General features: G+C 39.4%; 1 protein-coding gene across 1 annotated transcript; it reads left to right on the forward strand.

Moving 5' to 3' along the window:
• Positions 1-26,652: 26,652 nt before the first annotated feature.
• DAZL (deleted in azoospermia like) lies at positions 26,653-41,858 on the forward strand (the record flags this gene model as incomplete). Its single annotated transcript, XM_082654638.1, has 12 exons — positions 26,653-26,770; positions 30,579-30,643; positions 32,451-32,597; positions 32,852-32,943; positions 33,508-33,559; positions 34,004-34,067; positions 34,154-34,293; positions 35,907-35,978; positions 36,697-36,747; positions 37,583-37,696; positions 38,806-38,904; positions 41,805-41,858. The coding sequence occupies 12 exons, from the start codon at positions 26,653-26,655 to the stop codon at positions 41,856-41,858; spliced, it is 1,068 nt and encodes a 355-aa protein (XP_082510764.1).
• Positions 41,859-72,089: the final 30,231 nt, after the last annotated feature.

Genomic DNA, 72,089 nt, shown 5'->3' on the forward strand with positions numbered 1-72,089 from the left:
TGAACTGTTGGGCAAGTTAACCTAACTGAGCCTCAGTTTCTTTATCTGTAAAATGGGGATAATAACAATACCTACTTCATAGGGTTGCTGTTAAGAATTAGATGAGTTGATCCATGTAAAGTGCTTAGGGCAGCTTCTGACACAAAATAAGTGTTCAATTTATGTGGCCTCATGAATAAGTTGCCAGTGGCAAGAAGAAGATGGATGATAAGAACAGAAATGAGGATTCACAGCCCTTTCCTGCCTTCTAGGGAGACAGAAGCCTGCATCCCTTCGCAGGCTACCAGCGCTTGGTTTGCTGGCTGGGGCCATGGGTAAAGGGATCACGTAATTTATAGTTTTTGAGTGCAAAAGAATTCATATTAGGTAATTTTGTGAAATATCTTAAAGCGACCATTTGATTTCATTATATTAATAGATCTATAAAAGAGTTTTATTCAAAAACTATTTTCAAAAATAATTTCTCCCAAATAAATGCATCATATATTTTGTTCATTAAAGCAAAATTTTAAACTTCTTTATAGTGATTATTTGAGTTTTAAAATATAACCAAGTAGAACAGTTATTCTTGATATATGCTCATCTACTTTAATGAGTTTCTTAGCTGACTCTAATACTACCGTTGATATTTTCCAAGGTAGTCTCACTCTTTTCATAAAATAACCTGTAATCTTATTTAAAGATGCATCTTGTAGTTAATAATTTTGAAACTGTTGACACCTTCAATGCTCCTTTGCTGTAAATCACACTAATTTTAATTGAGAAAATATTCTCCCAATAGATACTGAGGTACCCGGTAAACTCACAGTAAATTCTGCTACATAGAAGATACTCTCGTTCTAATGTTTTAATGTAAGTATTTACATATTTCAGCCCAAATATTTTTATACATATTGTCTCCATTCAGAATACCTTTCTTCGACACAGAGTATTATAAAACTTGTCAATTAAATTATCTGTTATCAATCACCACAGATACTGCAAAATACTGCCTTCTCAATCTCATTGCCTTCTAATAATATAAATTTATCCAATTAAAACTGGGAGCTCAAAAGAAAAGGAGGGGGGCTCCATCCAAAGAGTTAAACCCCCTTTTGGAAAATTCTTACTGCCCCTCAGGTCTCAGCATAACCATCTCCCCCTGACCTGGCCACCACACTTTCCTCCTCCCAGGCTAGTACAACCACTTGTTATGTGCTTCTACTCCATTCTGGCAATATTCCGCTTAATGTTTCCTCCCACCAAGTTCCACAAGGCAGGGACTGTGTCTGTCATGTTCACGGTGGGATCCAGCATGGTGTCCGACACACAGTAGGTCCTCAGTAAATAAAAACTGAATTAATGAACAAACAGCCCATTGTTAAAAAGAACACATAATTAGGTTCAACGTGTAAGAACCCAGTAAGATCCCATGAACTATGATTTAAAACATTTTCTTTTCCTAATAATAACTTTACAGTGGAGAAGCTTGGCAGATCAACCTTGGCCATGTGACCAAAATTAACATCACCAGTAATAAGACATATCAACATCATGTACCTGATGACAGGATGCCCTGAGAAAAGCACATCATCACTTCCGTGGTTTTCTGGTTTTCTTGCCAAAAAGCCATAACCTCACTTGGAACCATGAGAAAACACCAGACAAGCCCAAATTGAGGGCTGTCCCACCAAATAACTGACAACGGCGCTGGGCTCTTCCAAAGTGTCAAGGTTATGAAAGACAAAGATGGAGCAACTGTCACAGATTTGGAGGAGACCATGGAGACACAACTACTGTATGCAAAAAAAGTGAGGTCCTGGAACAGTTTAAAGGACATTAGTAGGGAAACTGGAAAAATCTGAATAATGCCTATAGATTATTTAATCATATTTTTTCAGTGCTAACTTGGTGTTAATAATAGTACTGTGTCTGTGTTAACATGTTAACATTAGGGGTAATCAATGAAAGTTAAAGTTTCCCCAGTTATTTGTTCAAAGACCAAAAACCTTAAGCACCATATTTACAGTGTTTCCTCTTGCCTGAGTATCTTGCATTGATCCATTAGTGCTGACTTATGAAGCCCATCCACTCTGCCCGCTTGTCAAGGCCCCTTCCAGCCTGACTGCCCGTGGAGCAGACTGAGGCAGGCTCTGGGGTCCTCAGCACTCTCCTTGTCTTTGCACTCACCCAGTCTCCCAGGGACCAATGTCTTCCCTCTACTGCTTCTGCCAAAGACATGGTCCCTCTCTACCTTTAACGTGGCTCAGAGGTCACCTCCTGAAGGCCTTCCAGAATCTGCCCTTCCCAGGGCTGATGATTCCTTCCCCTCTCACGGCCTGGCCCTTGGATGAATATGTGCTCCAAGGCACGGCTTTATCATGTGCTGTTAAGTCATACCTTGCTTGTATGCTGTGACCCCAGATAAATTGTCAGGGAACCCTCTGATGGCCATGCCCCTCAAGGGTCTCTTCAGGCCCTGTCATTGTCAGAGGCATTCTAGTCTATAATGAGGAGTTGATGAATGAGAAGCATGAGAGCCCAGAGAGGCTAAGGGACTTGCCCAGGATGCTACAGTATGTGAATGGCGGGGCCTACACCACCCGGCTCTCTCGAGTGGCTGTGCAGTGCTGAGCACATGTCTCAGGAGGCACTGGGGGAGATGAGACAGGGGCAGGCCAAGTCGTGGCAAGTCTGGATGAGGAGTTTGGCTTTCAGCCCTGTAACAGCAAGCCACCATTAAGGATTATAAGCCTGGCTCAGCTCTGATAATGTCACTGTTACTCAGAAACTTTCAGTGGCTCCTATATAATAAATTCTACACAATAAACTCCAAAATCCTTATGGTGGCACCCAAACATCCCATCCGACCTGCTTTGGATTTACTTTTCCATCCTCATCTCTCTTGCTTCCCTTTCACGTTATCCAAATCCAAGTCAAACAGTATGCTCATCACATACTCACATGGTCTCTCCAGCACCTAGCAAAGTATCTGACACACTGAACGAAAGAACCCCAGTTTTCCTCCCAAGTCTTGGGCAATGATGCTCCTCCAATTGGAAACCAGTGATGACTTTCCTTCATCTCCTCATATACGTTTCCAGCTCCTTTATTAAGGCCTAGCTCAAATGCTTCCTTCTCCATGGAATCTGTTTTCACAAAATCCCTCCAGCTAGAAATGGAGGAAGGACCCCTTCTCTAACGACTCATGCGTCTCATCTCCCTTAGAGTATGCTATCGTTTGTAGGGAGGGATCCGTGTCTGTTTAGGCTCTGTGGTAGGAAATGCTATGCCCTCCCCCGCCAGATGCCCACTGCCAGGCCCATGCACCCATGTCCCAGCTTCTCTGAGGGTTGACTGCAAATGGCTCACAGACGCCTCCCCTGTGCTGAGAATAGACCTCAGCTGGCAGGATCCCCCTTGTCCCTGGAAGTGACTCCCCCAGTCCTACAGGGGCAGCCGACAGCCAACAACTGACTAATATGAGGTGCAAAGGGCCAGCCCCCTTGTCTCAGTGGGGAACAACACTGTGAGGATGTGGATACTCCAGAGCCCCCATGAGTCAGGCCAAGGCTGCTGAATCCACGTCTTCCAGTGGCTTCTTCCGCTGTCTTATCTTGCTGCACACCCTCCCTTCTAGGTTTGTCCTGAAGTACATTCCCTCAATAAGTCGTTTTCCTGAGAATTCCCATTTCAGGCTCACTTCCCGGAACCTGACCTAAAACATACGTGAAACCACCAACACCTAGCTAAAGGCGGGTACAGACAGTTACATCGTGTCTGCAATGTGTCATGCACGGCAAATATTTTACAGGCACTGTCTCATTTAATCTTCTCAACAATCTTATGCATAGGAACTGTTACCCCTCTTCTGCAGAAAGGGTAACTGAGGCTTAAAGTTAAAATCAGATTCATGATTTCGACTCGTATCTGTTCTTTCCACCACACCCGGTCGCGCACTAGCATAACCTCAACCCTCAGAGGAACTCAATACGTGTTCCTGAGAAAATGAACGAGCCGTAGTTAGGCTTTCTCAACTCTATGTAGTTTAGAGTTGGTTGTTGTTTTGTCCAACTTAAAAAAAAAGAAATTAGAGCCAGTATTGTGCTAAGTTGTAAACTGAGGGAAACTTAGTAAGACCTGTTCTTTCAGATTCCTCTTGGAGTCCCTGTGTCTTGGAGATAAGGATTCTCCCTTCTTCCAGGTATAGGGAGGACACCTCTCACATGCGGGGCTTATGACCTCCTTCAGGGGAAGGTCAAAGAGTTCTTGCATTTGCCATTTCTCAGAGTCCTTCAGCTTTAAATATTTGATACACCAAGTTGCCATATTTGGGGGTAGCGTGTCCTGAACGCCCCCCAGCACCCGCTCCCTCATCAAAACCAGGTGATAAATGCTATACTAGGGAGAGAAAGATGCTGAGTCTGCTCTGAAAACACAGGAGAGGTGACAGTTACCTCTGGTAGGGATGGGAGGTAGGGGATTTTAGAAGAACTTCACAAAGGGAGAGAAACTCACGTGGGGTCTTGAGGGACAAGGAGAGAGTCATCTAGCAAGCAAGCGAAGACGGAGTGGAAGATGATCTCAGTGAGAGAGGACATCAAGAGTGACGGCGTGGGCGTGAGAAAGTGCACAGCGTGTTCGGGACAGCCGCAGGTGTGAGAGGCGGCAGGCAGCCGAAACCAGGGGTGCGACAGACAGGAAAGGCAGGAGGGGGTCAGGAGCCCACGACGGTCTGGGTAGGCACTCGAATCAAGAGGGGCCAGGCCTGCAGAAGACTGGAAGTCACCCTCAATGATTTCAACCCTGCTTCCATTGAAGGAGGCCCTGACGTATCCCCCTCATAAGGTTGTCCACGGGGGATGGAACGAGAATGAGAACAGGTCAACTCACAGATGCTCAGCCCAGCACCAGCCCACTCAACAGTACTGCTTGGCAGAGAGAGCCGGAAATAAATATCCAGCTGTAACAGCACCAAAACACGGGTATTTTTTTCAAGTAAACAGCCTCACTTCACCTCACCTGAACTCACATGAACTCTCATTTTGTCCTGCCCGCTGGAAATGGATCCAGGAATGCAGGAATTTACTGATAAGATGTCTCAGTTGGAAGGAAAGCTAAGCGGCAGGCTCTTTTGTCCTTTATCATATTTTTTAAGACATGAGGGCCGTTTCTTAAGGGGAAACACAAAGGGGTAAGAAAAATGTTGAAGGTTAGCTTCTGCATAAAGCGTCAGAAATCAATATCTTGGCCCAAATTTTGGAGTCTAAATATTCCTATTTAAGCAGGCAGTTTTCAGTTCCTAATTTCTTACCTCCTTGAGCGGAAGGGGGCCCAACAGTTTAAATCGGAGATTCTCATAAAAACAATGTATATTTTTACATGGACTTGAAGAAACTAGAAAAGACCGTATGTATTCAATTACATATGATAAAGAACCATTATTAATATTTCTAAATAAATGATTTTTCCTGGCACGCTAGTAATGAATTGTACTCACTAGTCACCTGGTTCTAAATTCTTTATTCCCAAGTGCACGTGTGACAGTAAGTGAATTCTGCTAATTAATCCCGGTGCCTTGTCTGAGATGAGATTTCGAATACAGGAACTAAAATTTGCTTTGTGAGTGAATTCAGAGCAGACCACAGGAAGACGCTTTTGTTTCCGTTGCTGCTCTCAAAATTTGTAGGGGTAAAGGCAAGGGGCTGAAGACCACCTTGGGCGGCAACGGGAGGATGTGCAAAGTCTGTGCCCAAGGCCTTTCCCAGCATTATCTCCCTGCACTGAGATCTGTCCACAGTGTACCTGAAGCCAGCATAGGCAAGAGCCCCTGGGAAGTACAGGCCCCTTTGTCCTCAGTCAGACTAGTTCACTGCCCGCAGGCAAAGCAGGAAGGTTTCACTCTCCTCCCCTTTACTGTTCAAATAAGTACTCGGGCCTGCAAACACCCTATGGATCATTAATCAGTTATGGACACTGAACTTTTTCCCTGTCTTGAGTTGAAATGCCCAGTGGGACTCCAGTGGCAATGCCGGAAGAGGGAATTCTTTATGGGTACCCACTGCCAAAAAGGTCTTGATTTCAAATCCCTAAACCTAAAGCAACTCTCAGAAGCCGCCTGTGCCACACAGCCTGGGGGACTGCAGGACCCCCTTCGGCCAAGGGCCGCTCAATAATGATAAAGTTTAGACGGCTAACCAGTGGGGGTAGAACACAGCCATTTCCTCCTTGGAAAAAGTGGCCCCAGGATAAACAAGAAGGTCCTACTGTATGGCACAGGGAACTATATTCAGTATCCTGTAATAAACCATAATGGAGAAGAATATGAAAAAGAATGTGTATATATATGTATAGCTGAATCTCTTTCCTGTACAGCAGAAATAAACACATTGTCAATCAACTACGCATCAATAAAATAATTTTTTAAGTGGCCTCAAACAGGTTACTCTACAAGCACTACAAAAGGCTGATTTCTCTTTAAAAAAAAATCCAGCCCTTGTCATGATAACCCATGTTATCCTAACTAGAATCTTAGACGTTGAGATTTTAAAAAGTGCTTTCGAGATGATCTCACCTAAGCATACCAGCTTACAGATGAAGAAACTGAGCTCGGTCGGTCCACATGACTTACTCAAGGCCCTCCAACGAATTAGTATTCCCTAAAACTGGAACAGAAATCTCCAGGTCCTGGTCTGGTCCTTCTGGGGTTGAAGCTGACATGCTGGCAAGAAGCAGAGCAATGGGCTTAACACGGCCCATCCTGCCGGAGCAATTTTCATGCAATAATAATTCATTAACACGTGATTTTTATACTAAAAGGTGCATGTTAATTTTTTAAAAATTAAAGCAAGTCTCTTCAAGGAAATTCCACGCTTGTGGTGGTGTTTAAGGCTATGTTCCCAAGCCATAAACACTACAGATACTCTGTCGATATGGTAGCCACTAGCCACGTGTGGCTATTGAACACTTGGAATAGGGCTGGTACAAGTTGAGAAAGGCTATAAGTGTAAAATACACACCTGACTTCAAAGACGTAGGTCCAAAAAGGAATAAAATGTCTCAATAATTTCTTATGGTTACATGTTGAAATGATAATATTTTAGATGAATTGGTTTAAATAAAATACATTATTAAAAGTAATTTCACCTGCTTTTTTCCCTTTTTTTAATGTTGTTTAGTAAACAGGAAATTACATTTGGGGCGTACCTTATCCTTCTATTGGACTGTGGCTGGTAGAGGGTGGATATTAGGGTTGCTCGATAGTCAAGTTCTCTTCCTTCCAGGCACACACTAGGATTGCAGGTCCCTGCCCCCTATGAAATGAGGTGTGGTCATGTAGTTGGCTTTGGTCAATGAAATGCGAGTGGACGACACGCGTTTTTCTGGGCAGCGCCTTTAACTGCCCATGCAGGACACTGTAACGCCTTCCAAGGAAATCGTGGACGTGAATGTGGAGACTAATCGCAGTCAAACTGTGGTGAGCTGAGGCTCCCACTGACTCGCCTTAGCTATGGAACGTGAGCTCAAAATCAACTTTTTAAAATCAGCATTGAGATTTGGGGATCGTTCATTCCTGTAGCATCAGCTAACATATTCTTAAAGCTAACTTTCTAGTGTAAAGGTGTACAGAGAACTATGCCACGGCAGCGTTCTCCCAAACTTGCTTAACCACAGAGCACTTTGAAGGTGTGATTTATTGACAGGATAGTAATTAGAGTTCATGAGATAGAATGCATACTCAGATCTGTGAAGACAGCAAAAATAGACCACACAGATCAATTAATTGAGCCAATGATCAAAATCCGACTTGCATGTCTTACTAGTCTTAGAATAAAACCAAAAATTAATCATTTTTATGTTAAGAATGAACAAATCAAAATCATTTATTTTACTTTTAAAAATACATTACATTTCATCAAAACTTTTTTATAAGAATAATATTTTGTGACTTTTTAAAAATTGTGAGCCTGGTCAATATCAGAAACACGATTGCTGATTAAGGATAGCACCTAGTCTGTTTCCTGAATTTTGTCTTTACTACATTATGATCTGAAAAAATAACATTTTTCCAGAAAATGAAGAACAATATGATCAGTGTGCTCTGCTATATTTGGGGACTACTGAAACGGGCTTCTCCAAAATTCAATTATTTCATCCCGAATAGCTCACTTCCTTCTTTTTTTAGAAAACAAAGTCTGTGATTTTTCATTTTTACTTTGAAGGATTCACTTTTTGCTTTTTTTAGATTGATACAATTTGCTAACTCTCAAGACTGCTCTTTGTTTAAAACTTTCTTCTTTCAATCTCAGATCCACAGGGAGCAAATTTATGTAGTATAAATATTTTTACATGAAATCAGTACTAAATATTATTACAAATTAATTTTTATTGAGATATAATGTATCACAATCTCTTAAAGTGGTTTTTAGTATATTCACAAGTCATGCCACCATCACGACGAATTTCAGAATATTTTTATCACCCCAAAAAGCAACCCCATTCCCATGAGCAGTCACTCAGTGCTTCCCCTCTCCCCCCAGCTCCTGGCCACCACTAATCTACTTTTTGTCTCTATGGATTTGCCTTTCCTGGACATTTCTGACAAATGAAATTATACAAGATGTGGTCTTCTGTCTGGCTCCTTCACTTAGCATAATGTTTTCAAGGTTCATCCATGCTGTAGCATGAATCAGTACTTCATTCCTTTTCATGGATGAATTATATTCCATTGTATGGAGAATTATCACATTTTGTTTATCCATTCATTAGTTGATGGACATTTGGGTTGCCGCCACTTTGGACTTACGAATAATACTGTTAGGAACATCCATATACAGGCTTTTATGTGAAAATATGTTTTTAATTATCTTGGGTCAAATTAAAATTTTGGGACAAAAAATAATTTTTAAGACAAAATGCATAACATAGATTTGGGTGTCCTTATAGCAAAGTGCGGATTAAATGTCCTGCATCCGTGCACCAGGCCAGGTGACTTCCTGGGGAATAGAGGCATGCTGGGAGACGGCCGGCTGGCCTGTTTTGGACCCAGCTGGTACAGGCAGGAGCTTTGTCTTCAAGCCCCCATTACCACCACCACCCTCTACTAGGTACCCACACCCCACTCTGTATTCCAGGGGGCTCCTGAGCATCCTGGCTGCCATCCACTTGTGATGAGTTGGGGAGGGGGTCCCCGAACAAAATCTCAGAGCACAGATGGCATCACTCATGTCGGATGATTGACGAGCATTGTGCACTCCTCTCTGGACCTCAACAGGAGGCACGGATGGGCCCGTGCTCGGCTTTGAGAGGGCCTCCTGGCGTGGGAAACACACCGCGCCGATTCTGGTGGGAGCTCATGTTCCTTCACTTGCATGCTGCACCCCTTTCAGGTGCTTCCTCCCAATCCTTCCCAGTATATTTCTTCCCACCCGCTGTGGGTTGTTTTTTTTTGTTTTTGTTTTTGTTTTTTGCAGTACACGGGCTTCTCACTGCTGTGGCCTCTCGCGTTGCGGAGCACAGGCTCCGGACGTGCAGGCTCAGCGGCCATGGCTCACGGGCCCAGCCGCTCCGCGGCATGTGCGATCTTCCCTGACCAGGGCACGAACCCGCATCCCCTGCATCTGCAGGCGAACTCTCAACCACTGTGCCACCAGGGAAGCCCCGCTGGGTTCTTTTAAACTATCCTGCCTTTCACCACCTCTGCAACTGTCTACCTTTCACCAACATATGTTGAATTCAAGACTCAAATATGCCACCTGTATTTTCCTGTCTTCGGGGCCTCTCTCTACACAGAGGAGAGGGTAACCATGTCTGGCTACCTGGGTTGCGGGAAGGAGGAGGTGAAAAGCCCAAGTAAAGGAAACTCATTTTTATATACAACTTCAGAGTAGAAGGAGGAAGAAGAACTGATCATTTTCAACATTATCCCACATAGCAGTGTGCTCAGTAATGCCGTACCGTTTCTTAACGATAAATTATCCCAGGAGACTAAGAATAACCATAGATTTGATATTTTTCTTAGACATTTAAGAAGAAAGACATTCACTAGTATCCCTGTGAATTTCCCCCACCTGGCACAACCTTAGCCCTTTATGGAACCCAGTTTTGGAAATGAAGCACCCCAGAGCGTGCGGCCATACAAAGGATCTATTTTGAGCCTAGATGTCCTCAACTAGTCCCAACTGAGGAGTTAGGATAGCTAGGTATATTGCAGAAACAAAAGACCCCAAACTTGAACTGGCTTACAATAACAAAGGTTTATTTCTCGCATAGTTATATGCCCACGTGGGTCTTCTGTGGCTCTGTTCTGTGTCATCCCCACTCCAGGATCCCCACGGAAAGCAGCCACTCTCTTGGAACACTGCCAGCAAGAGGAAAGAGAGAGCAGGCTGAACCAGACCCTGGCTCTCTGCCTTGCCCAGAAGTGACACACATCACTTCCTCCTACATTTCATTGGCCAGAGCAAATCAAGTCCCACAGCCATGACCAAATTCATGGGGTGAGGATGTACAACCCTCTCATGGGGAGGGGCACTACAGTGAGGGGCCCTGAATTTCAGTGAACAGTAAATAAGTCAACTATGGGACCAGAACCAGAAAGCCCCACAAAATCTGGACCCTCGTGTAGGGCCTAAGTCACCAAGCCACACCTTCCATTCCCCTCAGTGAGTTCTTTGAGATCATTTGGGTCCTTCTGTACTGGGATCACACCTCCTGGTCAAAGCCATCTCATTCTACCTCATCTCTATATCTGCCTCTAACTTCGAATCTCAGAAAGTAGGGGTTGGGGTCTCAGACTCTCCCCACTGAGCAGGCCCTTGACTCCTTCCTCCTTGGCAATGGGCACAGCATTCTGCTGACTGCCTGTTCTACTCCCTGCTCAGAGGCAATGTCAGGGGCAGGGGAGCCATCTCAGGAATGGGCTACCTAGCGAGCTCCAATCCCAGGCCAAGTTGTGGAGGGCTCTAGAAGTTTGAGCCACCGATTTTCCCTGTTCGTGATTTCCTTCATACAGTCACATCGACTCATTATAGAATAAGTACCACATCTTGGATGTAAAACCATACAGTGAATTAACTGAAGTCAGCAGGAGACGTAACAAGTCGAAAGCACTCAACAAGTTCTCTCAAACGTGCACGTTTTTGCTATCCTAAATCTAAAACTCTCCCTTTCTCTGATCGCTGTATCAATTAAGATTGCATTCACTGCAAATAATAGATCCCCCCTCCCCCCTCCCCCCGCACGCACTGGTGACTTAAATAACTCCCTTAAGGGAGTATGTTTTTTTTTCATTTAACATGGCCTTCTAAGTTAAGCAGAGGTGGTACTGAAGTTCCATGATGCTATCAGAGACCCAGCCATTTTCTTTCTCTACTCCTTCATCTTTAATATAATGATTTTCATGTCATGTTTGTCAATTCATGGTCCTCTGATGGTTGCAGCCCCTCCAAGCCACGCAACCATGTCCAAGAGGGAAAAGAGCAAGAATGATGGGCCAGGGTCTTTCTTTTCTCTTCAGGAGGCTGTGCCTTTTTATGCAGGAAGTGACACAATAGGGGTTCCCTCTCAAGAGCTTCTGCCTGTATCTCACTGACCTGAAGTGTGTCATTTGCTCCACTGGCCATAATAGAGGCTAGAAAAGAAAAATTTCACCTTTTACAGCCTCTGTAGTTGAGACAGGTAAGGGAGAAAGGGGTTGGAGGATGAGTTTGAGTCAGCCAGTCTGCAACGTCTGCTGCGTCCGGGCTGCACAATTTCCACAATGCCACTTACTTCTGTGCCCAAATTAGGCATTTGATTAGATTATATTTATCTCCTGAGAAACCACATGATTATACTCCTGGGAGTGGCTGGTGTCCCCAACTTCCTTGTTTGATGCCTCTGCAGTCCTTCCTTGGTAAATACCCTAATGCCAGTTGGTTTCCATCCAAGTGTGTATAACCATATTAATCTTGGGTGATCAAAATTATACAAAGAAATAGAAGCTTGCTTCTGTTATACATTAGAGATGTTAGTTGGTATTAATATGACCTGATTTTCACTGTCCTTATTTTTTTTAATAGATCTTTATTGGACTATAATTGCCTCACAATACTGTGTTAGTTTCTGTTGCACAACAAAGCGAATCAGCCACATGCATATATATGTCTCCATATCCCCTCCCTCTTAGGCCTCCCTCCCATCCTTCCTATCCCACCCCTCTAGGTCATCGCAAATCACTGAGCTGATCTCCCTGTGCTATGCTGATGCTTCCCAACAGCCAGCTATTTTGCACTCAGTAGTGTATATATGTCAATGCTACTCTCACTTCGCCCCAGCTTCCCCCTCCCACCCCGTGTCCTTAAGTCCATTGTCTATGTCTACATCTTTATTCCTGCCCTGCAACTAGGTTCATCAGTACCATTTTTTTTTTTAGATTCCATATATATGTGTTAGCATACAGTATTTGTTTTTCTCCTTCTGACTTACCTCACTCAGTATGACAGACTCTAGGTCCATCCACCTCACTACAAATAACTCAATTTCATTTCTTTTTATGGCTGAGTAATAGTCCATTGTATATATGTGCCACATCTTCTTTATCCATTCATCTGTTGATGGACATTTAGGTTGGTTCCATGTCTTGTACTGTAAATAGTGCTGGAATGAACATTGTGGTACATGTCTCTTTTTGAATTATGGTTTTCTCCGGGTATATGCCCAGTAGTGGGATTGCTGGGTCGTATGGTAGTTCTATTTTTAGTTTTTTAAGGAACCTCCATACTGTTCTGCATAGTGGCTGTATCAGTTTACATTCCTACCAACAGGGCAGGAGGGTTCCCTTTCACCACACCCTCTCCAGCATTTATTGTTGGTAGATTTTTTGATGATGGCCATTCTGACTGGTGTGAGGTGAGACCTCATTGTGGTTTTGATTTGCATTTCTCTACTGATTAGTGATGTTGAGCATCCTTTCATGTGTTTGTTGGCTATCTGTATATTTTCTTTGGAGAAATGTCTGTTTAGGTCTTCTGCCCATTTTTGGATTGGGGTGTTTGGTTTTTTTTGATATTGAGCTACATGGGCTGCTTGTAAATTTTGGAGATTAATCCTTTGTCGGTTCCTTCATTTGCAAATATTTTGTCCCATTCTGAGGGCTCTACCGAAGAAAGTTAAAGAAGCTGCCTTTTCTCTGCACCTCTGAATGTAGCCTGGGTGAACACTGGACCCTGGTGACTCTTGTAACATCAACAGCAGTGGATTTTTAAAGATGAGGAGCCTGTGTATCTGTTGCCAGCCCTGTGACAGGAAAGTGTGGTCCTCATATAACATCACGTCTTGAAGCACTTTGCTAAAACAATAGCGTTTATTTACTGGGTAAAAGAGTACTTTTTTTGTGGCCCTAATGTGAATTCATAAGTGGAGATTGTTTCTGCCTGGAATCAAAACCAAAAAAATGTATTACCCTTACTGTTATTGTGGATACATCTGTGGTCCAGTTGCGACATCTGGAACGTGTTGAATCCAGCTCTTTTTACAAACAAAAAGAAGTCTAATATTAATTTTGTTTTTTAAAAACATGGATATTTACTTACACGGGGTCTGTATGATATAAAATGTTCAGAGTGTTAGGAGAAAAACAGATTTGTCTAATTTGTGGCTTGAAACAAAAGCTCTTGTGATACTGGATTCTGGAGAAATTTTGTTTTTACTTGTCAGACTTTTGCACAAATGCCCATTAAACATTTGGATGCTCTGATAACAAAGTAGCATTCCTTTTAAACAATGAGCAGAGATGTCAAGAAAACTCAAATGATTTTAGACTGAAAACATAGCCAAGCAGACTTTTGTTCATTTTTAAAATTGCTTTCAATTAAATAGGAATTTTTTTAAGTACTTTAAGGGAAAACTTATGATTTGGTATCGTGTGCTTTAAATTGTGTTAAACTTTTCTATGAGATTAATGTTATTCTGAGTTAAAAGGAAGTCAAAATCCAAATTTTACACTATTCAATGAAGGTCAAAGTGTCTCTAATGTTACAGTTTATTTGCAGCATACCCTTAGACAAAAGAAGGAAATTAGAAAACACGTACTAAGTGGCCAAATATATTTTTTCCTGATTGCCTCTTTTGAAATTAACTTATTTCTTTTCAGATTCTGAAAGTAATTCATGGCCGGTGTGGAAAATCTGAAAGATTTAGATTGGTATGATGATGACACATCCATAATACTACCTCTCAGAGATAACAACTACTGTTTGTATTGGTTTACGTCTCTTTGTTCTTTTGTCAATTTGCTATATTTTAAAAGATTTTAGATTCATCAAACCAGCAATCTGGAACTGCATTTTGCTAATCTGATGGATTATACATCATCATGTTTTTCTTTTTATCTACTTCTGGAACAGTTAAAAATATTAACTAAGAAAGAGTAGAAACCAACCAAACAATTATTCAACAAGTGTTAAGGGAGCTCATCTCCCCTTGTGGTTAATACTACGGGAACTAAAATATACAATTGATTTCTGCCTTGAGGGATTTATAGGCTATGTGCAAGATGAGACTAACATGCATGAAACCATTAAAAAACAAAATAGGGAGTAAATGTTATAATAATTATCTTAGTGATTATTAATTGAGACCATTAAATTGAGTCTCTGGCTTAATCAGGCTCTCTGATTTCAAGAAACAGAAACCCACTAAAAGGAGACTTATTGGAAAGATGCCGAGCTCTATCATAGAATGTAAGGCGCTGGAATCAGGAAATACTGTTTCTTGAGTTCTTAATTCAAATGCTAATGGGAGAGAATCTGATTGATCCAGGTTAGGTCAATGTTCATTTCCATACAATCAGTCGTGGCCGGAAGAACTCAGGTGGCATCTTGAGTTGCCCAAAGGACAGTCATGGTTGACACCTAAAATACAGCCATCCCCTCTTCTTCCTTGACAACAGAACCCACTTCTGGTATCAAGCAGGAATGTGCCCAAGCCCAGAGGATGAATCATGACTAGTTCAGGTCAATTATTATAAATGCATTTCCCTTTGGTCAGATATGCACTTACCCAGACTCCCTTTGAGCTGGAAGTACATACATCACACAGTTCTGGCCAATAAGGTACAAAAGGAAGTCTATTAGGAAAGATTTTCCTCCCAGATAAAAGAGAGATGTAAGAAAGAAACATCTCTCTATAGCAGAAAACTATAAGACACTGATGAAAGAAATTAAAGATGACACAAACAGATGGAGAGATATACCATGTTCTTGGATTGGAAGTGAAAAATGTGAAAATGACTGTGAAAATGACTCTACTACACAAAGCAATCTACAGATTCAATGCAATCCCTATCAAACTACCAATGGCATTTTTCACAGAACTAGAACAAAAAATTTCACAATTTGTATGGAAACACAAAAGACCCCGAAGAGCCAAAGCAATCTTGAGAAAGAAAAATGGAGCTGGAGGAATCAGGCTCCCTGACTTTAGACTATACTACAAAGCTACAGTAATCAAGACAGTATGGTACTGGCACAAAAACTGAAGTATAGATCAACAGGACAGGATAGAAAGCCCAGAGATAAACCCATGCACATATGGTCACCTTATTTTTGATAAAGGAGGCAAGAATATACAATGGAGAAAAAAGAGCCTCTTCAATAAGTGGTGCTGGGAAAACTGGATAGCTACATGTAAAAGAATGAAATTAGATCACTCCCTAACACCATACACAAAAATATACTCAAAATGGATTAAAGTCCTAAATGTAAGGCCAGACACTATAAAACTCTTAGAGAAAAACACAGGCAGAACACTCTATGACATAAATCACAGCAAGATCCTTTTTGACCCGCCTCCTAGAGAAATGGAAATAAAAACAAAAATAAACAAATGGGACCCAATGAAACTTAAAAGCTTTTCCACAGCAAAGGAAACCATAAACAACATGAAAAGACAACCCTCAGAATGGGAGAAAATATTTGCAAATGAAGCAAGTGACAAAGGATTAATCTCCAAAATATATAAGCAGCTCATGCAGCTCAATATCAAAAAAACAAACAACCCAATCCAAAAATGAACAGAAGACCTAAATTGACATTTCTCTAAAGAAGATATACAGATTGCCAGCAAACACATGAAAGGATGCTCAACATCACTAATCAGTAGAGAAATGCAAATCAAAACTACAATGAGGTATCACCTTACATCAGTCAGAATGGCCATCATCAAAAAATCTAGAAACAATAAATGCTGGAGAGGGTGTGGAGAAAAGGGAACACTCTTGCACTGCTGGTGGGAATGTGAATTGCTACAGCCACTATGGAGAACAGTATGGAGGTTCCTTAGAAAACTAAAAATAGAACTACCATAGGACCCAGCAATCCCACTACTGGGCATATACCCTGAGAAAATCATAATTCAAAAAGAGTCATGTGCCAAAATGTTCACTGCAGCACTAGTTACAATAGCCAGGACATGGAAGGAACCTAAGTGTCCATCAACAGATGAATGGATAAAGAAGATGTGGCACATATATACAATGGAATATTACTCAGCCATGAAAAGAAATGAAATTGAGTTACTTGTAGTGAGGTGGATGGACCTAGAGCCTGTCATACAGAGTGAAATAAGTCAGAAAGAGAAAAACAAATACCATATGCTAACACATATATATGGAATCTAAAAAAAAAAAGGTTCTGAAGAACCTAGAGGCAGGACAGGAATAAAGATGCAGATGTAGACAATGGACTTGAGGACATGGGGAGGGGGAAGGGTAAGCTGGGACAAAGTGAGAGCGGCACTGACATATATACACTACCAAATGTACAATAGATAGCTAGTGGGAAGCAGCCGCATAGCACAGGGAGATCAGCTCGGTGCTTTGTGACCACCTAGATGGGTGGGAGAGGGAGGGTGGGAGGGAGACGGCAAGTGGGATGGAATATGGGGATATATGTATATGTATAGCTGATTCACTTTGTTATAAAGTAGAAACTAACACACCATTGTAAAGCAATTATACTCCAATGAAGATATTTAAAAAAGAAAACTGCAAGATGAACAACGGATTTTAAATGAACAGAATAAAAATTTCAGTGAGCTTTTGCATACAAGGTGATATTTAGAAATGACCAAAAATGGATATTTTTGCCAGTGATGTATGTAAACACATGTACAAATTAAATAATAGAAATCATATAGATTTTGTGATTCTAAAGTGTCTCCTATATCAGGTAGTGCAGAGTATAAGTTCTCATTTCACCCTAGCTTCACTAATCTAGTAATAACATAAGCCCAGGCAAGTCATTTATGCTCTGCATCCGCACTTTATTCATGCATAAAATGAGAGAAAGTACTTACTTACAGAGTATTATCAGTACTGAAATAGATAATACATGTAATAAGCTAGGTAGAGTGTCTGACCCTCAATAAATTTTTTTTTTTTTTTTTGGTTTAAAAAAAAAAAAAGAATCCGCCTGTCAATGCAGTGGTCACGGGTTCAAGCCCTGGTCCGGGAAGATCCCACATGCTGCGGAGCAACTAAGCCCGTTAGCTACAACTACTAGCCTGTGCTCTAGAGCCCACAAGCCACGACAATGGAAGCCCACGTGCCTAGAGCCTGTGCTGTGCAACAAGAGAAGAAGCCCACTGCAATGAAAAGCCCGCGCACAGCAACGAAGACACCATGCGGTCAAAAATAAATAAATAAAGTAAATAAATTTATTAAAAAAATAAAAGGAAGGAATACAGAAGGCAGAATGAGAAGGGAGTCGGTGAGACAGTCTGATTAGGGCTATATAGGGCGAGGTCCTATAGTAAAGAGATCTAAGAGCCAGGCTGAAAAGGTAAAATTTAATATAATAAAGCTAGCACTAGGGAATGCTGGAAGGTTTGTGAGCAGAGCAAGAGAGCAATACACTGACGGTAGCGTCTGATGGAGATTTAGGTGGCATGGATTCCAGTCACAGAGCTATTGGAATCATCCAGGCACAAAAAGAAGAGAACATGACCTGATTTTTTTTTTTTAACCAAGAGTATGTCCCATGGTCTAAAAGAAAGTGGTAGGAACAGAAAGGAAGCTCTGTTAGAGAATCAGTTTGAAGGAAAACTGACAGAACTTGTTGACTGGCCAGATATGGAAAATGACAAAAGAATGTTTCCCTTAACTATTTCCATTCTTTTTTTAAGTATGTGCATTTTCTCCTTTTCTATGTCTTGTCTTTCTTTACTCTCTGATTTTCTTTCAGTTTGGGTTCTATTCTGCCCTTTCACTTCCGTTTCTTTGTCTAGGTTGGCTGAAATGCTAGCTACAGCTACAAAACACAAAATGTTTGCCAAAAGGGAGCTCTAAAATTAAAGACAGATTTTTTTTTCAGTCAATTCCACATAGGACACAGGAAAAATCCTTAGTAGGGAAAAGGAAACAGCTTCTCCTTTTTAGGGTGATCAGAGATTAATTTATGTTTGTGTTAATCAAGTTGCTTTCTGAGCCTTTCCTGCTAGGCTCTAAATGCTGGTCCTGTGAACGATGTATTTATTCATCTGAAGTCTCGCCTCTTTTCTCTACAGGTACTCTCACTCTAAACAGAGGGGACCAGGGGCAAGAACAGAACTTCCAAAGTTGTTTGATCTTAGTACATTGTTGCCCTGAGCAGAGTTCTCTGGGGGGGTTCTTTTTTTTTTTTTTTTTTTTTTTTTACGGTACACGGGCCTCTCACTGTTGTGGCCTCTCCCGTTGAGGAGCACAGGCTCCGGACGCGCAGGCGCAGCGGCCATGGCTCACGGGCCCAGCCACTCCGCAGCATGTGGGATCTTCCCGGACCGGGGCCCACCCGTGTCCCCTGCATCGGCAGGGGGACTCTCAACCACTGCGCCACCAGGGAAGCCCTCTCTGGGGTTTTTTAGGCACTTTCTTTGAAAGTGAGGGACTAACTGATTTAAATAAGAGCTCTTATCGGGTTTTTAGGAGGATGTCCAGGAACGGGTTGATGTTCAAAGGCACTGAAAGCTTCAACAGTTGATGTTTACACCACAGATTTCCTTTCCTCTCTTGTTTGTGGCTTACATCTCTTTGATTTAGGGAAAGAAACTCTTGGAAATGAAGGTAACTCTAATGCATTACACTGGACTAGAATTTCAAGGAAGCACCAATACCACTGCAACCTTTGCCCAAGGGGCTGAGGAGGAAAAGAAAGAAGCCAGACTCCCACGAAACAGTATACAAAAGACAAGCAACCCAAAAGAAAAATGGCCAATGGCTAAGAACAGGCCAGAAGAAGAAACTGAACGGTCAACAGACAGCAAAATAGAGGCTCAATTAATTCCATGAACAATCAGAGAAATGCAAAGCAAAATGAAAATTAGATGCTGTTTCTGTGCCATTGGGCTGACAAATTCAAGTGTAATGGTATCAATATTGGCAAATGAATTGACTCACACTCACAGCTGTAAGCTGGTATATACTGGCACAGCACCTTAAAGGGCACTTTCCTGCTACCTATTAAAATTGGAAACGTGCATATCCCATGACCCAGCAGTTACACTTTTTGGTGTTCACTGCAGAAAAATACTCATGTGGCTCCAATTAGACAGGCTCATTGTGTATATTTGTAGCAATGAAAAAATGAAAACAACCTAAAGGTCCATTGACCAGGGAATGGCTAAGTAACTATGGTATACCCATATTATGTAAGATTATGCCACAGTTAAAAGGTATTAGGTAGATCTATATACTGACATTAGAAGTCTCTTAGTCATACTGTTAAAGGAAAAAAATCAAGTTGCAAGATCTATACAGTATGATACCATTTGTGTTAACAACATACAATAAAGTACTACATATTATAAATATACATATATAGTCTATAAGTATATACTACAGCATATAGTACCTGTCCTATATAAACTATATATAGTATATACAGCATAAGTAGTGTATATTTTCTACAAGTATACTAAAAGAAGTACATATTTTCCATTAGCATAAGTACTTTCTATAAATACAAACAGAAAATATTGCATATAGGTATACAAAAGGGAAAGCCTAGAAAAAGGTGTGCAAGTATTCACACCAAACTACCAACAGTGGTTATTACCTCTGGGGAAGGATCTGGGATAGAGAGTTGGTGGTCAAAGGGAGTTTAAACCTTACCTTTAATGGTTTTCATTTCTTTAGAAAGGGAAACGTATTCTTGTATTCTCAAAAAAATGGATAAGGAAAAGAAAACATTTAAATACAGAAAAACTATGGAAATGAAGGTGAAGTTGACTAGGCCTGAGGAAAATGAGACGAGTGAGTTCTACCAGCCTTTTCTCCCTGCTCCTTCACGGTGTAAAACAGCCTCTGCTTCTCTGATTTGCAAATGTCTGCTCAGTGATGCCTCTTGACTCAGAAAAAAGAGTTTCAAAGCGTTTGCGAGGAGTATAAGCATGAGTAGGGAGCCAGCAGTGTGAGCCAGGGCTGGAGATGAGGTTGTCAAACAGTATAGTTGTGACCCCAACACTTGGAAAAAGGAATAGAAGATTTTCTGACCGGCAAAGTTCAGAGGGAAATTTCTGTTAATCGGGTAGCCTCCTCAAGGGCCAATTGTGTTGGAGCAATTCAATGGTGTAGGTTGGTTTGAACGTAGATTTGGGGGGTTTCCCTCATTTTGATGGAACCACTGAAGTCCTGGTCCTGGCCCTACTTATTAATGTGAATATATCAGAAATGACTAAAAAACCTTTTTTAAAGTGAGAAAAGACTCCCAACCTTCCTCTTTACTTGGCTACTCTCATGGAAGTCAGGGATTTAATTTGTCCCACTACATCAGCCCTTTCATCTTCCACAAAGCTTGCTAATACAGCATGATGGTGAAGAATTCAGACTCAGAAGCCAGACTGGGTCAAAACTGCCACTCTGATATTTACCAGCTGTGTGATCTTGGGCAAGTTATTTGACCTCTCTGTGCCTCTGCTTCCTTCTGTATAAAATGGCGATGATAATAATAGTACCTATTACTATTATAAAGATTGGATGAATTAACAGAAGTAAGACGGTTAGAATAATGCTTGGTACGTAGTAAGCACCATATCAGCGTCAGTGATTTTTGTCATTATTGCTGCTTTTAATAAGTCAATCACTTTCACGGTCATCTGTTTAGGCAGGTCTTTTGAAGCCACTGTGAAGATTAGGTCAGTGTGGCTCAGGCCAACCCCCAAATTCAGGCAACCTGCTTATGAGATTAAGTGTTAAATGAACAAACTATTATGCAGGTACTAGGGTTAAAGGTGAATAAATGGGGCTTAAGCAACATTGCTCAATGGACACACATCTCTGCAAATACACATAAGTGCCCTTGAGATGTGTGTTGCTATGCTGGGCCATGTGAACATAGGCCCAATAGAAGCTAAGGTACCATACCTTGAGATTTAAATGGCATTGGCTCAGACTTCAGTGTGCAGTTGGTATAGCACACATCTCTTTCTATATCTCTGGGAATTCTGAAAGTATGATTTATGGTTTCCAGGTCACTTCTGGCTCCAAGCTTCTGTTCCTGATGAATTAGTTCATCTGTGGATCATCCTGCTGCAGACTGTGCAGTCCCTGTCTATACTATGTTGCTCCGGAGAGGGAAAAGAGACACTTTCTTGACAGCCCTCACAAAACGCCACCGGCACAAGGCCTTTGTGTATGTAGTAGAACCTTACTAAAGGTTGGAAGCAATAGAGGGGTATTGTGTTATGGAGTTAGAGCAAAGAGCCATAAATCTTTTGGCTGTTAACCATCCACTTAAAAGTACTTTGGCTGACCTCACTCTCCACCTATTTCAGTCAAGGTTTTTTGTTGCAAGCAATAGCCACAGTACTTTTGGCTGATTTAAATAGAAAAGGAATCTCGTAAAGGACTGAAGAACCAGGTTGGAAGTCTGTGTCTCCAGGAACAACACGTGGAATCATGCTGCAGAACTTGTCCAGTGAAGGAGCTTCAGCTGCTACTGCTGGGTGCTGAATGGCATCACAGCTTGCACAACTGACCTCAGTGGATATCGCTGCTCTGACTGATGCCTGGGCTGCTGCTGCTGTCACTGCTTTGTGGCATAATTAGTCTCCTATTCAAAATTTAGAGTAGGTGCATCTCATTGGTGGTGTTTAGGTCACATGCCCAGGTCTAGCTGAAAGAGAGGCTGGGAAAGCAGTCTCTCCCTATAAAGTGAGGGATTCTCAAATCCAAGAATGTAAGTTGTTTATGGCAAATATTCTCTCTGTCAGTGCTTCCTGAACTTTAATGTGTTTGTGAGCCATCTGGAGATCTTATCAAACTGCAGATTCTGATTCAGTAAGTCTAGTGTGGGGCCTGAGATTCCACAGCACCCAGATGATGCAAAGCTGCTGGTCTGAGGACCACATTTTGAGTAGTAAAGCTCTATACCAAAGATTTTCAAATTTAGTTGCATATTAGATTAACTCGAGAAACATTTTTTTTTAAGAAATACTAATGTCTGGGTCTCATCCTGAATTATTTGGTCTGGGGTAAGGCCTGGGAATGTGAACTTTTAAAAGCCTCCAGATGACTCCAATGTACTCAGATAACATCTTTCATTGCAGGCTCCAACTTCTCACTTTGCAAGCTTATTCCTTTCTCCAAATTCCCAGATTTCCACTTTTCCAGCCTTGCTTGGTTTCCCTCTTCAGATCGAATTACTCTCATTTATTATGAAGAATGATATGACACTCCACCCCCTAGTTCCTGGGACCTAACTTTGCATATCCAAAGACTGGGTAAAAAGTTCTCCTAATCCAGTATTTTTTCTATTGCTCTGGGAAAGTGTGATCTGAAGTGATCCACAGACCAATATTGTTTTAAATGTTAATAATTATATATTTTAACATGCATTGCTAAAAGAAAAATGTAACTAACACAATAAATGTGATTTCATAAATATTTTTGCTTATGACAAGTCAGTTTTTTAAAAGTTAGGTAAATAATGAAATAGAGATTCAGAGCAGATACAACTTAAATTATGAAAATGGTTTGCAAATGAATGAAGTTTGAGAGTGTTTATACTGCTAATTGTAAGCCTTCTATCCAAAGTCACAGGCTTTAAGAGCACAAAAGAACTGGCAGAGGAGTTTAAAAATATCAGTCTTTTTTCTTCTCCCTTCCCTATCAGTCTTGGAGGATAAGGAAGCAATATAGAGATTTATTTCTGAATTTATGTGAATTATGCTACCAATCTTAACACATAGAAATAGTTACAGTCAATCTTCATCTTAAATCAATTCTTTTTCTCTATGTTACGTGACGATTCCATAAGGTTTTAAGAAAATACTATCAACCTTTGAAAAAGTCATGAGCTAAACAAAAATCACCGTAAGAATTGCTCATGGAATATGAAAAATAGGTTAAATTCCCTAACCAGTTAATCTTTGACAAGAAAATGGGTGAAATTTTTTAGAATTCTTGAAAGCTAATCTACAAATCCAGAGAGCCCAAAAACTCCTAAGGAGAAAAAATTTTTTAAACTGTACACCTTGTCACATTACTGTGAAATTTCAGAACACCAAAGAAAAACAGATCTTAACCAGCGATTAGATTGATAGCAGATTTCTCAGTAGCAACAGAAACCAGAAGATAACAGAATAATATGTTCAATATTCTGAGGAAAAAAGACAACTGCTAACCTAGAATTATATCCAGTAGAATTATCTTCAATGAACAAGGGCAAAATAAAAGCATTTTGGGTGAGAAAAAACCTGAGTTTACCACACATCACACTTATTAAAGGAAATTCTATAGAGCTTACTTCAGGCACAAGGAAAACAATGCAGAAGGAAGATCTGAGATATGCAAAGAAATGGTAAGCAAAATATTTTTATACATGCAGGTGGCTTTAAAAAACATGATGTCTAATTCATAGAAGAAAAACAGGATAGAACTAAAGTAGTGATTAATAATAGCTAATAAATTGGGAGGAGTGTGCCAACTTAAAACATCCTAAGGTCTTTGAATTATTCGAGAGGAGAGCAAAGATATTTACTTGTTTGAGACTTTGTTTACAAGTTATAATACAGTAGAAAAATCACCTTACAATATAGTGTATGACTCCAAATAAGAGAAAAAGACATGTGCCCAGGTGTATTCACACACACTCCAAAAGAAGTTTCTTTTGTTAAGTTTTTGACATTTTAATCTTCATCGTTTGCCATTCTTATTCATGGTAAACAGTATGTTATAACTTTTCATTCTGAGTTTAACTTTAAAGGGTTCTCTTCTCATCAGAATCCCTTTCAGCTTTTTACGGAAGCATCCCTCCAGGTTGGTTTTACATTTTTTTCTGCTAGGCATTCCAGTTGCACCCTGTCTGGGATCTTTTCTTGGGGAGGAGGCGAAGGTTAAGGGGAATAAATTTCTAGTTTTTGAAATCCCAACGTCACATAAGTGCTCCAGATTTAAACTCCAAACTCCAAACTGATGAAATGCAGTTCTAGGATTTTAAAATTTCATTGGAGTTAAATAATTTTCATTTTCACCCAGAAATGGGATAAGCTTCCTCACTTGCTTGTCCACTGGGTGTTTTACATTGTCCCTAGTCCACTCTTTTCGTGAGCTGATGTCTCTCTGGGACAATGGCTTTTTGTAGCATATTCAGTACCAGCTCCCACCCTGAGCTATTCCAGACCCTTACCTCCTGTCCCTATACTTTCAGGCCTCAAGTTACAGAAACTGACGTTTTGCCCACACCTAAGATGACCAATTCTCCTGGTTTGCCTTGGACCTGGTCTCCAAGAATTTGGGGGTTTTCAGGGCTAAAACCAGGAAGGTGCCAGGCAAACCAGTTGATTAGTCACCCTACACTCCAGCCCTGACACTCAGGGGCGGAGAAGAATCTGTTCAACAAGTCACTGATGATTTTCAGTTTATTTTGATTTCTGGCCTCTTGGGATTTCCCTTCATTTCTTGAGTTTAACTGCACATTGAACTCAAGACATGAAGTTATTATCCAATAATGCTAGCTGTTTGTGGTCAGTTTTCCGGTTACAGATGACCACCATTTTGCCAGCTCACAAAGTAACATTTTCTAACTTTTCATCAGTACCAAAGTGAAGTTGGAGGATAAAAGTCACAGTTACCGTCTGTGGATACAGGGTGCTGCAGCGGTTCCCAAAGTTATGTGACTTTCTGCCCCACCAACTGCCCCACAGCTCTCCCTTGCTCTAGGCCCTGTTTCTCCGACCTTGAGAAAGTTCTAGAATTCTCTAGGCAGGCCTAGCTTCCTGTAAGGCCTAGAAGAAAAATTCTCCCCCTCACAACTTGAACTCCCGGAGGGAAGGAACGTTTGGCTGTTTTGTTCACTCCTACACCTTGGGTGTAGGCAAATCGCTGACCTAGATAACTATTTCTTGAAAACATGAACGTCTTGAACACCCAGTTGGCCTGCCCTAACTGGTGTTCCTTCCAATCCAGCCCCATCTCCCTCAGACTTGACAGAAAGTAGTCCAAGTTTCTGGACTTCTGATGTCTCCCTCCTTGTTCTCCATATAGGTGTTTCTATTTTCTATTTCTGTTGGCATTTCAATTGATTCTGCGGCCGATGATAGGAATAATCGCCATCGATCGGGCTAATCCTGTGACTTCAGGACGCCATTTTGATCCCAGCGCCTGGACACATTAAAAGTTTGTTTTTAATTTTAACACATATTTGAGAATGCATACTTATGCCTCTAAGGCACTTTTGGGGTGATGCCTGTCTCTGTGGGTCGGTGGGCCCCTTCGTCTGGGGCCGGTGCCTGGGGCGGAGGGTGGGGGGGAGGGGCACGATGCCGGCCCGGGCGCAACCCCTGCGTGCCCCCCGGCCGGCGCAGTCGTGCCCCGCGAGTCCCCCCGCCCCCCACCATGGGGGACGGCGGCGCGGCCGCCCATTGGCTGACGCGTCTTTCCGACGAGCCCCCTCACCCTGCGCAGGAGCCACGTCCGACGCTCCGGCCACGCCTCAGTCCCCCTGCGCCCCTCGGTCTCGCCAGCAGCCTCGGCTTTTCCTCGCTTGTCCACCTCTGCTTCCTCTGCCCAGTCAAGCGGGGCGGTGGGTACGAGCAGGCCTAACAGCAGCCCCGGTGCCTGAAGCCAGCCTCAGCTCCTTCTCGAGCCCCTCTGTGGGAACACGGGCTGCCGCCATCATGGTGAGTGGACGAGGCCTGAGGGGGTCCTCAGGGTGGCCGGGGCGCTGAAGGGGGCGGGGAAACGGGAGCCGAGAGCGGGGCCACCCGGCTTTCCTGTACTTGGGCTCGGCCTGAGGGCAAGGGGGAGGCGGTCCAGCACGGCCTACAGGGCGTTGAGGGCTGGCGGAGGGGCAGGAGGCCTGGCTGTGGGAAGGGAGTGCCCGGGGCCCCGCCCAGCACGTGCAAGCCCCGCGGCCATCCCACCACCGCAGCCAGGGTGTGGAGGGGCTTCCGGCCTCCGCCGTGGACTGGGGGGCGGGGACCCCGCTCCGCCCCACCCCCACCCCACCCCAGAAGCCTCTCTTCCCGCGCTTATTCTGAGGAGCCAGGCGGTGAGGCCTCCGCGAGATGGCGGCGTGCCTGCCGAGCACCGCGTGTCGTGGCCTCAGGCGTGCCTGCGTGCAGATGCGGAAGCCGGGCCCGAGCCACCTCGGGAGGCGGGGCCCCACGGGTCCGGCTCGGGGCTGGGGTCGGGCTTCCTGGCGGGGCTTTGGGGGCATGTCGAGACCTGGAGAGCTCGAGCCCGCGGTGCTCCTGGGGCAGCCTTGTGCCTGCGCGGTGGCAGCAGCGGGGCCGCGGGGCGGAAGCTCACCCGACGCCATCATTTCCCTACAAGGTCGGCGCTGTCCACGCCCCTGAGCGGCCGCAGGTGGGGGAAGTCTAGCAGTTTTTAACCCGGGGAACACTTTTCCCGAAGAGAAACCAGAAACCTTCAACAAAATGTCCCTAGAGTATTACATGCTCTGTTGGGTGACATTTATGTGAGTTTTGTTAAGTGCATTTAGTTGATTTCACCACCTCAGGGGTACAGCTCTGAGAACACTTTTGACCAACCGTCAAGTCACAGGTGTATTATATATGTGTAGTTGTCGGTAGTGTAATAACTGTTATCTTCTGTATTTTTAGAGGCAAAGGGAGGAACTTTATATACAATTTATTAGAACATATAAATTTTAAAGTAAAAAATTGTGATTGTATGTAACTGTAATAATTATGTCATGTACGTATCCATATCAATAACTAATAATCTGAGTTACTGTAATTATTTCCAACTTTGTTCTCTCCTCTTTTTAGAGGAAAAGGGGGGAAATGCTAATAACTTCATTGATTTTTTTTCTGATACAAAACTAATACGTTGGGCTTACCTGGTGGCGCAGTGGTTGAGAGTTCGCCTGCCGATGTAGGGAACACGGGTTCGTGCCCCGGTCCGGGAAGATCCCACATGCCGCGGAGCGGCTGGGTCTGTGAGCCATGGCCGCTGAGCCTGCGCGTCCGGAGCCTGCGCTCCGCAACGGGAGAGGCCACAGCAGTGAGAGGCCCGCGTACCGCAAAAAAACAAAAAAAAACGTTAACTCATTGGAAGGTAATCAATGTAAGAAAGTAGAGGTCCATCTTAATCCCAACATTTAACCACTATTGAAGTTTTGATGTACATATGCCCTTACAGATTGTTTTCAAGCATGTATTGCATATATACAGGTACATTTTATTTTATAAAAATTTTACCGTGCTATATAATACTATCTTACAACCTGTATTCTTCACTTAGTGTAGTGGGCCTTATTCCAAAGAGAAATTTAAAATAATTTTGAATATATACTTAGTTATTTTACCAAAAATTATATATTTCTATATTACCATTACTTAATTTTACCAATTCCCTTGTAATGAATAATTTGTTTACGTTAAAACAATACCATAATGAGTATGTTTGTGCAAATGTTTTGGCATGCTTATTCTGTTAATAACTTGAAATAAATTGCCAGGAGTGGAATCACTGGGTGAAAAGGTTATGCCCATTTTATAACGATTTTGAATTATGATACATTTTTCTTAGTAACTCTTGATAAAGCACGTACCAGTATGTATTCCCACTGGTGGTGTGTAGTGTGACCCCTTCTCCACACACTTTCCAATGAAAGGTATTGCAGTTTTTAAAGTTGCCAGTCTAATAACTGGAAAATATTTCACTGTGTTGATGTACTTTTTCTTTTGTTTATCATTAGTGAAGTTGAAGTTTGTCATTAGCTTTTTCCATTTCTTTTTTTTTTTAATTCTTAATCCACCTTTCTGTTTGCATATATATCTTTCCTTGGTGATTTATAACAACTCTATATTAATACATTAGTCATATAGGAAAAAATTTATAAGTGTGATAAGGAGAGACCCTTATTTCTAATTTTAATGTAAATTACTACCATGTTTCACTTTAAGCTTGATGATAGCCTAGATTTAGATCAATAGAAAATAAGATGTTTTTATTTTACTTGGGTTTTTTAAAAATTAAGAAATGGATGCTGTATTTTATCAAATGCTTTTGCAGTGGTGAATTACAGTAACAGATTTCCTAAGAATGAACCGTCCTTGAATTTACAATGTAAACTGTTCTTAATTGTATATTTTTTTGTATGCTGCTAGAATTTTGCATCTCAGTGTTGGGGGCAGGGGTGGACCATCTTAACCAGATTTTGCTATTTAGATGGTATTGGTTTTATTAAATGCATTGAGAAATATTCTTCTTCTTTTCTCTGAAAAATTTTTTAAAACATTTGAATTTTCCTTCTCTTCCACTCTCTCTCCTGTCTACCGTTGTTTCTGTCTAGGTGCGCTGCCTCTTAGCACCCCACTTGCCCTCCACACACAAATTACCTGTTTCTTCACAGTTTGAGAAAACTAGTGAAACTGACCCAGGAATTGAGTGCTCTTTCTTTTCTTAAGATTGTCTTTAAAAGTTCATTTCTCTGGGAAGTTAGTCATATCATCAAGATTTCCAAACTTAACTCCTACAGAGCATTCTAATCTGTACTCATATCCCGTTTTTTCAGGACTAATGTGTATTTTTGTATTCTTGCCTTTTTCTTGCTTAGCTTTCCCAGGATTGTTTGTTCATTGTTTGGATTCCCCCTGCCCCCCAGAGTCCATTATTTGATTTACTTAAAGGGTTTTATTCTGATTTTCATTTACTATTTCCTTAATAGAATTTCCTTTTCTCTTTAATAACTACTTCCTTCTGTGGATATGACACTGATGACTGCAAATTATTTCAGTTTGCTTGCATGAAGATATAATAGTTGAATAAAATGTCAAAGAGCTGACATCCCAGAAGCTTTAGTAATGATAAAGGTTTTTTTTCCAGCTTTTAGTTATCTTTGTCATTTGGTCATCCAGATATAAAAGGGAATTATTACTGTGAATAGCAGTGACGAGAATTGTGTATATGATGGCCTCCAAGTTCACCCCTACTTAATATTCCAGAATTACTCATTTCAGAACCCATCAACTCACTTGAAGGTGTAATTAAGAAAAATAATTATTTCTTTCATTTAATTTACATGCAGTTTATTTTCTGCATGCTGTTGGTAGGTAAGATGAATTCTTCACCAAACTTTTTGCTTAAGAATTCATTTGTGAAGTATTTTTAGCAATAGTTTAGAAGTAACCAAAGGTTGTGTGTGGTTCTGGATTTGTATATATAAGTTATAACTGTATGTAAATACACGCACAGGCAAAGTTTTAAAATCCCTATTGTTCAGGCGTCTTAAAATGGAGTACTTTCCTTACTTTAGCTTTGAGCACCATCTGCTGGCTCAGGACTAGGACGGACATAACGATGCCTTCCTTAAGACATTATGACACTAGTGAAATGATTTGATCAGTTTTATACTTAATACCTCAATTAAGCAGACAGTCAATTTGTACAACCCAACCCGAAACCAAACTTTCTATAATATCTAATGGCTTTTTTCTTTTTCGCAAATTACTGTTTAGTTGTTTCACACATCCATTTTACTTTTGTAAATAGGATATAAGAATTAGAACTTCCGGGCTTCCCTGGTGGCGCGGTGGTTGAGAGTCTGCCTGCTGATGCAGGGGACATGGGTTCGTGTCCCGGTCCGGGAAGATCCCACGTGCCACGGAGTGGTGGGGCCCGTGAGCCATGGCCACTGAGCCTGCGCGTCGTCCGGAGCCTGTGCTCTGCAATGGGAGAGGCCACAACAGTGAGAGTCCCGTGTACCGCATAAAAAAAGGAATTAGAACTTCCCTCTTCAATTCTGGCAACACTATCACAGGTTTCTCAGCTGTGACCCTGTGCAAATTTGGGGCCAGATAATTCTTTGTTGTGGGAGGCTCTCCTTTGTGTTATAGGATGCTTACTGTATCTCTGGCCTCTGCCACCCAGATACCAGGTACACCCCTCAATTGTGACAACCAAAAATGCCCCCGGGCCACAAAATCTTCCCCGGTTGAAAATCAGTATATTATCATAACTCTTTATAATCTGGCACAGTTTTCTGGCCTAATGTTATACCTCTAATTTAAAATACATTTATCCATTGTGGTTCACAGACAGCTAATATTATAAATAGTTTGTCAGATAAAAAGGTATCCAAAGTTCATCCACAAACGAACGGGAAATTGAGAAGGAGAAAAAGTCTATAAGAATTTCAGAACCACTATTTTGTTTTATTTCTGTTTTGGGTTTTTGAATGTGAGCTAATTGAAAGAGATTGGTAAATTGTCTGTCACGAAGGGAAATCTAGTCAAATTTCTCGATAGTTCAAGGTACGTGACTTATGTAATATAGTCCCATTTAGAAAAATAATAAAATTATAAAACATTTAAAAATGGAAAAGCTTTAGAAATAGTTTTTACTTTCTCTGATTTTATTGTCTTGGAATATCACTGTACCATAGTTAAAGGAAAGAATCAGGAACTATTCAAACAAACACTGAATAGCAAGTATGAACACAAATTAATAGAGAAAAGCCCAAACACTCAAATTTGGTAATTTAACAATTTTGATTTCATAGCTAATTAGTACAGCAGCTTGTAGAATCTTAAATTTATCAGTAATTTCTAACACTTAACAAAGTAGGAACTCTACCTGCTTTTCATTATTGTAACTAATTTCTATAAAAATTATTTTGCTTATCTTTTAAAAAATATGTATCGGTCGGTTTCTTTTGTCCTTGCTTTTGTTTTCCTTTATAAGCTGAAGTGTAATAGCTGTATCTCTCTCTTGCAGCCTTTTGTATTTACTACTTATAATCAATAGACACTTCATAAATGAATTTCAAATGAGCAGATGTGCCATAAACTAGTTTCCTGAGGTTCCAACTCAAGTTAGTTGTTAATTAATAGAGTATCTACAAAATAAGTACATAAATCATAAAAGCAGGAAAGAAACCTTTCTTTAACCTATTGAAAATCAGATACCAGGATGCTAACCGTATTGGCATACCACTTTATAGTTTACAAAACGAATTCACAGATGTTATCTCACTTCATTCTCAAGTTTTCCAAGAGATAAACAACTGCCAAGTAAGTGATTTATAACTTAGTAAGGTACACAAATGTCTGACTAAATCAATTTTTAGATCTCCTGGCTAAATCAGTTTTTGTTTCCGAAATATGTATTACCAGTAAATTCTGATTCAGAAAAATCTACATTAATCTTAGTGTGGGAAGCCTAAAGACAGAGTTCTGACCAGAATTCAGAAAAATAATAAGTTTCTTGTGTGGGTTTCTGAAAATAAAGATGATATCGTTTGTATCTATCAGCCCCTTGTGAAAATTACAGTAGGACTTATTTGGTATTATTCAAGAAGAAAAACATTATTTTAAAGATGCTATGAACACCCTACCATTAGGGAAAAGGATTATAAACCCTTTTTTTTTAAGCAGGAGCTATGATACGTGAGCAAATGATGTTTTCATGATCCATTTCCAAAGTAAAGCAGGCATACTAACACAAGGAGTGTTAAAATTATAAAGTCCATGTTAGTTTTGGTGAATAGAAAGATGAGGCAAAACAAATTGGTTTAAAACTTTCTTGTTTCCTTTTTGACGCAACTTTTAAAAAAAATTGGTTATCTTTAAAACCATACTTTTGAATAAGGTACTCAGAAAAATGAGAATTTGCTTATTGACATACAACAGGATGATTTTAGTAACTTTACTTTTTACAAAGCTGAACTTTCTAATTACTTAACCGGTTCACGTAGTATTTCACAAACTCAATATAAAATCAGTATTCTGCCACAGCACTGGACCGGGGTAGTGGTGAGTGACACTGGCTTTGAGAAAGTACTATATACCCTTCTGTTAAAATTTCATGCTGATCTACTCTGATTACCCTAGACCTTGAGCCTGAACTAAGCTATATTGATGACTAATTTACAATGAAAGTAATTTATATGAAAATATTTTGTATTTTAAAAACATAAATTATATTTCATATCATACGTCATTTTAGCCTGTATGCCTAGTGGTGATATCTGCTTTCCAAATTACAGTCTGCTGCAGATCCTGACACTCCAAACTCAACCATCTCCAGAGAGGCCAGCACCCAGTCTTCATCAGCTGCCACCAGCCAAGGCTATGTTTTACCAGAAGGCAGAATCATGCCGAACACTGTTTTCGTTGGTGGAATTGATGTTAGGGTATTGTATTCATGTTTCATTTATTTTTAAAAGTATTTTGTGAATAGTGGGATTTGGGCCCTGTTATAAGGCTTTTTTGGGGGATTGTTTTTATGTTTAACCTAATAGGGACTAAAAATATCTTTGACAAAGAACTACAGGTAGTTTGGGGGTACATGGAGGAGATACTTCCACATCATCAAATCTTCTTTATAGTATAATTGAAAATTTTGAATGTTGAATTTTTAATCTTGAAGTCAAATTTTTCTTCATAGATGGATGAAACCGAAATTAAAAACTTCTTTGCTAAATATGGTTCAGTAAAAGAAGTGAAGATAATCACGGATCGAAGTGGTGTGTCCAAAGGGTAAGTGAAACATATGTTCAATATAAATTATAATAAATATCTGAACTATAGTATCTATAGAGTTTCAGAAAATAAAATTTCAAATCTGGTATTATAACATTTGTATAAATGTAATTTGTTACTTTGTAATTCCTTTCATGTAGAAGATAAAAGTTTGCTACCAGCTCTTTTATTTAATCATTTGCCTAGTGTTTGTATTTAAATGTTTCCCATCTTCATTTGTTTCACTTAAGTGGATTAATCAGTTATATTGAAGAATTGTTTTCTTCACACATTTCACAGTATCTTAAATTTTAACTATCTTACCATAGATAGTAAGTTAAATTCAGGTTCATAGGTATGAATTTTCTGTTCATCTTTGTGCATTCTAATACAGATGACCGTAGGAAAATAAAACAGTAGTATTTATAGAGGATCTATCATGTACGTCTTACAGTTATTTATCTCAGTATATTCTTCATCCTTTATCATTATTACTTCTGTCAGTTATTTCATGGAATAATGAAGTTTCAAACCGTGTACTGTTACGGTAGTGATTTTATACTCATTTATTTGCCTTTCTAGCTATGGATTTGTTTCATTTTATAATGACGTGGATGTGCAGAAGATAGTAGAAGTAAGTAATCTTCTTTTGGGAAAAAATCTCTTAATTACCTTATGGATGCAGTGTTCAGTATTGTTTTGAGTTCTGAATATTTACTTAGTCTTGTATAATGTATAGAAATAAATATACTTTCTGTTTGAAATCCAGACTTAGAATAATCTTACATAACTTGTGAGAACCTGTTTATTTTTGATTGGGCATCCAGCCTCATGATCCAGAGACAGGAAAGATAAGAGAGAGTAAAGGTTTTTGATCAAATTCCACAACACCTCTCAACATTTGATTAGAGTAGTGAAGGTAAGTAAGGTAGCTTCAGGCTGATAAATTTTGATTTGGTATGTCTTTAGCACTGATCTTCTCCGATAGTAGTAATTTTAGAGAACTTGCATGTTTACCAAAGTCTTGGAAGTAAAGATTTAGACATTGATTCTAGTTTTGTTACTGTTTTATTTTCAGTCACAGATAAATTTCCATGGTAAAAAGCTGAAACTGGGCCCTGCAATCAGGAAACAAACTTTATGTGAGTAAAGAAAGGAATTGTTCTCATTGACATGTGTAGCTTTTCAGAGAACTAAAAATAGGCTTTGTTTTCTTTTCTTTAAAAAGGTGCTTATCATGTGCAGCCACGTCCTTTGGTTTTTAATCCTCCTCCTCCACCACAGTTTCAGAGTGTCTGGAGTAATCCACACACGGAAGCTTACATGCAGCCTCCAACCATGATGAGTCCTATTACTCAGTATGTTCAGGTAAGAATTACCTACATTCCTGTTTTTTGTGTGTATTCTGTTAGAAATCTTATACAATGAGATGGGCGCACCTTAAAAATTAAGCCAGTCTCACTTCTTACCCTCTGTGGAATTACGTCAACAATTTCCATAATAAGTGACAATATTATTCCTGTTTGAATATTTTTGAGTGACGGGACATCTGTTACTCCTGTTAGAAATCTGTCATTCTTAGTGTTACTTTTTTTTTTTTTGGCGGTACGCGGGCCTCTCCCGTTGCGGAGCACAGGCTCCGGACGCGCAGGCTCAGCGGCCACGGCCCACGGGCCCAGCCGCTCTGCGGCATGTGGGATCTTCCTGGACCAGGGCACGAGCCCGTGTCCCCCGCATCGGCAGGCGGACTCTCAACCACTGCGCCACCAGGGAAACCCAGTGTTACTTCTTATACTAAGCTAAAATCTGCTTCTATATAGTTTGTAAGCCTTTATCTTAGAACTGATGGCTGTAGCCACATAGAATATATCTTTTTTTTCCCCCAGATAACTCCTAGAATATTTGAAGGCAGCTTTCCTCATGTGTTTGTTTGGTTTGTTCTTTTCTAGGGTCAGCTATTCTTTATTTGCAGTGATTTCCAGATGCCTTCTCATATAGATTGTTGATTTCTGGATGTATTATGGTTCTAGAATGGATAAATTTCTGGTGACTTAACTATATTTGTAAACTCTATGAGTTTCTGGCATATAATTTGTCTCGTCTTGGTTACTTTAATATTTGAAGTGGGGTTTGGAATACTTACCTCCCATTGATAATATTTATTTTTTTCTTAGTTCAGTTTACTTTCTTCAGTTTAAAAGACATTTTATTTTTAGGAAAAGAAAGAAGCAAAATAATAGTGAAGTAGTTCTGCAGTGTCTCTCATTTGTTTACATTTTCCATCTACCTGAAGTGTAGGATATATCTTTTTATACTTTTCTTACTTAAAACACAGATAGAAGAAAAGCCCTACTTGTTCCTAACATTTACCATGAGGTATTATTACCTATTCTGGTATATTTATGTATGCTACTACCTAGATATTTTCAATCAATAAATACCTTTTGAAAGATATAATACAAAGACATTGTATTGTCTCTTTTCTAGTTTGGGGTGATAAACTGCCCTTAACTTTTAGAAGTGAAATACAGAAAGAGCCAGAAAGTCTGTAGGAGGATCCCACGTTACGCCGAAATACTGTCAAAGGAATACAAAACTGCTTAAAAGTATTTTTACAAAAAAAGAGAACACATGTATTAATACAACTCTAACATGGAAATCTATTCTAATAGAGTCTTATCATCATGTAAGAAAGAACTTCTGGATGGGAATAAATATACAGATAAGGTAAACTTAGGCTGGCAAAATCAGTCACTCACCTTATTTATCTCTTCCTTCTCCCAGCCCAAAAGACTAACATTTGACAGAGAATACTTATTTCTTCATGAAGCCAGTCACTCAAATAGAATCTTGCATTGTATATGAAAAAACTAAGATTTCTTTATTTTCATATTTTTTTTACATTGGGAATAATATTCCTTCTTTCTCATTTTTAAAAATACATCTCGTTCATTCATTCTTTCTGTAAAATTTATTTTCAGGCTTATCCTCCTTATCCAAGTTCACCAGTTCAGGTTATCACTGGATATCAGCTGCCTGTTTATAATTATCAGGTAATTTAAGAGGGATCAAAATAATTTACATTGGAATATTATTGAGACCTTTATTTATGTAAATTTCCCTAATAGTTTGTCATTTAAAGTAGTTGAGTGTGCTTAAAATTTAAGAAAAAAGTTGGAATTAGTCTAGAATTAGGGCTTCTCTGTTACTTAGAAATAAGGGAATGAACTTAGAAGCTTTGACAGGAATGAGTTTAGGAAGAAGCTTCCTCTTGTACAAGATTTGGTGTCCCCTTCTGTATTTCAGCATGTATTCTTCATCTTTTCTGTCAAATAGCTGAAACATCCAGGCTGACTTTTATGAGTTTTTCTAATGGCATAGGTTGAAATAAAATGATTACTCAGTTCTTAAGAGCATTGAATTCCAATTATGTTTGATAGTGTTTATTTTAGCTGGCTGCTACAATAGTAGTTCTCTGAATTTCTGCCCATGGATATGACCATATCTATGGTAATATATTTAGAGAACTGTATGTTTGAGTTTTCCTGTAGACCAACTCCAGAAAATTGAGAAAAAGATGGAGTTTATATATGAAAGTAATAATAAAGTCCTTAGGTATCAGAAACAGAAAGTACTTTATTCTTCCATTTTGTTTCTTTTATTATAACAAGGTCAAGGAGCCAGCATGACAGATACCTCAACATTGTCTATCTCATATCTTTGTGAAAATGTGAAGGTATATTTAAATAATTATTTCCTTTTTTTTCTAAGATGCCACCACAGTGGCCTGTTGGGGAGCAAAGGAGTTATGTTATTTCTCCGGTAAGGTGAATTAGCGAAACATGTACTTCCTATTTTAGAGTTTTTTACTGTTTAACTATTATATATTTTAAAGTATTTTACTGTTCAGCTATTATATATTTCTTGACCTTTTGCAATATCAAGTATACCTAGAAATATTTTAAATGCCCTTTTACATTATGTGTTATGTTTTATTTCTTGTCAACCCAAGTATATACTCCCATGGGAGAAACTGTGCTTTTTGTTTCTCAGGTTGTTGTGTGTGTACTTAAGCAATGGCTGCCCTGCATACAACAAGTGCTCAGTTACTTGTTGATAGAATATGTAACCAAGAAAGGTAGTTTTAATAACTATGCTAATTCTAACTCCAGGGATTTAGAATTAGTATTGAATCTGCCTCTAGTTTTCTTGCCATAAAAAATGTGATGAAGAGAAGCAAAAATGTTTTGCTGTCAGTACTGTTATATGTTACATAAGAAAAGGAAAAAAACAAGAGAGGGTGCTACCTCTAAAACACCTGAGCCTTTGTTACCTTCTTTCATCAAGATTGGATATTCGAAGGATATAGTATGAGCTGAAATTCTCAGGCACTAGGAGATTCCCTTCTCATTCCCTTATTATATGTTGGAGTTTCTTTTTCTTAGGGAAATTGTCCTAATTCTGATTGTGTTGACATTTCAAAATAAAAAATTGCATTTCAACTCTACGGTTTGAAATAGTTTCTGAAATAATGTAATTGAACTTCACAATCCACATTTAGACTTTCAGTGTCAGCTCACCATTTTGAAGAATAGATTTAGAAATGTATCTAATGTACATCTCTTTAATTACACTTTTATCATCATTTTAAATGTAGACTTATACAGCCGTTAACTACCACTGTAATGAAGTTGATCCAGGAGTTGAAGTTTTGCCAAGTGAATGCTCAGTTCATGAAGCTACTGCATCCTCTGGAAATGGCCCACAAAAGGCAAACATCTAATTTTGCTTATTAATATTTATATTTTTATTGTTTTTCAGGTTTTAATAATGGCCATTTGAGAAGCAAGCATCTTTGCCCAAATTTAAATACGTTACAGAGCTTGAGTCATTGACTAATAACTTTGCAATTTACATAAAAGTTAATGAAATTTTAGGCATCCCCAAACTTTCAGTGTGTATATATAGTTGCTGATTCAGTAGTCCTTCCCTCTGTTCTGTTTTCATTGGGGTTTTTTTGTTGTTGTTTTTTAACCGTAGTTTAATAAATATTGTATTAACGTGATTTGGTGGGGTGGGTTGGTTTCCTCAAGAATCCTACCCTTCAAAAGAGGAATTAGTATGAATTATATCTACTTTGTCTTTTGCCAATTTAAACATTTATTTAGCTAAATAATAATATACAGTTATTTACGGTATTCTCTCTGTAACATTATATATGGTAGGAGCTCTCAAGAGTGGTGGAGCCACTAGTAATTGAAATATTAAAACAGGCAGAGTTGTTTCTTTTTTATCATTAGAGCAGATCCCTATAACAACAGTGCCCTCACTCTTGAATTCTGTGTTTTCTCGTATGGGTGAGAATATGGAAGTAATTGATGTGATTGGAATGTGCATAATAACATAGGATGATTCCCATTGGAGTATGTGTACTTCGTTCATGTGTTTCTCAGTGGAAAAATGTTGAGAACTACTGAACTGTGGGGTGAAAAAATTCCCAGATTTGTTACACAACTTAAAATTTGAAAAAATATCGAAATAACTTACAGTATAATTATATTACCAAAGTTTAACCTAAATGTTTTTTGAAATGTTGAAGTTCACTGTTTTTTATCTAACAGGAAAAATTAAAGAGGCTTAAGCAAGTATCTTAGGGCTTGACTAATTGAGCTTTTTAAATCAGTACTCTATCACTAAGTTTCTGAAATAATTCTTAAATTTGGTACAAAAGTTACACACTAAGTGACATGTGGCACGTATTACAAAATTACCTGAGAATTCTTTAGAAATAAGTGTATGTGTTCATTAAACTTTTTCAAAAAGTTTGTTCCCAGTGAGTAAAAGGAGGAATAGTCTTTACCGAAAACTTCTGTGTTTCAGAAATCTGTGGACCGAAGCATACAGACAGTGGTATCTTGTCTGTTTAATCCAGAGAACAGATTGAGAAGCTCCTTTGTTACTCAAGAAGAGTACTTCAAGGTATGAAAGGAATAGTGTACAGGATAAAAAGCACACTTGTCAGCCATAAAGTATCTTTTTTCTGTGGTATATATATTTTGATACTACATAGAGCATATATCAGTAATTGAACTGTTAGCTTTTGACTGTAACCCAGTAAATCTGTGAGTGAGTTTTAAGTGGCAGTGTATTCTAGCTGCTCAAATCTTGATATAGTGTAGTTTGCCCTTAGGGAAGATAATCTTAGCAGAAGCCTATACTGTAGTTGATAGGGTTCATGAGAGTTGAATGAGAATATTGGCTTGACCAAATAGGAAAAGAGAAAATTTTAGAAAGAGAAAGCAAAACTTAAGAGTACGTAGATATTGGACTAAAGAGAAGAAAAGAAATTGATCACTCAGATGATGCTTGAACCAACAGTGTTTTGGGGGGGAGAAAAGAGGTAAAATGAAGTAGTAAAAAGAGCTGAGTAGAAAGAAATGGAAGTTGATTCAGAGTTGGTGAAGTGGAGAAGAATATGGGTGTTTGAATTTAAGAAAGTTCTGGTTTCTGATCCTGGTTCTGTCACCTTGGACAAATCATTTAAATCTTATTAAGGCTCCAGTTTTTACAAGTCTGAAATGAGTCTCTAAGATCCCTTTAAGTTGTGAGTCTCTGAATATGGAAAGGAACCGGTCGCTTCAATGGGGGAAGAATACTGTGCTTTTTAAGTAAAGGGAAGGTTTTTGTTGTTTTTTGTAACAGGTTTATTGAGATAACGATTTTCATACCCCACAGTTCACCCATTTAAAGTGTGCAATTCAGTACTTTTTAGAATATTAACAGAGTTGCGCAACCATAACGACAATCAATTTTAGAATATTTTAATCACCCCCAAAATAAAGCCCCTGCCCATTAGCAGTCACTCTCCCCCAAACTCTCTAGCCTTAGGCAACCACTAACCTCCTTTCTTTAAGAATTTGCCTATTCTGGATATTTCATATAAGTAGTATAATATGTGACCTTTCGTGAGTGACTTTCACTTAGCGAAATGTTTTCAAGGTTCATCAGTGTTACAGCATGTATCAGGACTTCATTCCTTTTTATTTATGGATCTGCCACTTTGCGTTTATCCATTCATCACTTATTTGATAGACATTTGGGTTGTTTCCACTTTTGGGCTCTGATGAGTAACGCTGTGAACATTCGTGTACAAGTTATTGTGTGGATATACGTTTTTATTTCTCTTGGGTATATATCTAAGAATGGAACTGCTGAATCACATAGTAACTGTTTAACTTTCCAAGGAGCTGCCAGAATTTTTCTAAAATGCACCATTTTGGAACCATTTGTAAGCCATTGCTTTGTATCTTAAAACAGGGAAAGGAGAATAGCTTTTTCCATCTATGAATGGAAATTGGATAAAGCTTAAAGTGTTTTTAAAAGGAATACTTAGGCGTTCTTTTAATGCAGAAGGCTAGAGCTGTAGCAGAGTTAAGTTCTTAACCCCCTTCTCATTGGGGAGTAAACCCATTCATTTAAAGTTGATCTTTGTTCTGTTGTTTCATTCTGCATAGGACAATTTAAAAGGAAAGAACTGGACAGCTTACTTTTGCCCAAGGTTCTGCAGGTTAAATAGGTAGTACTAAAGGATTTGTTTGCAAAGCAGAAAATCTTTAACCAGCAAGTCTTTAAACTTGAATTTTTACCTGGTATTAAAAGTTTCTCTTTGAACCTTCCAAAATTTTCTGCTTCTCTGAGCTAAGAGTTAGAAGTTGTGTAGCATATCTAGACCTACTTTGATTAGCTAAATGTTGTTATTGTTGTTTTAATTGAATTAGAATGCACTGAGGCGGGATATACACTGTTGCCATGATAAATTCCAGCTCCTTCATAATCTTTCATATCCTGCCTGATCTCTGAAGATACTTGAGTTTGTGACCAGTTTTCTGGGCTTTAACCTAAATAGGATATTACCCTGTTAACAGATTACATGATTTCCAGAAGTCACCCTTCTTTATGTGACAATGGAATTTAATCCCTAGGAACAGGGCACAGTTAAGCTAAAAGTGTAGAGAAGAAATACTATTATTATGTTATTGCTGGTTTACTCAGCTCCATTCCTCTTTGTAAGGCCTCATTTCTTCTATCTGCACATCTGCAAGCAACGTAAAGTGAAAGGAAATTTTTGCATATATTTTTATTTTTCTATTCATTTCCTAAAAAATTACATATCGGGCTTCCCTGATGGCGCAGTGGTTGAGAGTCCGCCTGCCGATGCAGGGGACACGGGTTTGTGCCCCAGTCCGGGAAGATCCCCACGTGCCGCGGAGCGGCTGGGCCCGTGAGCCACGGCTGCTGAGCCTGCGCGTCCGGAGCCTGCGCGTCTGGAGCCTGTGCTCCGCAACGGGCAAGGCCACAACAGTGAGAGGCCCACGTACCGCAAAAAAAAAAATTATATATCTTCATTACAGGTTAAGAATATGCCTTTAAATATGCCAAAATTTCTATCTTTTAACCTGAAAGCATAGGGTTTCAGATTGAAGTGGATTACTCTTCTCGAGCCATGATTTCTGTCAGATGTATTTTAGTAAAAATAGGACTTTTAAAAATCTCATGTGCTTTTCACCAGCTGTCTTTTTGGGACATCACTGCCAAATCATGAGTTAATGTACATAAAAGGGTATTGATTCTAAGTCCTCTTTTTCTGAGTTACTGATACTTCTTTTTTAACTAAATTGTTGAATAAAACTGGTCATTGGTACATTGGTTATCGCAAAGTTCAGGAATGCTTCCCCAAAAGGATCACTTTTCTTTCATTATTTATAGCGTTTAAACCCAAAATAAATGCTTTTTTAAGTACAATATTTTTCAACTGTCTTAGGTGATAATGGTAATAGGAATTTTCAGTGAAGTAAAATGGAGTATTCTGTCTTTTCTAGGATAAACGAGTTCATCACTTCAGAAGAAGTCGGGCAGTGCTTAAGTCTGTTTGATCCTCTGCTAACTTTCTAGTCTCACAGGAAGTTGGAGGTTTTGAGTAGTAAGAAGAGACTGAAAGTTTTTCCCACTATTTTAGAGATTTAATTCTGAATTTTGATAAATCACACTTAGACTTTCTATACAAGTTATATTAGATTGCCTAGTTTTATTTTACATTAGAACTGTTTTTCATTAGACATTTACTTAGAAACTGGTTTTGTGTTGAATATATGGTTAAAAGTAAAAAAAAAATTGAGACTGAAAGGAATAACTTTAAGATTTATCTGTAAGGATTTTTTTAATTGACATTTTAAGAGTTTAAAAGCAAATGCTGATTTCCAGAAAAATTGTTTTAGAAAACCTATTTTGAAAGGTCAGAATTTTGATTAACTACAAGCACTTCACTTCTCCAACAAGTACCTATGAACAGTACAGTATCTACAATATTGTGCTTTTATGATTTGTCTAGAAATTTACCACAAAAGCAGAGTTTTTAAAACTGCATTTTTAATCAGTGGAACTCAGTATATAGTTGGCTTTATTGAAGTTTTCCTTATCTAAACCCAGTGAAACAGATTCTAAACAAATAGTCCAATCAGTGGGTCTTACATTTATTAGTTCAAAATATTTAATCTTACCTAGAATCCACACATAGAGGTATCTGATTGGGATGGTAACTAGGATAACTAAAATTCTGGGCCTAATTTTTTTTTTTAAAGAATCCAAAACAAACTAAACTTTACTAGGTACATAAGCTTCTCAGTGAGTTACCATTCTCCTTTTTTTCTTTTACTTTTTTTTTCCTTGAAATGATAAATTCAATGGCTGTGTCTTAAATTGTGCAAAATGTTGGTATTAAAGAAGGCTGAAACTTTTTTTATGTCACTTAAAAGTTAATCAGAGTATCTGAAAGGAATAGATTTTGTGAAAAACATTAAAATATTAGTTATTTGTTAAAGAACAGGTCGATTTTTATTTTTGTTTTGTAGCTTATTATATTTTCTTTTTTAAAGTAAAATATGTCCAGGAGAATCGAATTAGTTTTGGCGTTTCTAAACCACAAAAGTTGTTGAGTAATACGCATAGCCCAAAAATATACTAGCGTTGTGTTAACAATCCATTTTTAGGTTAGCTAGGCTCCTGGTTAGACATTGTAAATCGTGACAAACAACTAGAAATCCAGAGCCCCTTTGCTCTACCCACAGTCTTGCTTTTCCAGTCTGTAGCACCATTCTTCCAGGAGGTTTGCTTTTAGAATAGGTGATGTAAAGTAGAGAAGCAGCAATATAAGCAGTATGTGGGCTAATAAGCCTTGGAAGGGTAGCAATGGGATAATACCTTTCTAAGGGAAACACTTGTATCAGCATCATTTGACCTGCCGTGGACATGAGTTTAAAGTGGCTTCCTGGCTTTTCTTTCATTGGCCTGCCCCTTCACTAAAACATGGAAACTCCATTTATCCTTATCCTAATGAAGCTTCCATGGGCCATATCATCAGTGCCCATTGTTTTATAATCCCTAATTATTTTCATTCTGAATCTGAAGGGAGGAGTCTTTTAACTTGAGGGTCCCCAAGAGAGCTTTCTTAGGCCTCAAAATTTGAAAGTGCCCTGAAATTTGTTCTTTTTAAAATTCTTTGTACTTTTTTTTGTGTGTGCTATAACATTCTTACACATATTATTCTGTGATTAAATCTCCAGGTTACTGTAAATGATACCTATATTCTAAAGAGCCAATTCTGATTATCCCAATATGACCTTAAGAAAAGGAAGGAAATAAATTTTTGTCTGCTGTTTTGTTGGACTGAAGTATTTAAAAGAGTGAGGTAGAAAGAAGAGACAAAATCCTGAACCTTTCAAAATGGAAAATTAATTTTAAACTTAAAAGTGTGTTCCTATTACCTATGCTCATACTGTCTTTGCATAAATGAATAAATAGAAATAAAACCTTTTTTCAAAAGCGTTTTAACCTGCTTACTTATGTTATCTTAAGAAAATGGTGGGGATTTGGGTGGATAGTATGTGACAAGATTTAGATCCTTGAAATTCAGGAGTGTAAATATTGTTCAGTTTCTTAATCTAGCCGAGTTCGTTTATAAAAGCACATTTTGGTACATTGTATTTTTACTGCTCTCTCATGAAATTAAGAGATTTTCATGAGAAAATAATTTCTCTTAGTTGAGTTGGAGATAGTTAACAGTGGGTTCCAGTGCAGTGCATCAGCAGAGCAGTGCCTAGTAGGAATGCTGGAGAGTCAGGTATATGACTGCAGTCCCATGGCCAAGGTCCCTCTCTGTAAACAACTTGGACTTTATAAACACTTCGTTGCACACTTCTGGTCTAATCTCTGTGACACTATTATGTTGGGGAATTGCAGTTGTTGATAATAGAGCCTAGATTTTTCATATTGTATGTACTTCATGAAAAAGAGTGCCTTCTGAATCACCAAAGATTAAATTTTGATGTTTAAAGTATAATTTGCTAACGATTAGTAGTACTTAAATGTGTGTATACTCATACGTATATACTAAGCATTATCCAGATTATTTGATTAGTTCTGATCAAGCTAAATTACAGTTTTTAACATTTTGAGACCCTAAAACTAGACTATATATTTTAAAACAGTGGCTTTAAATCTACTTCATAATTTAAGCATATTTGCAGTTGAGGATTACCACAAAATTCTCAACACAAAGCCAAGTCTTTGGGATTGAAAAAAATTTCATAGAACACCTTTTTGTAAAAAGTTGCAAGTTACGGCAAAATCAAGCAATTCCAAAAAGTTTGGTCACCTCTGGAAGTTTATTCTGCATGCTTTCTTTTCTTTTCCTAGTAAGAGCATGTTATCTTTGTAATTGTTCAAAATAACTATTCATTATTGATTAGCACCCTTAAATTGCAAGGAAGTCATTGAGTTTCAAAAATAAATACTCCATTGCAGTTCCCTGTAGTTTATAAAGCCCTGTACCTACTTCTCTAAAATTCTCTTGCTTGTCTTTAAAGGTAAATTCATAAAAATGGGCTGCCACATTGCTTAATCGGTTTGCCTGCTTTCATTGCCATTGGTTGAGGGTAATTAGCAACAGCGATAAGGCAGCATGCCACTCTGCTTTCACAAAGAAGTATTAGGGTGGGGGACCATAAGGCAGAGAAAAGCTTCCCATTGACCAAATCTTACAAATAGGCCCAGCTGTTGAGTGTGATCATTTGGAATCCCTGAAACACTTCTAGATGAAGATTGCTCCTGTACATATTTCGATAACTATGTAATCTAGCCCTTCCCAACATTATGTGTAATATGTTTTCTCTGTGTGTAACTGAATCTTTTTGAGTCTTCCTCACTACCCATCATCGAAGACTCTGTAGACAGTACATTTGGTAGTAGAACACAAACATAAGTTCAAACTATAAACATGCGTTTTTGAATGCTCATGCAGAATATTCAGTCTGTATAGCGAAGAAATGATAGGCAATTCTGCATTGCGTTTAGAGTTAAAAACGTGTCCAGTATGGCTGTAGCTGTGGGCCAATCCTAAGAAAATGCAAAAAATTGTCTCTCAGTACAGAAACTGAAACTGCCACTGTACAATTAAGCTCTGTGGTAGCTATATTTTATGTTTTTAACTGGTCTGAAAGCTTTCCAGTTGAGTCTCTAGTTCATTTTCCCAAGGCACACGGGGCTTTGTATCATACATGCACGTCTATTAAGGCTGCGTGCCAGGAATTGCCTTTTCTCATATGAAATTCCCAGATACCAGTTCACTATACCTTTAACAATAGAACAAATGCTTGTATTACTGGGATATTGAAGTCATGAAAGCTCTATAAATTTGAAGCAATAGTAACATTTCAAGTTCAGAAAGTTGAAGGTTTTAATCCTTAATCAGTTCTTTACAAAAAGCAAATCTAGCAAAAGTACATTAAGGCTCTAGTCACATCTGTTATCTTTCTCCAAAAGAAAATGAATAGAGACATGCTGTATTCTGGCTCAGTGTTGGGTGAAACTATTTACTATAATAGAAGAAAGGCAGGGCTGGCACTCAACTGATCTGTGCTGGTAAAGCCAGATCAGCTGTTTCCAGTGGGCTGGTCCCCTCTGCCCATGCACACGTGTTAAACATTTTTAATATTAGCAACTTAGCCCCATCCTCCAGAATAAATCTGGCTGGACCAGTGAGAATGGGGAGGGGTAATTTAAATTACAGAGGCCATTTTCTCTTTGTTTTTGCCTAAGCTAGACCCCCTTCACAGTCAAGTCTGAACAACATTAAAATAGTATACCTGGTAAATGAGAAAAGTTTAACTGCACTTTCTTTCTTTCTGAAACAGGGCATGGTTGCTGCTCATTATTCTGATTGGTGGTGTGTCTGTCTTTGACAAAGTAAAAACCCATACACTCAGTATCCAAGGTTTTATCAATGATTAGGTCAACCTCATATTTAACAGGTCAAGTTTCAGTGATCCCAGTCTCACAGGGAAGTCAAAATACATCGGAACCATCACCTGGGGTGTTTCTCAGAGATTCAGACTCCTGGGCCCTATGCTCAGATATACTTACTCTGTAGAAATGAGGGCTCAGTGACATGCATTTTTTTAAAAGTCCCTTGGGATTCTTACCTCTGTGACATTCACTTTGAGAAGTACTGCCCCAGATGGAGATCTCAGCATCTCAGGCTACCCCTAGTTTGACGATAGCTGAATTTGGAGAACAATGCTGTCAAGTCCATTTTGACTCCTTCATAAGGGATTTTGTTGGCTTAATCTTTCCCTGACAAGCCTGTGCCCAGGAGTGCCATTTGTCCTCAGACCAGGTTGACTCGTGAACAGGCTGAAAAGTGGATTGAATGAAGTCTGAAAGCCAAGACTTGTGACCAAAAATGAATGGTAAGAGAGAGTGACTGCAGGAGAAAAGCCGGACGTAGAGGCCAAGTGTAGGCCGAGTGTGAGGGACTAGGCTCAGCTTGGAGGACAGAGTGGACTTTATGGAGGCTGAGATGCCATACTTCCTTCCTGGAGGGTCTTTGGCCCACTTGGCTAATTTTAAAAACATTACCTGGATTTTAGAAAAGTATGGCCTGTCGTTTCTCCTATTCCTACCTTGGAATTAACTAGTATGTCTCATCCTTAACAAGAATATTAATAACACATCAACATTGGAAATAATATGTTAAATCAAGTTCCAGAGACAGTCTTGAGCATACTGAAATCTGAATTGTGTTTGTGTATTTAGAAAATTCACCCATAATTCATGTGAAAATGAGTATAGAAATAAGTATACCTTTAAAGAGTAATAAAATACCCAAGTTAGCATAAGAATTTACCAATAAATAGCAATTCCCTCAAAAAAAAAGAATATTCCATTAATTTAAAAGTTCCCTATATGCCTTCCCTCATCACACCCTCTTCCTCAACAAGAAGTAACCACTAAATTGAATTTTGATTTAATTATCCACTAAATTGTTGGTTGTTGCTTTTCACATGTTTTTTTAGATGCTTTTAAATTTTTATTTCACTTTTTTGAGGATTTTATTTAAAGACTTCATTTTTTCAGAGTAGTTTTAGGTTCATAGAAAAACTGAGAGGAAGGTACAGAGATTTCCCATATGCCCCCTCACCCCACACATGCACAGCCTCAGCTATCATCCTCATCCCCCAACAGGGTGGTACAGTTGTTAACGATGGATGGACCTACATCGACATATCATAATCCCCAAAATCCATAGCTTACTTTAGGGTTCACTCTTGGTGGTGTATGTTCTATGGGTTTGGACAAATGTATGATGTGAATTCACCATACAGAGTATTTTCACTGCCCTATAGATCTTCTGTTGCCTATTTACCCCTTCAACCTTACTCCCAATCCCAAGCCCTGGCAACCACTGATCATCTTACTGTCTGCATAGTTTTGCCTTTTCCAAAATTTCATATAGTTGGAATTTTACAGTATGTAGACTTTTCAGATTGGCTTCTTTCACTTAGGAATATGTATTTGTTTCCTTCACGTCTTTTTGTCTTGATAGTGCATTTCTGATGAATGATTTCATTGTCTGGATGTACCACAGTTTGTTTATCCTTTCACTACTGAAGGCATCTTGGTTGCTTCCAAGTTTTGGCAATAAAGCTGCTCTAAACGTCCATGTGCAGGTTTTTGTTTTTTTTTTTTAAATAAATTCATTTATTTTTGGCTGCACTGGGTCTTTGTGGCTGCACGCGGGCTTTCTCTAGTTGCGGCGAGCAGGGGCTACTCTTAGTTGCAGTGCATGGGCTTCTCATTGTGGTGGCTTCTCTTGTTGTGGAGCACTGGCTCTAGACTCGTGGCTTCAGTAGTTGTGGCACATGGGCTCAGTAGTTGTGGCACATGGGCTCAGTACTTGTGGCTCATGGGCTGTAGGGCACAGGCTCAGTAGTTGGTGGCACATGGGCTTAGTTGCTCTGCGGCCTGTGGGATCTTCCCGGACCAGGGCTTGAACCCTGTCCTCTGCCTTGGCAGGCAGATTCTTAACCACGGTGCCACCAGGGGCCCCCATGTACAGGTTTTTGGGCAGACAGTTTTCAAATCGTTTGGGTAAATTCCCAGGGTACAGTTGCTGAATCATATGGTAAGAGTATGCTTAGTCTTGTAAGGAACCACTAAAGTGTCTTCCAAAGTGGCTGCACTATTTTGCATTCATTCCCACCAGCAATGAATGAGAGTTCCTGCTGCTCCACATCCTCGCCAGCATTTGGTGGTGTCAACGTTCCAGATTCTGGCCATTCTAGTAAGTGTGTAGTGGTATCTTATTGTTTTAGTTTGCATTTCCTTGATGATATATGATATGGAGCGTCTTTTCATATGCTTATTTGCCATCTGTGTATTTTCTTTGGAGAATTGTCTGTTAAGGTCTTTGGCCTATTTTTTAATTGAATTGTTTGTTTTCTTATTTCTGAGTTTTAAGAGTTCCTCATATATTTTGGGAAACAGTTGTTTATCAGATGTATCGTTTATTTTTACTTTCTCCTCCAGGATGTTTCAGATGTACCTTTTGAAAATATTTTCTACAAGTCTGTGGCTTGTCTTCTCATTCTCTTGAAATTGTTTTTTGCAGAGCAGAAATTTTTTAACAAAGTCTAGCTTACTGATAATTTCTTTCATGGATCATGATGTTGCATATAAAAAGTCATCCCCATACCTAAGGTCATCTAGATTTTCTCCTATGTCATCTTATAGGATTTTTATAGTTTTGCATTCTACATTTAGTTATATGATCCATTTTGAGTTAATTTTTGTGAAGGGTGTCTAGATTCTTTTTTTTTTGCATGTGGATTTCTAGTTGTTCCAGCACCATTTGTTGAAAAGACCATCTTTGCTCCATTGCATTGCCTTTGCACCTTTGTTAAAAATCAGTTGACTACATACTTACATGAGTCTGTGTCTGGGCTCTATATTTTGTTCCATGATTTCGTTTTTCCTCTTCTAGTTTTTCTTTTCTTCCTTCCTTCCTTCCTTCCTTCCATTTTAACAGCTACATTAAAGTTGTATAATTGGTGTACATTAAACTACATATATTTAAATTGAACAATTTGATGAGTTTTGACATAGACATATATATAATATATATATACACACAACCATCACAACAGTCAAGACAAGTAGCATTTCCATCACCTCTTTGTAATTCATTCGCAACTCACCTTCAACTACTAACCTTCTTTTTGTCACTATAGATTTGTTTTGCACTTTCTAGAATTTTATGTAATGGAATCATACAGTGTATATATTCTTTTATGTCTGGCTCTTTCACTCAGCAGAATTATTTTTAGATTCATCCATGTTGCATGTATCAATAATTTCTTCCTATTTATTGCTGTGTTGTATTCCATAATATAAATTTACCACCATTTGTTTATCCACTCTTCTGTTGATGGACAATTGGATTGTTTCCAGTTTGGTTATTGCAATAAAGCTGCTATGAACTTTTGTGTACAAGTCTTTGTATGGACATATGCTTTCATTTCTTTTCTGTAAACACCTAGGAATTGAAGAGCTGGGTCCCGTGATAGGTTCATTTTAAATTCGTAAGGAAACTTCCAGACCGTTTCCCGGAAACAGGCAAGGATAAGGTAGCATCATCATCTCTCCTGTTACCTTTGTGTTACAATGATGTTTGAAGGTTCTCATAAAATTAAATGAGAGCATCTGTTTCACCTGTGTCTCTGATTGCCTGGAGATTTCTTCTTTTTTGCTCCTGTAGTTCCTAAAACAGTGCTTTGTAGAAGGCAGATGTTTAATCCACCTTGGATGAATGAATATCAGGTAATGGTTTATCTGAACAAATGTGATGATGATTTAAGCACCAAAATGAACTGACAGAGCAAAATTTGAGAGATCGAGAAATAGGTAAAATAAATAAAATAGGTAAAATAAAATAGGTAAATAAATAACACTGTCTTTTAAAAATTATGCAAGTAATTCATTATGGAAAAATTAGAAAATACAAAATAGATTAAAGGAGAAAATAAGTCACCTGTGATCCTTCCCATTCCCTCTTTAAAAAAATATTTTATTGCTGTTCTGTTTTCCCCCCAATATACTCTTATTGAAGTTAGGGCCAGTGGTTCTCAACTCTGGCTACACATAAATCACCCAGGGAGCTTGCAATGGACTGAAGCCCTCATGAGTGGGATTAATTCCTCTACGAAGGGCCTGAGAGAGTTCTCTTGCCCCTTCTGCCATGTGAGGTTACAGCAAAAAGATGGCCATCTAGGAAGAGGGCCCTCACCAGACACCTGAATCTGCCAGGACTTGACCTCAGACTTCCCATCCTGCAGAACTGTGAGAAATAAATTTCTGTTTATAAGTTTATAAGTCAACTGGTCTATTGTATTTTGTTATAGCTGCCCAAACAGATAAGATAGATCTCTTATCTGGGAAGGTCCAACGTCTGGGTTCCATCCCAGAGATTCTAATTTAATTGGTCTAAGGTAGAGTCTGGGTGTCAACAGTTTTCAATCAACTTTTTCGAGGTGTAATTTACATACAATAAAAATGCATCTATTTTAGGTGAACAGATCCAGTTTTGGCAAATGTATATCCCCTTATAAACACTATAATCAAGTATAGACCATTTCTATCATCCCCAGAATAATCCCTGTTCCATCACCAGGTAACCACTGATCTAGCTGGTCACTGTAATTGGGACTCTGTAAGCACTAGAATTTCGTGTAAACAGAATCAAGCAGTCTGGCTTCTGTCACTGCATCATGTTTATGAGAGTCATCATGTCGCTACCTGTTTCAGCAGTTCATTTTATTTCTTTCATATAAATTTTTTTTTCATATAAATTTTTTAAATTTTTTAAAAAATTATACTTTTATACTTTATTGGAGTATACTCCAATAAAGTATACAATTTATACAATTGTATACAATTATACAATTATACTTTATTGGAGTATACAATTATACTTTATTGGAGTATAATTGCTTTACAGTGTTGTATTAGTTTCTGCTGTATAACAAAGTGAATCAGCTATATGCATACATATATTCCCATACCCCTCCCTCTTGCATCTCCCTCCCACCCTCCTTATCCCACCCCTCTAGGTGGTCTCAAAGCACCAAGCTGATCTCCCTGTGCCATGCAGCTGCTTCCCAGTAGCTATCTATTTTACATTTGGTAGTGTGTATGTGTCAATGCTTCTCTCTCACTTTGTCCCAGTTTACCCTTCCCCCTCCCTGTGTCCTCAAGTCCATTCTCCTATTACCATTTTCTTAATTGTTTTGGGTTTGTTATTGTAGGTCTTTTCCTTCTCTTGTGTTTCCTTCCTAGAGAAGTTCCTTTAGCATTTGTTGTAAAGCTGGTTTGGTGGTGCTGAATTCTCTTAGCTTTTGCTTGTGTGTAAAGGTTTTAATTTCTCCATCAAATCTGAATGAGATCCTTGCTGGGTAATCATGGTTGTAGGTTCTTCCCTTTCATCACTTTAAATATGTCCTGCCACTCCCTTCTGGCTAGAGTTTCTGCTGAAAGATCAGCTGTTAACCTTATGGGGATTCCCTTGTATGTTATTTGTTGCTTTTCCCTTGTTTTAATATCTTTTCTTTGTATTTAATTTGTGATAGTTCGATTAATATGTGTCTCAGTGTGTTTCTCCTTGGGTTTATCCTGTATGGCACTCTCTGTGCTTCCTGGACTTGATTGACTATTTCCTTTTTCATATTAGGAAAGTTTTCAACTATAATCTCTTCAAATATTTTCTCAGACCCTTTCTTTTTCTCTTCTTCTGGAACCCCTAAAATTTGAATGCTGGTGCATTTAATGTTGTCCCAGAGGTCTCTGAGACTGTCCTCAATTCTTTTCATTGTTTTTTCTTTATTCTGCTCCCTGGCAGTTATTTCCACCATTTTATCTTCAGGTCACTTATCTGTTCTTCTGCCTCAGTTGTTCCGTTATTGTTTCCTTCTAGAGTATTTTTAATTTCAGTAATTGTGTTGTTCACTGTTTGTTTGCTCTTTAGTTCTTCTAGATCCTTGTTAAATGTTTCTTGTATTTTCTCCATTCTGTTTCTGAGATTTTGGATCATCTTTACTATCATTACTCTGAATTCTTTTTCAGGGAGGTTGCCTATTTTCTTCATTTATTTGGTCTTGTAGGTTTTTACCTTGCTCCTTCGTCTGTAACATATTTTTTGGTCGTTTCTTTTTTTTTTTTTTTTTGGTGGGTGGTGCTGTATTCCTGTCTTACTGGTTGTTTGGCCTGAGACGTCCAGCACTGGAGTGTGCAGTCAGTTGGATAGAGCTGGGTCTTGGTGCTGAGATGAGGACCTCCAGGAGGCCTCACTCCAATTGATATTCCCTGGGGTGTGAGGTTCTCCGTTAGTCCAGCAGTTTGGGCTTGGAGCTCCCACCACAGGAGCTCGGTACTGACCTCTAGCCTGGGAACCAAGATCCTGCAAGCTTCATGGCGTGGAAAAAAAAAAAAAGGAAGAAAGAAAAAGCAGTAAAATATCAAAGAATAAAAAACAAAATAAAATTAGATAAAAAATACATTAGAAACAAGACTATAATTGAAACAACTGCAACAACGTGAAATAAAACCACAACATGAAAAAAAAAGGGGGGGAACAAGCCAAAAGGAGTGATCACTAACAAAGTATAAAGAATAAAATTAGAAAAATAAAAGATTTATTAGGAAGAATAAAAATATAAAAGAATCAACAACAATGAATCAACAAGGTAAAACAGAACCCCAATCTAAAAGGAAAAAAGTAAAGAAAAAACAAAAAAGCCTTGGCTGTGGGGGTGGAGTTTAGGTGGGGGGTGGAACTTTGGCAGGGGCGGGGTTTAGGGTGGGGCGGGACCTAGGTGGGTGGTGGGAGTGATGTTTGAGCATGGGGCGGGGCCTAGGCAGGGCTACATTCAAGCATGGGGCGGGGCCTCTGCTTAGGACCTGTGCAGAAGGGGAGCGGCAGCAAGTGGAAAGGAGGGCTTCTGGAGTGTGGAGTTCCGGAGTTTGGAAGTAGGGCCCTGAGTGAGGGTGTGTGGGTGGGGCTTAGGCGCAGCGCAGCTGAAGGGAGGGGTTCTCTGAGTGCCGAGGTGGGGCCCTGGGTGGGGGTGTAGGGGCGGGACTTGGGTTCTGCACAGCAGAAGGGAGGCTCTGAGGGCAGAGGATTAGTCCTGGGAGCCCAACAGGCTCTCCAGTGTCTAAGTGGGCAGGGAAAGCGCTGGCCCTGTTCCCTTCCATTCCTCTGTGCCCCTCCCCCCATCTCCCTCAGGGTCTCCCCAGTTGCCGCTGGGCCCCTAACCCTGGGGTCCTCCCCTCCCCCAGCCGCCCCTCAGGGGTGCCAGTCCTGGAGGTCCGGCCTTTACTTTTGCTCCCCCTTCCCTCCCTCCCTCCCACTCCCTCAGGACCTGCGCAGCTGGAGGGGGCCTAGGTGGGTAGAGGATCAGGCCCGGGATCTCAGCAGGCTCCTGGGGGCCCAAGTGGGCAGGGGAAACCTGGCCACACTCCTTTTGACCCTCTGCCCTCCCAATGGTTCCCCAACTTCCCCCTTCTGCCATGGAATCCCTTCCCCTCCCTAGCTGCCCCTCAGGGGCGCCAGTCCCCTCCCGTCTCCACTTCTCCTCCCCCCTCACTACCCCCATGCCACACGTCCTAGCTGGTCACTGGGCGTTCCTCCCGTCCCCTTAGGTGTCCGTGGTCCCCCACTGGTGCCTGGTAGGTGCCCTAGTTGTGATAAGACTTGATTTCCGTGTCCTCCTAGTCCGCCATCTTGACTTCGCCCCCATTTTTTTTTTTTTTTTTTTTTTTTTTTTACTGCTGATTAGTATTCCATTGTGTGGAGGCACCATGTTTTGGTTTGTCTTTTTTTTTGGCCAGGGCACTGGGCATGTGGGCACTTAGTTCCCCCACCAGGGATTGAACCCAGGCCCCCTGCATTGCAAGCATGGAGTTTTAACCACTGGACCACCAGGGAAGTCCCTCACCACGTTTTCTTTACACTCACCTGTTGTTGATGGACATCTGGGCTGTTTCCAGTTACCGAGCATTATGAATAATGCTTCTATCAACATTCATGTAAAAGGTTTTTGGGTGGATATGTGTTTTCATTCCCTTGGGGAAATACCTAGGAGTGGAATTTCTGTTCCTATGCTGAGTGTCTGTTTAACTGTATAAGAAACTTCCAAACTGTTTCCCAAAGTAGTTGTATTATTTGCATCCCCACTAGCAATCTGTGAGTGCTCACTTGTACTGCATTTTGTCCACAGCACTAGGTATTGTCAGTGTTCTTAATTTCAACCATTCTCGAGCATAGCAGTTTTTAAAAGCTCCCCAAGATATATATACTTTTCTGTATACATCAATAAAAGGTTAAGAAAAAACCAACTCCCTAAATGATTCTAGGTTGAGAACTGCCAAGCCAGATTAGACAAGTTCCAAATATCTTTAATTATGCATTCATGGTTGGTTTTTTTCCCCACTCACCCACTTATTTACCCAAAAAGAGCTGCACCAGCTCTTTACTAAGCATAGAGAATGTAGAGATAACACAACACCTCTGTCTGCCCTCCAGAAGCTCAGTGTCAAATAATTTTCTTTTTTCTCTTGTAAGAAAACCAGTTTCACATGTATGACCACACTCATTTCAGAGAGTTTAATTTTTTTTTTTTTTTTTTTACTGATCCTGGAACTTTGCAGCTCTGGCCTACGTTCAGTCCTGGTGAGGGAAGGCAAAGGGGTCATTCATGGTGTTTGAGATGTTGCTTTGTTGGTTTTTCACTTTTCCTTCCCTGCTTCCTTACCACCAGTACTTTCTTATGTACATATTTAACTTTGGGGACTTTTTTTTTTTTTTTTGGCCGCACTGCGTGGCCTATGGGATCCTAATTCCCTGACCAGGGAACAAACCCGCGCTCCCAGCAGTGGAAGCGCGGAGAGTCAACCACTGGAACAATGCCTTTAAATGAGGTGGCAGGGGATTATAACAATAAATATTAAATGGACATATTTTACCCCTGGTAATCACATTGGTGCCTGCACAGAGTATCACGGCTGGTTTCTGATCTTTGTATTTTATTCCTCTCCCTGGTTTGTTTCTTTAATACAGAAAATCTTCAATTAACAGAATGTTCTATTAAAAATAAGACCATTTGGCATAATATTATAAATCTGTCACCAAAAACCTAGTAAAGAAATATAGTAGATGGGTGAAAATGAGGTGGCATGTAAACCGAACAAGGCTCACATGTAAAATTGTGTCATTAAATAGTAAACTCTTCTCTTATTTGCTATTAAACTTACACTATACAAAGATTTTGAAATGGTACAACAAAGTCTGCCTCCCTGGAACTGTTAGAAAGAGGTATAAAACTGAAGCAGAGTCTACGCAGAAATTTTTTTATCTTCTAGGGTAGAGATCAGTGTCAGGATTGTTAATATCGCCCCTTCTTGCAAGAGCAACTGATATAAAATAGATTCCATTTTCCTTTTCCTTGGGGCCTTAGTGGTTCCAGAGACCCCAGAAATCTTATGGAAACGTGGCTAATGAAAAAATTCTGACAAAGAATAGAAAGCTATTAGTCTAGCTTTGGGTCTAAAGAAACCTCATCTCTAACATGGATAAATTTTCATCAAGAAAATATTATCCAGAGCAATCTCAAGCCAGTTTAATCCCTTGATTGATATTCTATACAATGGAATAAAACCATTTTCAATATTTGCTGTGTTTCTTTTTATTTCATTGAAACTTTTCACTGCAATTGTTCTTTTTTTTCAGCCATGGAAAATTCCATTCTTTTTAAAATTTTTTATTGAAATATAGTTGATTTACAAAGTTGTGTTAGTTTCAGGTGTACAGCAGGTTCAGTTATACATATCTATCTATACTTTTTCAGATTCTTTTCCATTATAGGTTATTACATGATATTGAATATAGTTCCCTGTGCTATACAGTAGGACCTTGTTGGTTCTTTCTCTATGTGTATTGTTTTTACACAAATTGGATTCATTACCAGTTTTTTCCAGATTATTAAGGTATGATTGACAAATAAAAATTGTATATATTTAGGTTGTACAATGTGATTTTTTAAAGTATACAATGTGATGATTTACTATGCATATATATTGTGGTGATTACCACAATCAAGTTAATGAACACATCCATCACCTCACATAGTTACTTTTTGTGTGTGTGGTCAGAACAGTTAAGATCTATTCCCTTAGCATATTTCAAACACACAATATGGTATCATTAACTATAGTCACCATGGTGTATATTGGATCTCCAGAACTTACTCATCTTATAACTGAGAGTTTATAGCCTTTGACCAACATCTCCCCATTTCCTCTGACCCCCATCCCCTGGCAACCACCAGTCTACTCTCTGGTACTATGAGTTTGACTTTTTTAGATTCCATATATAAGTGAGATTATGCAGTATTTGTCTTTCTGTGTCTGGCTTATTTCACTTAGCATAATGTCCTCTAGGTTCTTCCATGTTGTCACAAATGGTAGAATTTTCTTCTTTTTATGGTTGAATAATATTCCATTGAGTGTGTGTATATACATATACCCACGTGTTTTTTATTCATTCATCCATCAGTGTACACTTACATTGTTTCCATATCTCAACTATTACGAATAATGCTGCACTGAACATGGGAGGGCAGATATCTCTTTAAGGTATTGATTTCATTTCCTTTGGATAAATACCCAGACGTGGAATTGCTGGATCATATGGTAGATCTATTTTTAATTGTTTGAGGAACCTCTGTACTATTTTCCATTAGTGGCTGCACCACTTTACATTCCCACCAACAGTGTACCAGGGTTCCCTTTTCTCCACATCCTCGCCACCACGTGTTATCTCTTGTCTTTTTGGGAATAGATTAGTTTCTTGAACCACATCAATTTTTCCTCATTTAGTTTCAACCATTGTGATTTTTGTTTTGCTTTTCCAAATCCAGAATTCCCCAAGGTCAAATTTTGTCAAGAAAATGTAATCCTTCTGTCCAGTTTTAGTCAATAGCATTTTTTTGCCATGTGCGGTTTCATTTGTTGTCAGTTTGATTTTGTATTGATTATTTCTGCCAGTAGTAACAATTAGGAATTAAGCAAAAATTGATTGTATTTATTTCTTAGATAATCAATGAGAAAATTCGGGGTCATTTAGTGAGACAGAGATATAGATGCACAGAAAGAGAGGAAGGGCTACAGCTGTGTATACATGGCTGAACCCTCAGTTACTGGGTGGGATCAAAGTACAGAGTGGAGTGGGATTGCTAGATCATACAGTAGTTCTATATTTAGTTTTTTCCAGTGAAAACCACAATTTGAGAAGATGCATGCACCCCAATATTCATTGCAGCACTATTTACAATAGCCAAGACGTGGAAGCAACCTAAATGTCCATTGACAGATGAATGGGTAAAGAAAATATAGTACATATATACCATGGAATATTACTCAGCCATAAAAAAAGAATGAAATAATGCCATTTGCAGCAACATGGATGGACCTAGAGACTGTCATACAGAATGAAGTAAGTCAGACAGAGAAAGACAAATATCATATGATATCCCTTATATGTGGAATCTAAAAAAAAAATGGTACAAATGAACTTATTTACAAAACAAAAACAATCACAGAGGTAGAAAACAAACATGGTTACCAGGTGGGAAGGGGGGAAGGGATAAATTGGGAAATTGGGATTGACATATACACACTACTATATATAAAATAGGTAACTGATAATAACCTACTGAATAGCACAGGGAACTCTACTCAATACCCTGTAATGACCTGTATGGGAAAAGAATCTAAAAAAGAGTAGATATATATAGATGTATAACTGATTCACTTTACTGTACAGCAGAAACTAACACAGCATTATAAATCGACTATACTCCAATAAAAAAAATTTTTTTAAAGTGCATAGTGGAAATATCCGCAGTTAAAAGGGCAGCTCCAAGGGCAGAGTCCAAGTACCCTACTTGAGCTCCTGGCCGCTCTCTGAAGTCACCTTCATTCTTCTCCATTCCCCACTGGATCCCTGTCTTCTTCTCTTTGGGGCTGCCTGGCCATGAGCTCTCCTGGCTGAGAAGCCACTGACCTGGATGTGGACAGAAACTCCTAATCCCCTTAACTGAGCTGATAAAAAGTTGGACTTTTTCAAAAGGAACTAATTTTACTCGAGTCAACTAAACACAACCAAGCTACACGAAGAAAATACAACAGCATATAAGTGGATGAGGTCAGGGGCCTGTGTTTCAGTACTGGTGTAAACAGCAGATTCATTCGCTCCAGAACAGCTGTGCTTTGGACATTTTAATCATGTGTATGCTTTACAGGTACACGTGAAACTTTGCAGAGCTTGTGCTGACCCAGCCAATCCACTTCTATGAGTTTATCCTAAGCTGATATATTGGACCCGTGTCCCAAGATGTATATATAAACTTGTTCATCAACAAAAATTGGCAACAAACTAAATATGTGCCAATAGGGGAATAATTCACTCAAGGTATTTTCATACTATTTAGTACTCAGCCACAAAGCAAGGTTGGCAAATTCCTCTGTTAAAAGAATAGATAGTAAGTAACTGAAGGCTTTGTGGGCTATATGGTTTCTGTCACAAATAACCAACTCTGCCACTGAAGCATGAAAGCAGCCATAGACAATATGTAAAGGAATGGACATGGCTGTGTTCCAGTAAAACTCTATTTATTAATAAAAAAGGGGGGGTAGATTTGGTTTATGGGCCTTAATTTACAGACTCCTGGTTTAAAGAGAAAATATGGATTTGCGTTTATTGACGTGGAGAGTTCATCATAATATACTACTGGGTAAAAAAAAAAAACAGATTTTGTTATTGTGATGCCACTCGTGTAAAATGAAGGTTTATTTGTGTGCATATGCCTAGAGAAGGATCTAAAAGGACAATGAGCAAATGTTAAATATTATCTCTATGTTTCTTCTTTATGTTTATATTTTGGGGGTGGGGTGGGGTACGCAGACCTCTCACCGTTGTGGCCTCTCCTGTTGCAGAGCACAGCCTCCGGACGCGCAGGCTCAGCGGCCATGGCTCACGGGCCCAGCCGCTCCGCAGCATGTGGGATCTTCCCGGACCGGGGCATGAACCCGTGTCCCCTGCATCGGCAGGCGGACTCTCAACCACTGCGCCACCAGGGAAGCCCTGTTTTTATATATTTTTATTATCAGAAAAATACTTTCATTTAGTAATGTATACTCCGACAAAGTAATTCCATGGTTGTTGTTAGGGTCACCACATACAGCTGTGCAGCCTGTGCACCGCACAATTTTAGAAGATGCCATTCACATTGACTACAGTGTGAAGGATGCTCCCTGGAGTTGTGTTATGGAGCAGCCCTCCTATCTCCCATTCTCTGTTCAGCCCTGTCCAGTTATTTCAACAAACATTTACTTGGCATCTACTATGCCAGACATCGTTCTAGGCACTACGGAAATATCAACAAAAAGTAGACAAAAAATTCTGCCCTTGCAGTGCTTACACTCTAGTGGGGGAGAAAGGTAATAAGCAGAATAAAGGTTGAAGTGTGTTAGAAGCAGCGATAAAGCAGAGTGATAAGGAGCACCCAGGATGCTGCAGCAGGGATGGGGCTTCAATTTTAGATAGTTTCAACTGAAAAAAAATGCATAACCTAAAAGTTGGGAATTATGTTTTATTTGGCGGACAAAACTGAGCACTTAAGCCTGGAAGAGAGAGTCTCAGATAAGCTCTGAGGAGGGACTGTTCCAAAGAAGTAAGGAAGGAGCCGGGATATATAAGATTTTTTGCAACAAAACCCAAGTAGTTGGAACTTCAGATGATTACTGTTAATTAAAGAAAATCAGACATCTCAAGTTCATGAATTGAGCTTGCTTCTCTACGTATGGGAAGATGCAAGAGTCTGAGCTTACTGAAATTATTCCTTTGATATGCACCTGAGCTGTCTAGGGCCAGTATCCTGCTTCTCTCCATCATGAATCCCCTCAGGGTGCACAGTTGGGGGTGGCTGCAGTGACTGCTGGCTCGATGGCCCCAATATCCTTTGCTTACTGACATGGCAGGTGACCTTCTTCATCCACAATAGGATGGTCAGAACAGACCTTACTCAGGAAGTCGCAACTGAGCAGACTCGAAAGAGGTCAAGGAGGAAGCCGTGTTGCTATCTTGGAGAGAGCATTCTAGATGGAGGGGACAAGCCAGTGCAAAGGCCCTGAGGGAAAAGCGTGCCTGGAGGTGTGAGGAACAGCAAGGAGGCCAGTGTTGCTGTGGTGAAGGGAGGGGCGGGGAGCAGTAGGGGATGAGGACAGATTGGTAATGGGTGGCCAGTTCACAGAAGCCCCTGTAGGTCAGAGCCACTTACGTGTTTGTGAGTAGAGCAGTGACATGATTTAATTGATGCATTTACAGGGCCACTCTGAATGCTGGGTTGAGAATAGATTGTCAGGATACCAGGGTAGAGGTAGCCCTTGACACAGTGTTTGGCAATTCCTTTTTTCTCTCTCTCCTCCCCAGTGGCCTGTGGAATCCTGGAGGTCAAACAGTGGTTTGTGGTCTCCTCTGTTCCTAGCACAGTTTCTGGCAGAGGGAATAACTAGTGCAAAGGCCCTGAGGCTCCTTTACTAAGTGAAATAAGGCAGGTAGGACACATACTTACTACTCTTGTTCTACAGAAGGGAAAAATTGGAACTTAAGGAAGTTTAAGTGATTGCCCAGAGTCAAAACAGGGTCAGCACCAAAACCAAGACCCTTTTGAGTCCAAGGTCAGGGTTCCTAAGAACTTGGGACAAAAGACAGATGTACCTACAAGATTCAGTGGAGTTGAGCTTCCACTGCAGGGGGCCGAGTTCGATCCCTGGTCCCCTGGTCAGGGAACTAAGATCCCGTGAACCTCTGGTACAGCCAAAAAAAAAAAAAAAAAACATTCAGTGGAGTTGGTGAAAAGAAGTCCTGAGTTAGATTCTGCAGACTTTTATGAGAAGCCAAGGCATTTTGATTTCATACAGTGATAATGGTAATAGCTAACATATTAAAAAAAGAGGATGTATAACTTACCTGGTAGGAGATTCACTGCACATTGCTGATTTGAAAAGGCAGGTTGAAAAATAGCATTTAGAGTTTAGGGACTTCCCTCGTGTGGCAGTGGTTAAGAATCTGCCTGCCAATGCAGGGGACACGGGATCAAGCCTTGGTCTGGGAAGATCCCACATGCCTCAGAGTAAATAAGCCCCTGCGTCACAACTACTGAGCCTGTGCTCTAGAGCCCGTGAGCCACAACTACTGAGCCCGCATGCCACAACTACTGAAGCCTGCGTGCCTAGAGCCTGTGCTCCGAAACAAGGGAAGCCACTGCAGTGAGAAGCCCGCGCACCGCAATGAAGAGTAGCCCCCAATGGCTGCAAGTAGAGAAAGCCCACGCACAGCAACAAAGACCCAGCGCAGCAAAAAATAAATTAAAAAGTAAATAAATAAATTTATTTTTAAAAATAGAGTTTAATTACCATGTATCTAATACGTGAACGCATAAGAGGAAGGATGTTCACCAGATGTTAGTGATGCTTATTTCCTGAGGGTAGGATTTCAAGGGAGTTTTTATTTTCTTCTTTATTCTTTTCTCAATTGTTTGAATTTTCTACAATAAGAACGTAAGACAGAAGAAATCAACTTAAAATGTTTGATGTTAAAAAGATATCACTAAGCCAATATTTACATGCACTTTGCAGTTTCACACAGCACCTTTGTTACACATGTTCCTTTGTAATATTCCAGGGCAGGCACGGTTTTATTTGGTGTTGGATGCCTGGAGTGCAAAGCCTGCCACAAATAGGTGTTCAGTAGGGCATGTGGAATGAATCAAAATGCCTCTGGGAACTGTAGTTCATATAATCTTCAGTAGACCCCTGGGAGGCGGAGGGGCTCAGGAATGACGTGAACACAGGTTTTTTGTTTTTTTTTTTAATTTTTATTGGAGTATAGTTGCTTTACAGTGTCGTGTTAGTTTCTGCTATACAGCAAAGTGAATCAGTTATACATATATTCCCTCTTTTTTAGATTTCCTTCCCATTTAGGTCACCACAGAGCACTGAATAGTGTTCCCTGTGATATACAGTATGTTCTCATTAGTTATCTATTTCATACATAGTAGTATATATATGTCAATCCCAATCTCCCAGTTCATCCCACCCCCCCTTCCCACTTGGCATCCACAAGTTCTCTACATCTCTGTCTCTATTTCTGCTTTGCAAATAAGTTCATCTGTACCATTTTTCTAGATTCCACATATAAATAATATTATACGATATTTGTTTTTCACTTTCTGACTTACTTCACTCTGTATGACAGTCTCTAGGTCTATCCATGTCTCTGCAAATGGCACTATTTCATTCCTTTTTATGGCTGAGTAATATTCCATTGTATATATGTACCACATCTTCTTTATCCATTCCTCTGTTGATGGACATTTAGATTGCTTCCATGTCCTGGCTATTATAAATAGTGCTGCAATGAACATTGGAGTGCATGTATTTTTTTGACTTATGGGTTTCTCAGGGTATATGCCCAGTAGTGGGATTGCTTGCTGGGTCATATGGTAGTTTTATTTTTAGTTTTTTGAGGAAGCTCCATACTGTTCTCCAAAGTGGCTGTATCAAATTACATTCCCACCAACAGTGTAGGAAGGTTCCCTTTTCTCCACATCTTCTCCAGCATTTATTGTTCGTAGATTTTTTGATGATGGCCATTCTGACTGGTGTGAGGTGAGACCTCATTGTAGTTTTGATTTGCATTTCTCTAATTATTAGTGATGCTGAGCATTTTTTCATGTGCTTTTTGGCCATCTGCATGTCTTCTCTGGAGAAATGTCTATTTAGGTCTTTTGCCCATTTTTGGATTAGGTTGTTTTTTTGGTATTGAGCTGCATGAGCTGTTTGTATATTTTGGAGATTAATCCCTTGTTGGTTGCTTCATTTGCAAATATTTTCTCCCATTCTGAGGTTTGTCTTTTCATTTTGCTTATGGTTTTCTTTGCTGTGCAAAAGCTTTTAAGTTTAATTAGGTTCCATTTGTTAATTTTTGTTTTTATTTTCATTACTCTAGGAGGTGGGTCAAAAAAGATCTTGCTGTGATTCATGTTAAAGAGTGTTCTGCCTACGCTTTCCTCTAAGAGTTTTATAGTGTCCAGCCTTACATTTAGGTCTTTAATCCATTTTGAGTTTATTTTTGTGTATGGTGTTACGGAATGTTCTAATTTCATTCTTTTACATGTAGCTGTCCAGTTTTCCCAGCACCACTTATTGAAGAGACTGTCTTTTCTCCATTGTAATATATTCTTGCCTCCTGTATCATAGATTAGGTGACCATATGTGCGTGGGTTTATCTCTGGGCTTTCTATCCTCTTCCATTGATCTATATTTCTGTTTTTGTGCCAGTACCATACTGTCTTGATTACTGTAGTTTTCTGGTATAGTCTGAAGTCAGGGAGCCTGATTCCTCCAGCTCCATTTTTCTTTCTCAAGATTGCTTTGGCTATGCGGGTTCTTCTGTGTTTCCATATGAATCATAAAATTTTTGTTCTAATTCAGTGAAAAATGCCATTGGTAATTTGTTAGGGATTGCATTGAATCTGTAGATTGCTTTGGGTAGTATAGTTATTTTCACAATTTTGATTCTTCCATTCCAAGAACATGGTATATTTCTCCATCTGTTTGTGTCTTCTTTGATTTCTTTCATCAGTATCCTATAGTTTTCTGTTTTACATGGAAGGAGTTGCATCTCTTTCCTGATTGGCATGGCCCTGGCACTCAGGAGACCAGAAATCCTTGTAAGAAGCCTAAATGGTAAATTTACAGATTTGTGATGACTGGTCTCAGGTCCCACCTTCACACTCTGCAAAAATTAAGTTTTTCTTTTTTCTTTTTTTGGCTGCATTGCATCTTCATTGCTGTGCGCAGGCTTTCTCTAGGCAAGTGGGAGCTACTCTTCATTGAGGTGTGCAGGCTTCTCATTGCAGTGGCTTCTGTTGTTGCGGAGCACGGGCTCTAGGCTCACAGGCTTAGTAGTTGCGACACGCCTGCCCTAGAGTGCATGGGCTTCAGTAGTTGTGGCGTGTGGGCTTAGTAGTTGTGGCTCTCAGACTCCAGAGTACAGGCTCAGTAGTTGTGGTGCACGGGCTCAGTTGCTCCCTGGGATGTGGGATCTTCCCAGACCAGGGATCAAACTCATGTCCCCTGCATTGGCAGGCGGATTGTTAACCATTGCACCACCAGGGAGTCCCTTAAGTTTTTAAATGGAAGAGTTTTAGTAAAGAATCAGTGATGTGGCAACGTTTACTCTGACAGTATTTCAATCAGGCTTTTGGGTTTTAATGACAGTTGCCGTCTCTGTTGGGTTACATCATTCTCAGAAAAGCCTTCTTTTAGTTTTATTTTTTTTAATTTTCTGGCTGTGATGTGGTGCCTTGCAGGATCTTAGTTGCTGGACTAGGGATTGAACCCAGGCCCACGGCAGTGAAAATGCCAAGTCCTAACCACTGGACCACCAGGGAATTCCCAGGAAAGCCTTCTTTTATTTTTTAATTTTTTTAATTAAAAAAAGTTTTAATACATCTTTATTGGAGTATAATTGCTTCACATTACTATGTTAGTTTCTATTGTACAACAAAGTGAATCAGCCATGTGCATACATATATCCCTTCCCTCTTGAGCCTCCCTCACACCCTCCCTATCCCACCCTTCTAGATCATTGCAAAGCAGCAAGCTAATCTCCCTGTGCAACTGCTGCTTCCCACTAGCTATCCAGTTTACATTTGGTAGTGTATATATGTTGATGCTACTCTCGCTTCATCCCACCTTCCCCCCCTCCCACCATGTCCTCAGTTCCATCCTCTATGTCTACATCTTTATTCCTGCCCTGACACTAGGTTTATCAGTACTTTTTTTTTTTTGATTCCACGTATATGTGTTAGCATATGGTATTTGTTTTTCTGACTTACTTCACTCAGTATGACAGACTCTAGGTCCATCCACCTCACTACAAATAAATCAGTTTCATTTCTTTTTATGCCTGAGTAATATTCCATTGTATATATGTGCCACATCTTCTTTCTTTTTTTTTTTGACATCTTTATTGGAGTATAATTGCTTTACTTCACATATTCTTTATCCATTCTTCTGTCAATGAACATTTAGTTTGGTTCCATGTCCTGGCTATTGTAAATAGTGCTGCAGTGAGCATTGTGGTACATGTCTCTTTTTGAATTATGGTTTTCTCAGGGTATATGCCCAGTAGTGGGATTGCTGGGTCATATGGTAGTTCTATTTTTAGTTTTTTAAGGAACCTCCATAATGTTCTCCGTAGTGGTTATATCAATTTACTTTCCCACCAAAAGGGCAGGAGGGTTCCCTTTTCACCACACTCTTTCCAACATTTATTGTTTCTAGACTTTTTGATGATGGCCATTCTGACCAGTGTGAGGTGAGAACTCATTGTAGTTTTAATTTGCATTTCTCTAATTATTAGTGATGTTGAGCATTATTTTCATGTGCTTTTTAGCCATCTGTATGTCTTCTACAGAGACATGTCTATTTAGGTCTTCTGCCTATTTGGATTGGGTTGTTTGTTTTTTTGATATTGAGCTGCATGAGCTGTTTGTATATTTTGGAGATTAATCCCTTGTTGGTTGCTTCATTTGCAAATATCTTCTCCCATTCTGAGGGTTGTCTTTTCATTTTGCTTATGGTTTCCTTTGCTGTGCAAAAGCATTTAAGTTTAATTAGGTTCCATTTGTTAATTTTTGTTTTTATTTTCATTACTCTAGGAGGTGGGTCAAAAAAGATCTTGCTGTGATTTACATCAAAGAGTGCTCTGCCTATGCTTTCCTCTAAAAGTTTTATAGTGTCTGGCCTTACATTTAGGTCTTTAATCCACTTTGAGTTTATTTTTGTGTATGGTGTTATGGAATGTTCTAATTTCATTCTTTACATGTACCTTCCAGTTTTCACAGCACCACTTATTGAAGAGGCTCTCTTTCCTCCACTGTATGTTCTTTCCTCCTTTGTCATAAATTAGGTGACCATATGTGCGTGGATTTATCTCTGGGCTTTCTATCTTGTACCACTGATCTGTAATTCTGTTTTTGTGCCAGTACCATACTGTCTTGATTACTATAGCTTTGTAGTATAGTTTGAGGTTGGGGAGCCTGATTCCTCCATTTTTCTTTCTCAAGATTTCTTTGGCTATTCAGGATCTTTTGTGTTTCCATACGAATTGTAAAATTCTTTGTTCTAATTCTGTGAAGAATGCCATTGGTCGTTTGATAGGGATTGAATTGAATCTGTGGGTTGCTTTTGGTAGTATAGTCATTTTCACAATATTGATTCTTCCAATCCAAGAACATGGTATATTTCTCCATCTGTTTATGTCATCTTTGATTTCTTTCATCAGTGTTTTATAGTTTTCTGAGTACAGGTCTTTCGCCTCCTTAGGTAGGTTTATTCCTAGGTATTTTATTCTTTTTGTTGCAATGGTAAATTTGAGTGTTTCCTTAATTTCTCTTTCTAATTTTTCCTTGTTAGTGTATAGGAATGCCAGAGATTCCTATGCATTAATTCTGTATCCTACAACCTTACCAAATTCATTGAGTAGTTCTAGTAGTTTTCTGGTGGCATCTTTAGGATTCCCTATGTATAGTATCATGTCAACTGCCAACAGTGACAGTTTTACTTCTTCTTTTCCAATTTGTATTTCTTTTTCTTCTCTGATTGCCATCACTAGAACTTCCAAAACTATGTTGAATAAGAGTGGCAAGAGTGGGCATCCTTGTCTTGTTCCTGATCTTAGTGGAAATGCTTTCAGTTTTTCACCATTGAGGATGATGTTTGCTGTGGGTTTGTCATATATGGCCTTTATTATTTTGAGGTAGATTCCCTCTATGCCCATTTTCTGGAGAGTTTTTATCATAAATGGGTGTTGAATTTTGTCAAAAGCTTTTTCAGTAACTATTGAGATGATCATATGGTCTTTATTCCTTAATTTGTTAATATGGTGTATCACATTGATTGATTTGCGTATATTGAGGAATCCTTGCATCCCTGGGATAAATCCTACTTGATCATGGTGTATAATCCTGTTAATATGTTGTTGGATTCTGTTTGCCAGTATTTTGTTCAGGATTTTTGCATCTATGTTCATCAGTGGTATTGGTCTATAATTTTCTTTTTTTGTGATATCTTTTTCTGGTTTTGGTGTCAGGGTCATGGTGGCTTCATAGAATGAATTTGGGAGTGTTCCTCCCTCTGCAATTTTTTGGAGGAGTTTGAGGAGGATCAGCGTTAGATCTTCTCTAAATGTTTGATACAATTCACCTGTGAAGCCATCTGGTACTGGACTTTGTTGAAAGATTTTTAATTACAGTGTGAATTTCATTACTTGTGATCGGTCTGTTTACATTTTCTAATTCTTCCTGGTTCAGTCTGGAAAATTGTACCTTTCCAAGAATTTATCCATTTCTTCATGGTTGTCCATTTTATTGGCATATAGTTGTTTGTAATACTCTCATAATCCATTGTATTTCTGCAGTGTCAGCTGTTATTTCTCCTTTTTCATTTCTGATTTTATTGATTTGCATCCTCTCCCATTTTTTCTTGCTGAGGCTGGCTAAGGCTTTATCAATTTTGTTTATTTATCTTCTCAAAGAACCAGCTTTTAGTTTTATTTATCTTTGCTATTGTTTTCTTCATTTCTATTTCATTTATTTCTGCTCTGATCTTTATGATTTCTTTTCTTCTACTGACTTTGCGTTTTCTTTGTTCTTCTTTCTCTAGTTGCTTTAGGTGTAGGGCTAGATTGTTTATATGATATTTTTCTTGTTTCTTGAGTGAGGTTGAATTGCTATAAACTTCTCTCTTAGAACTGCTTTTGGTGCATCCCATAGGTTTTCGGTTGTTGTGTTTTCATTGTCATTTGTTTCTATGTATTTTTAAATTTTTTCTTTGATCTCTTCAGTGATCTCTTGGTTATTTAGTAGCGCACTGTTTAGCCTCCATGTATTTGTGTTTTTTACAGGTTTTTTCCTGAAACTGATTTCCAGTCTCATAACATTGTGGTCAGAAAAGATGCTTGATATGATTTCCATTTTCTTAAATTTTCTGTGGTTTGATTTGTGACCCAAGATGTGATCTATCCTGGAGAAATTTCCATGTGCACTTGAGAAGAAAGTGTATTCTGCCACTTTTGGGTGGAATGTTCTATAAATATCAGTTAAATCTATCTAGTCTATTGTATCATTTAGAGCTTGTGTTTCCATATTTATTTTCTGTTTTGATGATCTGTCCATTGGTGAAAGTGGGGTGTTAAGGTCCCCTGCTATTACTGTGTTACTCTCGATTTCCCATTTCATGGCTGTTAGCATTTGCCTTATGTATTGAGGTGCTCCTATGTTGGGTGCATAAATATTTATAATTGTTATATCTTCTTGGATTGATCCCTTGATCATTATGTAGTGTCCTTCCTTATCTCTTTTAACAGTCTTTATTTTAAAGTCTATTTTATCTGATACAAGTATTGCTACTCCAGCTTTCTTTTGATTTCCATTTGCATGGAATATCTTTTTCCAACCCCTCACTTTCAGTCTGTATGTGTCCCTAGGTATGAAGTGGGTCTCTTGTAGACAGCATATATATGGGTCTTGTTTTCATATCCATTCAGCCAGTCTTTGTCTTTTGGTTGGAGCATTTAATCCATTTATATTTAAGGTAATTATCAATATGTATGCTCCTATTACCATTTTCTTAATTGTTTTGGGTTTGTTATTGTAAGTCTTTTCCTTCTCTTGTGTTTCCTGCCTAGATAAGTTCCTTTAGCATTTGTTGTAAAGCTGGTTTGGTGGTGCTGAATTCTCTTAGCTTTTGCTTGTGTATAAGGGTTTTAATTTCTCCATCAAATATGAATGACAGCCTTGCTAGGTAGAGTAATCTTGGTTGTAGGTTCTTCCCTTTCATTTGGTATCAGGGTCATGGTGGCTTCATAGAATGAATTTGGGAGTGTTCCTCCCATCACTTTAAATATGTCCTGTCACTCCCTTCTGGCTTGCAGAGTTTCTGCTGAAAGATCAGCTGTTAACCTTATGGGGATTCTCTTGTATGTTATTTGTTGTTTTTCCCTTGTTGTTTTAATATTTTTTATTTGTATTTAATTTTTGGTAGTTTGATTAAATGTGTCTTGGCATATTTCTCCTTGGATTTATCCCTTATGGGACTCTCTGTGCTTCCTGGCCTTGACTGACTATTTCCTTTCCCATAATAGGGAAGCTTTCAACTATAATCTCTTCAAATATTTTCTCAGTCCCTTTCTTTTTCTCTTCTTCTTCTGGGACCCCTATAATTCGAATGTTGGTGCATTTAATTTTGTCCCAGAGGTCTCTGAGACTGTCCTCAGTTCTTTTCATTCTTTTTTTCTTTATTCTGCTCTGCAGTAGTTATTTCCACTATTTTATCTTCCAGGTCACTTATCTGTTCTTCTGCCTCAGTTATTCTGCTATTGATTCCTTCTAGAGAATTTTTAATTTCCTTTATTATGTTGTTCATCATTATTTGTTTGCTCTTTAGTTCTTCTAGGTCCTTGTTAAATGTTTCTTGTATTTTCTCCATTCTATTTCCAAGATTTTGGATCATCTTTTCTATCATTACTCTAAATTCTTTTTCAGGTAGATTGCCTAATTCCTCTTCATTTGTTTGGTCTGGTGGGTTTTTACTTTGCTCCTTCATCTGCTGTGTATTTCTCTGTCTTCTCATTTTGCTTAACTTACTGTGGTTGAGGTCTCCTTTTCATAGGCTGCAGATTCGTAGTTCCCATTGTTTTTGGTGTCTGCCCCCAGTTGGTAAGGTTGGTTTAGTGGGTTGTGTAGGCTTCCTGGTGGAGGGGACTGGTGCCTGTGTGCTGGTGGATGAGGCTGGATCTTGTCTTTCTGATGGGCAGGACCATGTCCGGTGGTGTGTTTTGGGGTGTCTGTGAACCTATTATGGTTTTAGGCAGCCTCCCTGCTAATGGGTGGGGTTGTGTTCCTGTCTTTCTAGTTGTCTGGCATGGGGCATCCAGCACTGTAGCTTGCTGGTCATTGAGTGGAACTGGGTCTTAGCATTGAGATGGAGATCTATGGGAGAGCTTTCGCTGTTTGATATTGCGTGGGACCGGGAGGTCTCTGGTGGACCAATGTCCTGAACACGGCTCTCCCACCTAAGAGGCTCAGGCCTGACACCAGCCGAAGCTCGAAGACCCTGTCAGCCACATGGCTCAGAAGAAAAGGGAGAAAAGAAAGAAAGAAAGAAAAATATATAAATAAAATAAAGTTATTAAAAATTTTTTAAATTATTTAAAATAAAACAAAGAAAAAAGTAATAAGAAAGAAGTGAGCAACCAAATCAATAAACAAATCCACCAATGATAACAAGTGCTAAAAACTATACTAAAAAAAACAAAAAAAAACTGGACAGACAGAACCCTAAGACAAAAAACAAAGCTATACAGAGAAAATCACACAAGGAAGCATACACATAGACACTCACGAAAAGAGAAAAAGGAAAAAAAATATATATATATATATATATATATATATATATATGGAAGAGAGCAACCAAATCAATAAACAAATCTACTAATTATAATAATCTCTAAATACTAAACTAAGATAAAAATTAGATGCAGAAAGCAAACTCCAAGTCTACAGCTGCTCCCAAAGTCCATCGCCTCAATTTGGGATGATTCGTTGTCTATTCATGTATTCCACAGATGCAGGTACATCACGTTGATTGTGGAGGTTTAATCCTCTGCTCCTGAGGCTGCTGGGAGAGATTTCCCTTTCTCTTCTTTGTTTGCACAGCTCCCAGGGTTCAGCTTTGGATTTGGCCCTGCCTCTGCGTGTAGGTTGCCTGAGGGTGTCTGTTCTTTGCTCAGACAGGATGGGGTTAAAGGAGCCATTGAGACAATGGTCTCCTGCCTCTTAGGCAGGTCCGGACTTTTTCCCGGACTCCCTCCCAGCTAGCTGTGGCGCACTAGCCCCCTTTAGGCTGTCTTTACGCAGCCAACCCCAGTCCTCTCCCTGGGGTCTGACCTCCGAAGCCCGAGCCTCAGCTCCCAGGCCTACCCACCCTGGCGGGTGAGCAGACAAGCCTCTCGGGCTGGTGAGTGCCGGTCGGCACTCATCCTCTGTGCTGGAATCTCTCTGCACTCCTGTTGCTGTGCTCTCCTCCGCAGCTCCGAAGCTTCCCCCTCCGCCACCTGCAGTCTCCGCCCGCGAAGGGGCTTCTAGTGTGTGGCAACCTTTCCTCCTTCACGGCTCCCTCCCACTGGTGCAGGTCCCGTCCCTATTCTTTTGTCTCTGTTTATTCTTTTTTCTTTTGCCCTACCCAGGTACGTGGGGAGTTTCTTGCCTTTTGGGAGGTCTGAGGTCTTCTGCCAGCGTTCAGTAGGTGTCCTGTAGGAGTTGTTCCACATGTAAATGTATTTTTGATGTATTTGTGGGGAGGAAGGTGATCTCCACGTCTTACTCCTCCGACATCTTGAAGGTTCCCCATATCAAAATTTCTTAATCTCTTCACCTGTTGATAAACATTTGGGTTGTTTCCAGTTTGGGACTTTTACAAACAAATGTTAAACGTTGCTACAGACATTCCTGTATAAGTCTTTGTATGGACATGTGTTTTCATTTCTCATGTAGATACCTTGGACTGCAATGGCTGGATCATATGGTAGATAG

The sequence above is a fragment of the Grampus griseus genome (assembly GCF_964374135.1).
Source record: "Grampus griseus genome assembly, chromosome: 5".
Classification (NCBI taxonomy): domain Eukaryota; kingdom Metazoa; phylum Chordata; class Mammalia; order Artiodactyla; family Delphinidae; genus Grampus; species Grampus griseus.